General features: G+C 60.1%; 4 protein-coding genes across 4 annotated transcripts; all 4 read right to left on the bottom strand.

Annotated features, from left to right (window-relative positions):
- Positions 1–9,613: 9,613 nt before the first annotated feature.
- KRT13 (keratin 13) lies at positions 9,614–13,584 on the bottom strand. Its single transcript, XM_002719380.5, has 8 exons — positions 13,035–13,584; positions 12,010–12,092; positions 11,713–11,869; positions 11,370–11,531; positions 11,150–11,275; positions 10,832–11,052; positions 10,239–10,264; positions 9,614–9,950 (listed from the first exon to the last, which is right to left on the bottom strand). Exons 1-8 carry the CDS (start codon positions 13,503–13,505, stop codon positions 9,892–9,894), a joined length of 1,305 nt encoding a protein of 434 aa, XP_002719426.2. The 5' UTR covers positions 13,506–13,584; the 3' UTR covers positions 9,614–9,891.
- Positions 13,585–21,799: 8,215 nt separating this feature from the next.
- On the bottom strand, positions 21,800–25,770 carry LOC100341120 (keratin, type I cytoskeletal 15). The gene is made up of 8 exons (XM_008271451.4): positions 25,170–25,770; positions 24,246–24,328; positions 23,988–24,144; positions 23,541–23,702; positions 23,317–23,442; positions 22,993–23,213; positions 22,562–22,587; positions 21,800–22,140 (listed from the first exon to the last, which is right to left on the bottom strand). The coding sequence occupies exons 1-8, from the start codon at positions 25,692–25,694 to the stop codon at positions 22,046–22,048; spliced, it is 1,395 nt and encodes a 464-aa protein (XP_008269673.1). The 5' UTR covers positions 25,695–25,770; the 3' UTR covers positions 21,800–22,045.
- Positions 25,771–29,885: 4,115 nt separating this feature from the next.
- Positions 29,886–33,761, bottom strand: KRT19 (keratin 19). Its single transcript, XM_002719381.5, has 6 exons — positions 33,190–33,761; positions 31,442–31,524; positions 31,069–31,225; positions 30,616–30,777; positions 30,370–30,495; positions 29,886–30,246 (listed from the first exon to the last, which is right to left on the bottom strand). Exons 1-6 carry the CDS (start codon positions 33,607–33,609, stop codon positions 29,992–29,994), a joined length of 1,203 nt encoding a protein of 400 aa, XP_002719427.1. The 5' UTR covers positions 33,610–33,761; the 3' UTR covers positions 29,886–29,991.
- A 28,098-nt stretch (positions 33,762–61,859) lies between these two features.
- On the bottom strand, positions 61,860–66,117 carry LOC100344686 (keratin, type I cytoskeletal 14). The gene is made up of 8 exons (XM_002719382.5): positions 65,515–66,117; positions 64,331–64,413; positions 63,642–63,798; positions 63,329–63,490; positions 63,120–63,245; positions 62,802–63,022; positions 62,655–62,701; positions 61,860–62,116 (listed from the first exon to the last, which is right to left on the bottom strand). Exons 1-8 carry the CDS (start codon positions 66,040–66,042, stop codon positions 62,019–62,021), a joined length of 1,422 nt encoding a protein of 473 aa, XP_002719428.1. The 5' UTR covers positions 66,043–66,117; the 3' UTR covers positions 61,860–62,018.
- Between the last annotated feature and the right edge of the window lie 888 nt (positions 66,118–67,005).

Below are 67,005 nucleotides of genomic sequence, written 5' to 3'. Positions count from 1 at the left end.
CGAGGAGCCTGATCTGTGCACGGTCACCTCCAGACACTGCCCACACCCCTCACGGCTGCTGCTCTCGGCCTGGGCCATGGAGTGGGGGGAAGGGAGCAAGAGCAGCCGACGTATGTGCAGCACCTGCCAGGAGCCGGGCTTGATGCTACTTCACCTCACGGCAATCCTGGGAGGTGGCTGAGATTGGCTGTTTCAGCAGTGTGGAAACCGAGGCTCAGAATGGGCAAAAAAAAAAAAAAAAAAGCCTTGCCCATGCCCAGAGTGAACAGGAAGTGAGGAGCCGAGCTTGTGTGTGAAGCCGGGCACACACCAAGCCCCCTGCTCTGGTCCCACTGCTGCCCGGCACAACCGGGGCCAGGTCTGAGCGCCCCGAGCTCAGGGACCAAAGACCTAGGGCTCCGATCCCGGCTTTGCTGCTCGTCCCCGCCATGCGGACGCGTCACTTTCTCCCTGGAATCCCTCAAGTCCCCTGCTGGAACAGATTGGATCGTCGCCCTCTTCTGCCAGCTCCGTGACTTGGGAATGAAGAGAAGTAAACGTGTTCTGAAAGCCACTGGTCTGCAGAGGCTGGTCTGTGGGAGGGCACGCTTTGATGATGGCCTACGGCTGTGGCCAGCCGAGATTCACGGGGTGAGCATTCGGGGGGAGGGGGCCGCTGGAGGCGTGGCCCTCACATCCCATGCAGGAGAAGAGGGCACCCTGTCACTGGTCCCCAGGCCATCCCTGACCACCCCAGCAGCCAGAGTCTCCGGCCACATGGAATCCACCTGCCTGCACCCCCGAGGGGGGCCTGGTGCTTCCTCTGTGGCCTTCCATTGTCTGAACCTCGGAGGTGGACTCAGGACCCCCGGCCAGCCCACTCCAGCCCTCCTCCCCCCAGAATAGCTCACAGAGGTGGACAATGGCAGGTGCTTGGGGCAAAGAAGGAATAAACTGGATGAAAGCAAACCAAACACCGCCACACAGAGAGGAAGCTGAGAATTAAAGGCCAAAGGCAAGCCAGGTCCTTGTGCCTTGAAACTCGGATCCTCTCCAGGGCTGGGGACCCTGCTCCTCTTCTCCCACCAGGGCAGGGGGCTTGTGGTTGGCAAGACTGGCATTTACAGGAGCATTTATGTGCTTCTAGTGTTGCAATTCCCCAACCTCTTAAAAGGCTTTATAAGCTTCTCTCTGGGATTACTCACGGAGGATTGGCTGTGAGGAGCAGACCTGGCTCCATGCAGTGGGCGTCTCTCCCCGGGAGTCCACTCCACGAGGCCCTCCTGGGAGTGGCCGTGGGGGCAGCTGCCCTCCACAGCTCCAGCTGCCCTGGTAGGACCTGGGATTAGACGGGGGCAGGGTCTCTCAGCCTGGGCACCGTGGACATGGGGGCCAGGCAATCTTTGTTGGGGTGGTGGGGAGGGGGGCTGTCCTGTGCATTATAAACTGCTGAACGATGGCCTTCGCCTTTACCACCAGATGCCGACAGCCGTGCCCCAGTCGTGAGAGCTGGAAATGTCTGCAGATGGTGCCAAATGTGCCTGCAGACGGGGTAGAGGGGGGGTCAACGGCAAAACCACCTCCCACTGAGAACCGCCACACTAGCTGGATGACCAGGGCTCTGGCCCCCTCCCACATGCAGCCCAAGACCGCTTGCCTCAGTTTACCTCACTTATGACGCTGAGTGCTGGTCCTGCAAAACGGACCCCAAAGGCAGCCTTCACCAAGTGCTTCGCACAGCCTATCTCCATCCGGGGTCCTGGTGGGCACCTGAAGCTAACACTCCCATAGTCTGTGCTTTTCCGTTTTAATCTTTGCACTGTGAGATGCACGTCTGAGGCCGAATCCCAGTTTCTCTCAGCACAAGCAGAGCAGCAGGTGTCTGCTGTGCCCATGACATCTCCCCTCACCCTCACCCGGCATCAGGAGGGCGGCCATGGGCTGGAGAGGGAGAGAAGTATGGCTTCCCTGGAGCAGGTGCACAGCTGGCCAAAGTTAAATGTTCTCAGGAGCCCTCAGTCCCTCGCCTTGGTCCACGCTGTAGATGGCATGGCCACCCCCGGAGGGAAGTGTGGAGGAGACCAGGGGCAGGAATCCCGCTGCTCTCTCCCCGCCAGCACCCAGGACCGCCGCAGGGTGGAGTGCGGCCCATGGGAACCAATGCCCAGCCGGTCTCAGAGACAAGAACCTGGACTCCCAGAGCAGCTCCTCTCCCGGGCCAGCCCAGCCCTGGAAAACATCCAAGCGTTCAGGGTTGAGTAGACCAAGGTGCCCATTCACCAGGATCTGTTTCAGAATAGGTTCCTGCTCTGACTTCATTCTGAATAATGTCAACCCCAAGTGCACGGGGCTACCATCAGGAGACCCAGGCTCCAGGCCCAGCCCTGTCCACTCTGGGCCTCAGCACCCCAGTCTGAACCAGGAAGGGCCTGGACAAGGACCTGCCATCCCATCCAGCTCAGACATGAGGGGTTTGGTGCCCAGACACGTCCTGTGGAGCCCCAGAGGTGCCTGGACGCGCCAGCGACTCCTCCCCCCAGCTCCCACAGCCCTTGTCCCTTCGCTGTCACTGATCCGCAGAGCAAAGAGGAGCTAAGCAGTCTCGAGCGCAAGGCTGGCAGGGTTTTCATTCCTCTGCAGATACCCTCAGGCCTCAGTACCTCCCATGCCCCCAGCGCCCTCACACCGCACGGTTCTCTGGGCCGCACTGTCAGCCAAGTGGCTGCACTGACCCAGAAGCGTGCAACACAGGGTACAGGGTCACGGGGATACCGAGCAGAGACTCGGCCTTGCAGAAATGGGGACTCAGAGAACACGGGGCTTGCACAGGGGCACGGGCCCTGTGCCTGGACTCAGCCAGACCTGGGTTCCAGCCACTCAGTCCACTGAGTCTCAGCACTCCCCGTAGGTGCATGGAGGTCAAAAGGCCACAGCCACAGAGTGGGGAGAACTCAGTCAAAAGGTGCTTGCTAAAGAGGCCGTCGTCCAGCCCATAGAGTCAGCCCCCAGGCGGATGCTGTTTCCAGGGCACAAACCCCAGCCCCGCTTTCAGGAGTTACTGAATCAGAAGCCTCACCTTCTAGAAAGTTGCTCAGAGAGGCAGTGACTGGGGAAGGATGTCCAGGGCTGCAGTGGTCCCCTCCACCAGGATTCCCTGTCTGACCCACATTCTAGAAGCTTCCGGAAGCCCCTCCCCCCCGCCTGCAGGCACAGGTGCTGATTATAGGGCCTCGGTGCTGACGGGATGCTCTGTCTACCATGACCGCAGCCTTGGGGGACAGCAGGTGGATGGGAGAAGCTGCTGTAGGAACAAGAAACCCCCTTGGGCTTCTCCCAAGCCCACCCTAGAAAGCCACCAACGTCAAGGTCAAGTGTGGAGTCTGTGGTTCCTTCTTCGGGCAGAAGTCTGCACCCTCAAAGTCGCCTCCATCTTGAAGCCTGGATTCTCCACGCGCACAGACCCAGGCTATCAAGCCTGTGTCTCCCTCCACCCAGCTCTGAGCAGCCCCTGCCATGAAGAGAGCACCAGGCAGAGCTGTGGCCATGCATGCAAGCAGGAAATGAGTTTTCCAAGGAGGGTCTCCTTCCCACGCTTCTCCGGGCTCTGGTCAGAACGCAGTGGGGTCCAAAGGCAACGGAGAAAGTGACAGGAGGCCCGGGGCATGCAGGCCACCGCGAGTGAACACCAACAGCTGCAAGATCACCCGAGGCCGGGGGCTTCTCCCTGTGAGCAGCCTCCCAGCCTGGCCGTCCTCTTTCTGATCCCAGCTCCTCTTCCACCCTTGAGCTCCACACACGACAGGTTCCAGAGAATTCGCTCCCTCTGAGCCTCACCTAAGAAAAGCCGGTGCTAGGGCTTCACCTCTTCAGGCCCCACTCAGCACCCCACACCCACTCCTCCACCTCCAATCAACCTCCTTTTCCCTTGGAACAAAGGATTTGTCTGTAGGATTACTGACCGCTCCCCTGCAAAGCCCAGTCACCATATATTCTGTGTTGGACGAGTACAGCCATCACTTGGGCCAAATCCACTGCCAGCTTCTATCAGGTTCCAGTACAAAAGCGCAGTAACAGGCACAGCCAGTGGGAGAAAGCATTACGCTTAAGACATTGCCAGCCATCAGTTCAATTTTTCCAGAGAATCCCAGAAAGGCCTCATGGAGTCAGTTCTGCGGGTGGAAGACTCAAGCTCCCACCCAAGGTCACAGACCTGGCAAGGGAGGGCAGGGTGGCCAGAATTAGCAAGTAAAACCACCCGCACGATTCCCCGCAGAACTTTGCTTATCGTAACGCCGATTTACTGGACGCCCTGTGTTGCGTCCAGCAACGCTGGACGGGCAAGTCTCACTGGTGGCGAGCCTCAGCCAAACCGGACGCTGCTCTTGCAACTCTCGTCCCCCTTGTGACTTGTCGCTGTGGCTGGCTGCTACAGGGGACAGGGATCTCACCTTCCCTTTGAAAGCCGGGAGCCTCTGTCCCTTTAGACCCTGGTCGCGGCAGCTGTGCTATCTTTGCCCTCAGAGGCCCGTCCCAGCCCTTGGTGACCGTCCCCTTCCCCCCCCCCCCAGCACTCCCCCCATCACAGAAGGCTTCAGCAGGGTGACTCAGACCTTCCCAGACGAGACTTGGCAAGTCTCTCCTTGCTCCGTTTCCCAGTCCCCCAGCCTGGGCCCCAAACCCCCTCCTGTCCGCCTGCCGCCTGGCCTCACCAGGCTGGGCACAGCCTGAGCACACGCAAGTGACCAAGGAGGGCTTTTGGGGGTCTTCTGGATGAGTCAGACCGTGACCCTGAGCAGCAGCTCCTCCCAGGACTCCAGGGCCTACCGGCCTCGGGATGGTCAGCGCCTGAAACAGTGCCCCTGGCACCGGGCACCTGAATCCCCATCAGACCCTGAGCTAACCCTGATTAGGCCAGAAACTCCCACCCGACCAGGCCCGGAACTGCCCAGAAATCTCACCTCTCCAAAACACAAAAGTCTTTTCTCTCCCCCCAGGGTGTGGGTTGGCAGCTGCCCAGGACATCAAGAGTCTCCTGGGGCACCCAGGGAGCCCCGGCCCCCCCGCCCGGAAGCCGTACCTCTCCAGTGTTGCAGCCCAGCTCTGCGTCCACAGCCCACGGCCCATCGTCCTCCCGTGCAGGGCCCGGCTCTTCCTGCACTGCCGCCCTGGCCCACGGCGTCCCTCTGGACAAGGCCAGGGCCTCCTGCTCAGATCCACCGAGTCCCTGACTCCCCCCACCCAGCTTTTATGGTCTGGAGAACGCCAGAGCATCAATTCCCCCCCCCCCACCATGTGCTTGGGGGACCTGTGGTTTGTGGGAGACGCACGGCCAGGCCCACTGGGAGGAAAGAGCTGGTCCCGCAGTGTCCCGCGTCCCCTCACATCAAGTGTCACTTAACTGAGCCATAAAGCGAATCTCCCGACAGCCTGTCTGATGGGAGTGGGGAGTTAGCATCACAGGGGCGGCCGGGCCGCGCGCCCGGCTCCCTTCCGGCTGGCTGCAGCCTGTCTGGCTGCAGCCCGTGGGCCCAGGCTGTCATTAGCGGTGTTTTACACCACGGCTTTTACTTTCAAGCTGCTCTGAGATCGGGGATGAAAGAAGCCACAGAGTCCTTCTGCCTCTCCATAAAAATGGGTCCAAAGCGCAAACACCAGCCACAAACACCCACCCCCAGCAGGTGCCTGCCAGCCTCAGCGCCCCCACTCTGCGGGGGGATGGAGAGGGTGGAGCGTGCCCAGCCCCTCCAAGGGAGGAAGCCCACACAGTGTGCTCCCCTCCAGCCTCCAGCAGCCCAAGGAGCATGGCCCACAAGGGCGCACGTCCCCAGGCAGCCCCTGAGCCCCGGGCTGATGTGGACAAAGTGGGGGCAGGACAGATCCCCGGCCCCAGTCCTGCTGTGACAATGCTCCCTGATCTGCCCAGGATTCCTCGGGTGGGACAGAGACATCCCCCTTGACAGGAAGACACAGGCACCCTTATCTCATACTCCAGGTCTCCCGCGGGTCTCCAGCGTCGTCATGCAAAACAGAGGGGCCACAGGCAGCCACAAGGCCCCAGGCCCGGAGTTCTGCTCTCAGCCATGCCCCGATCCCCAAGCACCCAGCTGCCTGACACAGTGCTGGGGACGGCACAGAGCCTCATGCTGGAGCCTGGCCTCTGTGGGACCAGGTCTAAGGTCCAGCCGCTCCCCCCTGGGTCCTAGCAGGTGGCCAGAGGCACTGACCTGCTTTCTGGAGTGAGACTGCCCCCTGCAGGGCCCGAGCAGGACAGACAACCCCTTGGGAGAGATCATTCACAGGGGCGGAGCCTTGCAGAGAGCGAGGAGCCAGGAGTCACACACTCTCCCCTGGGGTGTTTAGCACCTGGGATCCTGACCTGGCGCTGAGGCTGTGTTCTGTGCCCTGGCATCAGGGTCTGGGAGAGAGAGCCTGGTTACTCACCTTGACAAAGGACCAGTCCTGGAAAACCTGTTGAAACTGGGGATCCAGCTCTCGGGCTTGGTGAGTCCAGACCTCAGTCTTTCTGAGTGTGAAATGGGCACAGCAGCGCCCTCTCATGGTAAATGAAGGGTGAGGAGGGGCTCTGGAGAGCACCACGGGCGCGGTGCATGGCCACCTCTGCCTGACTCCACCCCTTCACTCAGGTGCCTCCTGTGTTACCATGCATTCATTCACCAGCCACCACAGACAGACGCAGAGCCAGGGAGCAGCCAGGTGGGCTGGGGTGGGCGTGGCTACCCGGTTCGGGCTCCAGAACCAGGCAGTATTGACCGGGCAGCCCCAATCAATGTCCACTCCCATGTGTGGCCACCCATGCAGATGACAAAGGGGCTAAACCAGAGTCCTGGATGGGAAGGGAGGACTCCCTACTCCTTGCCTCTCCCGCCGCCCAGACCAGACAGGGGAACGGCCACTCCCCAGCTCAGGGAGCTCCTGGGTTGCCTTTGGCAGAAATACCTGCCCTTGTCTCCCCATCCCCTCCTCCCCCAGTATTCCTGAAGGAGCCGCACAGGGCCTGAGACATGGCCCAGCTTTGCCCCTGTCCTCCCTGGAGTCTAGACCTGCCGGGCAAGGCTCCAGCTCCACATGGACGACCACCCCCAGCCCCCATCGAGCTCCCAAGGCCAGCTCAAGGAAAGAGGAGGCTACCCCGAAATAGCCCTGGCCTGGGTCCTTGGGGAGAGGCCTGTGCCCTGGACCCCACGGCGGTGCCTCAGGACCGGCCAGGGCAGCTCGGCTCGGACAACCCAGGCCCTTGTCTCAGGCTGGGGCGGTGCCTCCATGCTGACGGGCCTCTTTCATTTCCCGTAGCCATGTGCACTCACCCTACCCCCCGCCCCGGTCCTCTGAGCTGGACACTTAGGGAGCTCCTGTAAGAGTCTAGGTATGAGGATGGAGATGACTGCAAAGCAGACGCCCGCCCTGGCTGACCTCGTGGCCAAGCAAAGACTTAGAAAGGTCATGACCAGAGGTGTGGTTCATTGAGCACTTGCTAGGTGCCAGGGATGGTTCTAAACACTTGACTTTAACGACCTTCCAGGGTGGCAGCACGTGGCAGACCCGGCAGTGCGGCCCTGGGTCACAGAGAGGGTAACGGCACAGCCGGGGTGCGCACCAGGTCCCTGCGGCTGCACAGCCCATGAGCTTTCCAGCCTGCGCTGGCCGTCAGCACCGGGCACCCTGGGGGAGCAGCAGAGAAAACCCGCAGCAAATGGCAATGGCTGAGCTGAGCTGTGATGATCACAGGGATTTGTTGCGTGGTCGTCTCCCCCAGCACCCTGGGAGAAGCCCCTGAATTCCGTGAAGACAGACAGAGGCTGCCTTTAAGTCGGTCCCTTTCCCTCCAGGTCCCCAGGGGACACTGGGCAAAGAAGCCGCTGGCTGCGCAGGGTCACCCAAAAGGTCAAAAGGTTTGGGAATGGGTCAGGGACAAGTCCTGCTTGTCTCTAATGTTGCAGCTCCTAGCTCAGCTCCCGGCTCCTAAACTTAGACCAGGCCCCACCTCTGGCTACAGTGAGGGGAGGGGCTACTAGGGTGGGCGGGGCCTAGAGTGGGCTGTGTTTGAAGTGCCTGCAGACTCCTCTCTTCTGGCGTGGCGAGCTGGGCCAGGCGTGTCTGAGCCACCTCTGTGGGAATAAGCCCACAGGGGAGACAGAGAAGCCGCTGTGGGGGTGGGGCCAGGGGCCAGGGGAAGATGGCACACCATCTCGTCCTTCTCTGAGCCCCAGTGAGCCCCCTGTCAAGAGCAGAACACTTGACCCAAGAAGAGGAGGGTGCAGCCCCATACCGGGGCAGGTGGGCACACCCCAGCGCACCCCACACCAGCTGAGTGCCACGAACAGAGCAGTGTTTGTCTCAGCCCGGATTTTGAATAAAAACCTGGGAGGCTCCAGTAAGACGAAGATGGGGATGCGGAGAGAAGGTGGGGGTGGGGGAGGTCGGGTCCAACTGAGTCTCTCTCTGGACGGCAGCTCCAGCACCCGGTCCCACGGCAGCCTGGGGTGGCAGGAACTCGGGGTGTGCTTGGGAGGACTGGGGGTGGCAGGGAGGAGTCTGCACTTTCATCAGTGGCCAGTGGGGCACAGACGGGACATCTCCAAGCTGGGAGGAAGACATTTCTGGCACGCACAGGGCTGGGCTGTGTGGTGTGGATGACAGGGAGGTCACACTGGAGACAGAAGCCAGCAAAGTGTGAGCGGGGACAAGGCGGGACATGATGGCTGAAGCAACACCTGCTGGAGAAACCTGAAAAGGGGGTGAGGGGTGGAGAGCGGAGGCCAAGATGACTCCTGGGCTCTGGCCTGGGTTTCCAGGTGCTCTGGGCTGGGGACAGGAAGGCGTGGAGATGCGGACATGTGCAGTTGAGGCAGTCACCACACACGGTGAGAGAGGCCTCGCTGGAGCCCCGGGCTCAGGGGTCGTCGGAACGTGTGGGCAACCGGAGCCATGGGCGTGCCCGGATGGCCCAAGGGGAGGGCAAAGAGGAAAGAGGCCAAGTCCGCGTGCAAGCAGAGAGCAGAGCAAGAGGAGGCCGCAAGGCTGAGAGGGGCGCTCCGGGGGGAGCAGCGAGCAGGGGCGCAGAGAGAACGGGGGAGGGGTCAGTGCAGGACGGAGTCCTCTGGGGTTATGAGCCAGTTGCCTGCGTGTTTGGGAGCAGGTCCCCGTGGTGGGCTGGGGAGGACAGCTGGCCTAGACACCTCAGGCCAAAATGAAGTCATCAAGCCTGGGAGAAGGCACCTCCTATAGGAGGTGGGCCTGGGGTGCCCTCCCAGGGCCTCCTTCTCCCCAGAACCCCCCTCAGGCGGCCCCCTGCAGCCTCCCAGAGCCCTCCTTGCCTTTCGCCCAACCCCACATCACCCACTCGTACCCTACCCCGTTGCCGTCTCTGTTACTGCACACCCCTCAGGGCCGTTGATCTGGCTCACTTGCCCCTGCACTGTCTAGAATGTTCCGCATGTCCATGTTTGCCAAGGGCTTCATGTGTGTTCTGTGTGCTGGGTTGGGCCATGTGCCTTGTGTCCTTGGATGAGGAGCCCCCTGGGCCTCTCCTGGTCTGGGCCGACCTCAGCCTAGCTGCACCCACCTTACCCCCAGCCCCAAAGCAGGACCTCAGAAACCAGGCCGGCAACCAAAATACATTTGCCAACAAGCAGGAAACTTTATTGAATTATCTTTTTAGCGGAGAGGTCGAGAAATCAAAGAGTGGCCGGGTCACGGGGAGAGGAATCCAGTGGGGAGAGACGCACAGGAGGCCCGGCCTGGGGGGGGTGGGGCAGGGGCAGGAGCAGGTTCCGGGGGCGGGCAGGAGTGGGTCTCCCACCCTTCAGGCCCCGGCTGTCCCGCAGGCAGCCGCCGGCTCACTCCTCCTCCAGCTGCTGAAGATGGGGTGGGGATGCCAGGCGGCCTGAAGGCCTAGGGGCGGCGGGTGGTGTCTGAAATGCGGCGACCGGAGCCGGAGGTGGCGCCGCTTCCTGAGAAGCAGAAAGGACCAGGGGTGCTGAGGCTGCAGGAGACCCTCCGCGGTCCCCGGGGGCCCACAAGCTCCTCCTCAGTGTTGATGGGATGCTGTTTCATCGTCTCCAGAGGTGGCTCACTCCAGGACGGTCCAAGGCTCCAAGGGCAGAGCCGTCCAAATTTCGAAAGGAAAGCAAACGAGCAACTCCTCCCCCCCACCCCACCTCCGCCCTTCGCCTCCCTCCACGCACCTTACACGGGGAGCCTCCCACCCAGCCCCACCCCTCTGGGAGCTGTTTCCTTACCTCCTGTGGAGGTGAAGCCAGTCATCCTGGGAGAGAGGAGAGAGGTGACCGTGAGCAGAGGGTAACCAAGGTCAAGTGCTTTCCTGTCCTGATGGAGCCACTCGGAGCCACACGGGAAGCCCTGAGCGGGACTCCAACCTCGCTGTGCCCAGCTCTGGGGGCAGCAGCAGCAGGTGCCCACCGCTCTGTCAGTCAGTCTATCTGCCTGTGAGGCCTCGGGGAGGGACACTATCGGCCCCAAGATTCAGGGCATTTGCCAGAGGCTCTGTCCCCTCTCCAGCTGGCTCAGCCCTTGACCGCCCAGCTGCCCCTGAGTCCATAAGGAAGGTGAGGTCTCTGCAGACCAGGTGAGAGCATTACGCCACCCTACTCCGAGCCATGCACGGCCGAGCTGAACCCTGGGCCATCTTTTCTCCTGTATCAGATGTCCTCTCCACGGGCCCTGTCCCTGCCAGCCCCACTCAGAGACCTGGGTCCAGACAGCAAGCGAGCTCTGGCCCTGGCTCTTCTTCCGAGCTAGGTAAGCTCCGGCAGGGGAGGGGCCCTGTCCGACACCCCCAGGCCGTGCAGGGAGACCGGCGGCGAGGACCTACTTGGCGTCCTGGCCCTCGAGCAGGCTGCGGTAGGTGGCGATCTCCTGCTCCAGCCGCGTCTTGATGTCCAGCAGCATCTTGTACTCCTGGTTCTGGCACTCCATCTCACTGCGCAGCTCGCTCAGCTGGGCCTCGATGCTGCTGATGACCCCCTGGATCTGCTGCAGCTGCAGGGCGTAGCGGCACTCCGTCTCCGCCACCGTGCTCTCCAACCCGGCTTTCTGCAGGGGGGCAACGGGGAAGAAGTGAGATGGGGGTGGCCGAGCCCGAGGCAGCGCTGGAGGTGGCGGCTGTGGGCGGGGGGCAGCGGCTGGGTACCATGCTCAGCTGAGACTGCAGCTCGATCTCCAGGCCTTGGAGCGTGCGCCTGAGCTCCGTGATTTCTGTCTTGCTGGTCTGGATCATGGCGGTGCTGGAAGACACTTCCTTGTTCAGCTCGGCACTCTGAAATGCAGGCAGGAAGATGGTGATGGAGGAGCCCACCTAGAAGCCCCCCGAGCTGGGGAGGCCGCGCCCTGCCTGCACCACCAGCTGCTACCTTGCTGTTGAACCATTCCTCGGCGTCCCGCCGGTTCTTCTCTGCCAAGGCCTCGTACTGCGCCCTCATCTCTGCCAGCACGCGGGTCAGGTCGATGCCCGGGGTGGCGTCCATCTCCACGTTGACCTGGCCCACCACCTGGTTGCTGAACTCCTTCATCTCCTGTGGGGGTGGGAAAGGAAGCTGCATGAAGCTCCTCCCTCTCCTTGGCTCTCAAGGCCGGCAGAATGTTCTGGAAAGTGCTCCCAGGTCCCCCAGTGGGCAGCCGCGTGCAGCTGCAGCAGAGGGCTCGCCTTTCTCCCAGAAGCCCTTGAGCCACAACGGGCCGGCCACCCCCTCGCACCTCCTCGTGGTTCTTCTTCAGGTAGGCCAGTTCTTCAGTCAGGCTCTCGATCTGCATCTCCAGGTCGGCCTTGGTCAGGGTCAGCTCGTCCAGCACCCTGCGCAGCCCGTTGATGTCGGCCTCCACACTCTGGCGCAGGGCCAGCTCGTTCTCATACCTGCAATATTTTAAAAAAACTTTTTAAAAAAAATGATGAGTGACTCCGCCATCCCTGCAGGAGGCTCAGCGGCTCTGCCACAGCTTTCACCCCAGGCTTGCTCCAATGCTGGGAAGCCGACGTTCGCGACGTGAACTCACTTGAGCCTGAAGTCGTCGGCAGCCAGCCTGGCGTTGTCAATCTCCAGGATGACCCGGTTGTTGTCGATGGTGGCGGCCAGGATCTGCGGGAGAGGGGAGCAGGTGACCTCCACGGGGGCAGGGGCCTGGGAGCAGCCTGCTGGGCTGCTGTGCCTGGGGCCCTGCCTCCTCAGCCCCCCTTCTCTGATACACCCTGCATCTGGTCAGGACCGGGAAGCCCCAGCCTAAGCATTTCGCAGGAATGAGCCCCCCGGGACTTTCTCAACAGCCTCAGCCCAGCAACCTCACCGTCAGCCCCTGTCTGTCTCGAGAACCTTCTCTGGTAAAAAGGGGCCTCGCAGGACTCCTGTTTTCCCTGCTGACTCCACTGAGCCTGGCCTCCCAGCTGAGCGTAGGGGATCTCCGACATCAATCCCACCCGTCAGAATTTCTCGTCCGAACATGTGTGTTCCAAGCATTGGAAACCCAACCCTGCAGAGCCGGGACTTGGCCGAGCTGGTGGGTGTCCTAAGAAGCAGGTGTCGCAACATGATGGACAGGCCCCACGGAGGACATCCGGGCTCAGGGCCACCTACGCCTCTGCCTCCCTCTCCCCAACCTGACCGACCCCCCGTTGAGAAGCCCCATTTAAGCGGGGCTCCTGCAAAATAAACAACTAGTCCCAGAGCGATGCACGAACATGTCTGTCTCTGTGGATTTTAGTACCTGTGTGGTTTTTACAGCTGTCACATTTCCAAATAGCTCTGTGAGTTAGGGTTGCAGAGATCAGCTTTCTAATAGCATAACTGGCAAGCAATGTTTGTTTGTTTGTTTGTTTGTTTTTTAAGGACAGCAGTAGTAGTGACAAGAAAATGAAAGCGAGGAGCTGTGGTGGGGAGTGACAGATTAAAAGTTTCCCCCGCAGGGAGGCTGTGACTCCCCCCAGCACCTGCCCCTCGGAAGGAAGGGAGGCCAGGACTGCAGTGGCCTTGCCTTCAGGGCTCTGCCCTGCCCTGGGGAGCCCTGCCCGGCACCCGGGGGCTCACCTTGTCCCGGAGCTCCTCAATGGTCTTGTAGTATTGGCTGTAGTCGCGCTCCGGGCTCGCTGGGCTCTGCTTCAGGTGCCAGTCCCGGATCTTCACCTCCAGGTCGGCATTGGCCTCTTCCAGGGCGCGCACCTTGTCCAGGTAGGAGGCCAGGCGGTCGTTGAGGTTCTGCATGGTGATCTTCTCATTGCCGGAGAGGAGGCCGCCGTCGGCACCGCCAAAGTCACCAAAGCCACCGCCAAAACCTCCACCAAAGCCACCTCCAAGACCAACTCCGAAGCCACCTCCAAAGCCACTACCAGCTCCAGCACCAAAGCTGCAGCCCACGCCGCTCCCGTAGCCCCCGGCTGAGCCTCCGGAGACAAACCGGGTAGAGCAAGTAGAGACGCTGCGGCCTCCTCCCAGCTGGCAGGAGCCACTCCCGAAGCCACCGCCGTAGCTGGTGGAGGAGCTCTGCAGGCGACAGCTCATGGTGCAGGCGAGAGCGGTGCTGGAGCAGGTGCAGGCAGGAGCTGGGCTTGGCCTGGGCCAAGGACGATGGCTCTGTCCCGGTCCAGACACCTTTTATACACCTGCGGAGGGGCTGGCCATCCTCTCTCCTCCCCTCCCCACCCTCTGACTTGGTGCCAACTTCCCTTCTTTTCTCACAAACCCAGTTACCTCTGCTCCCCAGGGAGGGTTGTGCCTTTTGGGGGTGGCTTTTTTTTTTTAATCCTTAACAAAAGAGATGATTCAGAGGGAACGGTGTTCTGCTTAAGACTCCCCTTTGAGAGTGAATCCTAGTTCACCTCTCCTCTAAGGAGCTCACTCCACAGGCTCTCGGCCCCACCCGGTTTTAGAACGGGGACTGAGCTGCAAACAGCTGCCGGCGAGCCTCGAAGGAAGAGGCGGCTGCCGGTGCCCTGTGCCTTGTGAGGCTCCGCAGCCCCCCACCTCCCTTCCTTCCAGCCCGAAGCTTCTGCACAGGGTGCTCTGTCTCCCTTCCAGCCCTCTGTCTACTGCAGCCCCGGCAGCGACTCTGAGGACAAACTCCACTGGTCCTGCAGAATCGGCTGCCTTGGGAGTGTTTAGTCTGAGATGGCTCCAATGCCATCAGAAAGAATCACAGTGACAAGGGACCTCGGGGGGCGGGGGGCTTAGGGAGCCAGCCAACGCAGCTGGGGAGAAGGAAGAGGCGAGGAAGAGGAAGGGACTCCACGCATCCTCGTAGCTGATGTTCTGAGAGCCCTTGCCCCGGGCAGCCGTGGGCCCAGCACTTGGCGTTCAGGGCCTCACAGACTCCTCCTGTGGCCGCTGTTTCACACGCAAGCAAACAGAGCCTTCAGGACGGAACCAGGACTGCACCCCAAACCTGGTCCCGTCTGACCCAAAGACCAGTTTTTGAGGTGTGTTTTCATGCAGTGAAATGTGCAGATCCTAGGTGTCCAGTTCAATGCATTTTTACCGGTGACCACCACACAGCACTTCCCAGCACCCGTCCATCTCCTGGCACCTTCCCCCAGTGACCCCCATGCCCCTGATGTCACCCTGAGACAGGTTGGTGGCCACAGCTGTGGAAGCTGCTGGGATGCAGAGCAGCGAGCAGGGGTGCGGCTGAACACCCCGCGACACACAGGACCGCCCCACGACGAAGACTCGTCAGGCCTGAGAGGCCAGCAGAGCCCAGTGGAGAGGCCCTGAATCCACCAGGCCTGTGGGTTTAATGCTTCATAGTAGGGCCAGCGTGGCGGTGCGGTGGGTTAAGCTGCTCCGTGTGACACCAGCACCTTAGAGCACCAGTCCTGGCTGCTCTGCTTCTAATCCAGCTCACTGCTAATGTACCCAAGAAAGCAGCAGAAGATGCCCCAAGGACTTGGGCCCCTGCCACCTATGTGGGAGACCAGAATGGAATTTCTGGCTCCTGGCTTCAGCCTGACCCAGCACTGGCTGTTATGTCATTTGGGGGGTAAAGCAGCATGTAGAAGATTCTCTCTCTCTCTCTCTCTCTCTCTCTCTCTCTGTCTCCTTTTCTGTCTCTCTATCATTCTACCTTTCAAATAAAATGAATAAATCTTTTTTTTGACAGGCAGAGTTAGACAGTGAGAGAGAGACAGAGAGAAAGGAGAGAGAGACAGAGAGAAAGGTCTTCCTTTTCCGTTGGTTCACCCTCCAAATGGCTGCCATGGCCGGCGTGCTGTGCACCGATCCGAAGCCAAGAGTCAGGTGCTTCTCCTGGTCTCCCATGCAGGTGCAGGGCCCAAGGACCTGGGCCATCCTCCATTGCCTTGCCGGGCCACAGCAGAGAGCTGGACTGGAAGAGGAGCAGCTGGGACAGAATCTGGCACCCCAACCAGGACTAGAACCCTGGGTGCCGGCACCGCAGGTGGAGGATTAGCCAAGCGAGCCGCAGCGCTGGCCATGAATAAATCTTTTTTAAGAAACTACTCCATAGCACTGACTGCCCCAGGGACACAGCTGAGAGCAGAACATGGGACACGCATGCCCGAGCAGAGCCCTTCCACAAGGCATGGGTCTCCGCTTGTGGGTGATTGGGAAAGAGGCCATGGAGGAGGATGTGGCCCAGGGTCCGGAGCCAGGCTCTCTTCAGAGGACTCTGGGATGTGCTGCAGAGACTCAGAGACTGTTGATCTTCCCGGAGGAGACCTCACCCCTCGGACTGGGGCAAAAGTCCCAGAGGCACCCATCAGAGCCCGGGAGAGGAGTGCCCGGGCTGCAGTGGAAGCCCAGGGCCAAGGTCTGCGGGTGACCCCTCGGGAGCGTGTTCTGACCATGGCCTTCAAGAAGCTCTGGCTAGACCGGGCCGGTGGGGAGGGGAAGGGAGACACAGGTGCAAGGTGATCCTGGAGCCCCCTTCGCTGATTCAGCAAGGCCAGGAGAGAGACCTGAGTCAGGGCTTTCGGGCTCTTTGTTTTCTGGGGTAGGGAAGCAACCCGTGTTTCACCCAGAGGGCAGCAGCACCCAGCGAGAGCCAGGGCGTGCTGCGGGTGCCCAAACCCCACGGTGAGGCCAGGATTCCGGCTGACCCCTGACCCTGCCCAGCCCTCCTACCCTAAGCCCCGATGGCTCAGCTCGCTCTGAAAAGACATGATTCAGCCCAAAGCAGGAGCTCCCGCACCCTCGGTGGAGGATCAAAACTGACAAGTGGGTGATTAATGGAACCTGCCCAGCCTGGGGTGACCATGCCCCAGTCCTCCCCGGGCGGGTTCAGGCCAACGCCTCTCAGAGGAACAATGCTGCGGATTCCCCAAAGCCACATGGGATGGCGGTGACACGCCCCTCCCCCACCCGAGAATCAGGGCACAGCGCCTCCTCCCCCCCAGCAGCCCTCCTGGTGCCTTCACACTGGGAGGCTTCTCCAGACACTCAGCGAGCCCCGGCGGCACCCATGGGGGACCCATGCCCACTCCTCCTGCTCCTGGTCCCAAGCTTCCTGCAGCAGTCCCCTCGCTGTCCTGTTTCAAGGCAAGGTGGGCCCCTGCACACCCCTGCCATGTGGGCATCCTCCCCGGGACCCTGGGAGAGGGGCTTCAGGAGCCTCATTTCTCGGACAAGGCCACTGAGGTTGGGCGAGGTCAAGTCATGGCCTAGGACTCGGCGAAGTTGAGGTGGACACCTGGCCCCGCTCCTCTGCCCCTCCTAAAGGTGTCTGGCAGCCCGGGCCGTGAGCCCAGACGGCCGCTCTCCCAAGGTTCCACGTGAGCTATAACTGGGAGTCTTCCTGGGTCTCGGGCCTACTAAAACTCTGGTGACTTCCCGAGCAGTACGGGAGCTGGGCACACCCTATGTTCTGATGGTTGGCCTTTGACCCCGGACCTCAAACCCAGATCTAAGCCCCGGGACTTTGCGGGTGACAGAAGCACCCTGTGTTCTTGGTGGTCTCTGGGCCTGAGCCAGAAAGACTTTCAGCTCCACCCAGTAAAGTTTCCATACAGTCCCAGAGCTGTGGAGTTAGAGACCCGCTCAGCGCCCCACCTCCACGGGGATGGCAGCTCCTTGACCTTGTCCTGCGTCTCTCGTCTTCTGGCTGCTCACCGCATCCTTGAAAACACACTTTCTAATCCTTGGCTAATAACAACGATACCGTTTTCCGAGATGCTACAAACCGCTCTGTCAAAGTCTCCAACCCAAGGAGGGGGCAGGGGAAGCTGCGGTTTGTGGCCACAGTGGACAGAGGCTGTGGGTGACCTGGGGACCCACTGCCATCAGCCCTGAAGGGAGCGGAGTGTCGTGGGGCTGGACCCTTACTCCACGGGCCCCACCAACTCGGCTCAGGGTCAGACACGCAGCTGGGACGGGAAAGGTGCTCCCACCAAGGGGAGTCTCACACATCCGCTTCCAGAGGTGCTCTGTCCTGAGCGTGAGGGTGGAGGAGGAGGAGCAGCGTCTGGTTTTCCCGTACTCACAGCCTATCCGTGTTGAAAGATAATAAGGACTGCCAACCTTTATCGAACACTGTGCCCGATGCTCTGCACGCATCATGTATTCGGTCTTCAAAACAACTCTACACTTCTCGTCACACCTTTTGCTCAGATGAACAAACTGAGACCCAGTGAGGTCAAACACGCAGCACAGACCCAGAAGCAGCCCCTTCCGGCCACTGTCAGCCCCAACCCCACCCAGGCAAGGCCTTTCACTTTCCCGGGCCTCCCTGACGCCCCGCACCAGGCTGATGGGTGGCGCTTCTCCGTCGGTGAGGCCTGTGCCACTGACGACGGCCTGGTGGTGTCCCCGGCCTGAGTGCCAGAGCTGAGACCCCTGTGGGGGCAGAACTGTGGTGGAGCTCTCGTATGCTGCCCCCCATGTCACCCCTGGGGAAACTGAGGCCCAGGTAACAGGAACAAGGTGACGATACCAGGTCCCCAGCTCACTGGGGACTTGACGCTGAAATGAGCATTGAGTTTCTTTCCCTAACTCGCTTCTCTGTGCCTCTTGAGTGTCAAAGATGAGAACCAAGACAAAAGCCCATCCCCCGGCTTCTAAGTCCAAGTTCATCACTTGAATCAGGTGCCTCTCTCTCCTCTCTCTCTCTCTCTTTCTGTCACTGGACTCCAAGACACCCAGAACCCAGGACAGCTGATCCACACCCCAAAGGGTCTCCAGACTTCCCACGGGGGAAGGGCCCCTCCAGAAGAGCAGGACCCCCCATTCACCCCTGGGGCACTCGACCCAGGCCCCCGAGAAGCTCCCTCTCCTCAGAGAAGCCTGCCTGGCAGCGCACTGCCCAGAAACCCTTCAGGACCAGCCTGCAGGCCACAGGCACTCCCATTTGCAGAGTCCACAGCTCCCTGAGAGCCCTCCCTTGCCCACCCACCAGGCTGCCCTGCAGCTGCCGTCCACCTGCCAGCCGTGTGACCACAGGGAAACTGCGCACCTTCAGTGCCTCTGCGGCTGCCCCTGGGAAACAGGCAGCCATACAGGTCGTATTTGGGGCTTCTCAGATACCTGAGCCTCGAGAGGCGCTTGGCAGGGGAAGGTTGCCATCACCTCCCTTTTACATCACCTGCCCAGGAATCCTCTGAGCTCCCCCCACACCCCCGCCACACTGCACTAACCCATTGCTCTCCTCTCTTCCCTCTGCTCCCTGTAGCCAGTACGGTACCCACGGCAACCAGGCAAACACCAGCAGGCAGCATTGCTTTGTTTTCCCTCCCACTCCCTCTCAGTTTTCCCAAGGACAGGATCGTTGTCCAGTGCATCTCCCAACACTACTTCCGGCACAGGGACGCCCCCAGCAGATGCCTGAGATGGGGTCTGGGGTAGGCTCTGTCTGCTGGCGTTAGGCGAGAGGGAATGGCAGACAGGAGTGATGTCCACTGGGGCCACCCCGGCTCCAAACCTCAGCAGTAACCCTGCCAGCTGTTTATTGTCCTGGGCACTGCCAGCTGCCCAGGGAGGAACAGGTGACAGCCAGATGGGCACACGCCCAAGATATCCGTGCCTGTCCAGAGCCGTGTGAAAGGCAAGAAAAGCAAAAGAGAAGCAGGTTCATGTACTAATTCAGCAGGCGTTCATTTATCGCCCAGGCTGAGGTTCCGCAGAGCACAGGTTGAACACGGCCCCTGCTGTCACGGAGTTACAGTCCCAGCTCGGAGCTCATCACACGGAGAGGCAGCGATCAGCTCTCCAGCCAGACTCCTGCATTTACAGATGGAGAAACTCAGACCCAGAGAAGGAACAGCCACGGTCCTCAGGGCCACAGGGCAGGCATGCCCTGCGCCTGCACTGGGGAGCACAGCTGGCACAGGACACACCCAGGGCCCTGATCTCCGGTCCCAAAGCCGCCCTCTCTCTGTGGGGACAAGGAGGGGGGGATCAGCTGCTGCCTGGCTTGGCTGGAAACCAAGCCTGAGCCCAGCCCAAGCAGGAGCTAGGCGTGCCGCTGCCCGGAGACTACTTAAGGGCTCAGCAGGGCATGAGCCGCCCCTGGGCGCGGGCGACTCTCTTCAGGGTCGGTCCCGGGACAGGGCTCTGCAAGTTCCAAGTATCTGCCTGCCAGTCTCTCCAAGGAGCACAGAAGAGCAGAAGCAGGCACTCCAGGGAGACAGAGGCAGCTTCCCCTCCTGCCCCTGCTCAGCCTCTGGCCCCCAGGGAAGGCAGCCTGGCTGCACCTGCAGCCGAGCCCACCTCGCCGGTCTGCCTCGTCAGCAGAGGCTGTTGCTGCCACTGCTGCCCGCTTAGAGGCTGAGAAACTCTTTGCGGGCTGCTCAGAACGTCTGAGACCTCGCAAAGGAGACCCGAGGTCAGGGAGGCACGAGCTGCAGGTGGACCAACAGCCTCTGCCTCCAGGGGACAGAGAGGCTGGGGCTAGAGCCTGGCTGCTGCCAACCCGGGGGGACCCGGCAGCTGATAGTGGGGCTATCGTGTGAGAAGAAACCAGAGCAGGAGAGACGAAGGCCCGGCTGTGGAGCCGATGCTGCCGGTGGTCCTGGCTGCACCGTGTTGGCACAGGGCTGCCCACGGAGGTGAAGACGTGTACTTCCCCATCGGGCATTGGACCCAGCAGCTCTGACACCACTGGGGCCACCTCCCATGCTGCAGTGCCTGGGCTCCAGCTCTGGGTCTCCTCTCAATCCCAGCCTCCTGCTCATGTGCACGCGAGGAGGGAGCTGGTGATGACTCAAGTACTCGGGTCCCCGTCTTCCAGGTGGGAAACCAGAACTGAATTCCTATTTCCTGGCTTCAGCCTGGCCCAGGCCTGGCTGGCTGTTGTGGGCATTTGGAGAGTAAATCAGTAGATGGAAGTTCTCTCTCTCCCCACCCCCATACCGCCGCCGCCTTCTAAATAAATAAAACTAAACTGACTCTAAAAATGGTTTAAAAGCGCTGGGTTTCAGACTCGCACACCCTCCTAAGACAGGTGCTGCAGCTTCTGTCACCTCCTGATGTCCAGAGAAAAGCAAGGGTCGGGGACCAGAGAAACGAGTTCCAGACCCTGTTTCACCGATTCCTGGCTTGTGACCTCACCGAGGTGACTGAACGTGCTGGGGCCTCCGTGTGCGCTCCTGGATCTGACACTGCACCTGACCCGGACTTCACAGACCTGTTGGGAGGGACAGGCTGTCAGAGATGCCTTCCCGGGGCCTGGCACATTGCAGACAACACATTGGTCACGTTTCCTGCCCCAGCCCTCAGTACGTCCTCCGTCAAATCCCCAGAGAGAGCAGGCACCCCCTTCTCTCCAGCCGGGGTCTGTGGGGAAAGGGCTCTGCCCAGCGAGACGCATGGAGACCCTCCCTGGAGGGCTCGGCTCTTCCCACAGACCAGGCTCTCGGAGCCCCTGCAGCCTGCTCTTCTCCGTGGGACCGAGAAACCGGTTCTGCCTCCTCGTGCCCAGTCCTCACCCCAGGGCCTGAGCCGGCCCAGCTGAGGCACCCAGAGTTCTCAGCTTCCTGTTCCCTGGCCTCCGTTCAGGGCTGTGAATCCCAGAACTCTGAGGAAGTTGCCCCAGGTCAGAGGCAACAAATCAGGTGTGCAGAGAGGCTGCTTTTGTACCAGGCCCTGGGGGAGACCCTGGGGAGGGGGCAGCAGGCACAGGAGGCGGACAAAAGGGGCAGCAGAGATTGATGTGGTTTGGACATGAGGTTAGGGAAATCGAGGAAGGCTTCCTGGAGCTGGTGTCTTCCCCTCCAAGTGTTTTAAAGAACTTCTTGGAAGGTTAGATGGGTCAGCTTCATGGGGGCCTGGGAATGGGAACTGGTCAGCCGCTCCAAAGATGAAGCTTGCCCAGCTGGAAAGGAAGGGCTCCTCGGGTAGCACGTGGGTGAGCGCCAGAAGCAAAGAGGAGGGTCCTTTCACAGGCTGTGAAGGGCCAGGGCCCAGGGGCCCAGAGCAGGCCCAGGTCATGGAGTCGTGCAGGAGTGGCACCCAGGCCAGCCCTGACACTGACCATCCACAGGTGAGCCATTCACCTCTGAGCAGGGGACAATCCACCCCGGCCACCTGCAGTTGGATTAAACGAGGCAGCGGGGTGAGTGGCCTAACACCAGCCATGCAGTGGTGGATCTACACAATCAGCGTCATTGGTCACTCGGTCAGCCAGATGGATGGAACCCTGCGCCAGGTGCTCCACGTCCTGGGTTATCAAGTCCCCTGAGCAGCTCAGGGTTTGTCCCAGGCACCAGCGTCCTGGACACTCCCAAAGCGGGTATTGTAACCGTGAAGGGAAGAGGCCATAGTGGGGGAGAGATGGCCGCAGGTGGGCCCTGGACCTCCTCAGAGGCCAATCTGGACCCAGCAAGAAAAACTGCACATTGTACCAAGAGACATCTGGGAAAGGAAAAGCAATTCTTTATTGTGGGAACAGACACGGTACAAGCCAGCTTGTTGCGCAAGACAGCTGCTTCTGGCTTGTGCTTGCTCTCAAGGGGGTGGGGAGGACTGGGCGGGGCGGGCATGCAAAGCCGCAAGCAGGGAGACCTCTCGGGCCGGTCGGTCACTCTCAGGGGGTGGGACTGGACCCCTCGCAGCCAGGGAGGGCGCAGTGGTGTGGGAGCCTTCCCTGTGTCTGGCACTCAGGCTTCTCTCTTGCGGGAGACCACCTTCCCATCCACGGATTCCTCTATGTGGACTCGGAAACCGCCGCCACCGCCGCCACTGCCCAGGGAGACTGAGGAAAGAAGGAACGAGTGTCAGCGTCCCTCTCTCCAAGGTGGCCAGGAGAGCTGGACAGCAACCCCAAGAGCAGCCCTTAGGCAGGTGTTGAGTGACTCATCAGAGAGCCAGGCTGCAGCCATGGCAGGCGTGTGCCCAGTGCTGAGCCACGAGGTCAGGGATGTGGTCTGCACGTGGACCGAGCATGAGTGTGGGCCTCTAAACTCTAAGTGTGTGACAAGGGTCCCAAGGAGCATGCCCTGGACAAAGCCTGCTCGCCTCGGAGGTCTCGCGACATCTCTCCAACCCCAGCCCCCACGGGAGCCAACAGAGGGTCCCAGCGCCCTGAGAAAGGAGTGTGGCCTGAGCTGGCGAGGGTCCCCGCCCTGCTGGGCTGTGGGCTCTGCTTCTCCTTCCTCCCGTCCCAGCCTTCCTACCTTCCCGGATGCCAACGTTAGCCATCCTGAAAGAGAGCAGGAACCACAGGTGAGCAAAGGGGAGAGCTCAGGGACCCCTGAGGGAAGCCCCCACGGATGACTGAGCCTCCTCTCCAGCCTCTCACCTCCCCAACCCCCACTCCCACTCCTGACACCCCCAGGGGCTGGGACACCCTGATGGCCCCGAGGAGAGGCAACACCCCCTCAGCAGATTTCCCTGCAAAGAATGGTACAAGCACTGAATCAGGTGTCCCAGCCCAACTGCTACATCTACCCAACAGACAGGACGCATGGCCATGGATCAGGGCGCTGAGTCCAGACCCCTCACTCCTCGTGGGGCCATGCCAGGAGGACTTGGGGACACCCTGCCACCCCCTTAAAAACGGTCCTGCCCCAGAGCCCCAGCCCGCTGCTCCGCATCCCTGCCCTACTTGGCGTCCTGGCCCTCGAGCAGGCTGCGGTAGGTGGCGATCTCCTGCTCCAGCCGCGACTTGATGTCCAGCAGCCTGTTGTACTCCTGGTTCTGCTGCTCCATCTCGCAGCGCAGCTCGCCCAGCTGGGCCTCCAGGCTGCCCACGAGCCCCTGGATCTGCTGCAGCTGCGTGGCGTATCGGCACTCCACCTCCGCCAGCGAGTTCTCCAGCCCGGCTTTCTGCAGGAGCGACACATCAGGTGGGGAAGAACTCGCCCAGGGCCCTGGCCGGTGGAGGCGGGCCGGCGGCAGGCGGCGGGCAGTGGAGGGCAGGCGGCCCTACCATGCTGAGCTGGGACTGCAGCTCGATCTCCAGCCCCTGCATGGTGCGTCTCAGGTCTGTGATCTCCGTCTTGCTGCTCTGAAGCAGCTCTGTGTTGGAGGCCACCTCCTTATTCAGCTCCTCGGTCTGTGAGTCACACGCAGGAGAGAAGTGAGCCCCGGGGGCCTCCTGCGAGACCTGGGGAGCCGGGCCTGGCCGGGCAGGGTGGGGCAGGGCAGGCCCACCTTGCTGAAGAACCAGGCCTCGGCGTCCCGCCGGTTCTTCTCCGCCATGGCCTCGTACTGCTCCCTCATCTCGGCCAGCATGCGGCTCAGGTCCACACCCGGCGCCGCATCCATCTCCACATTGACCTGGCCGGCCAGCTGGTTGCTGAACTCCTTCATCTCCTGCAGGGTGGAGGAGCCGAAGAGAGAGCCGAGAGTCTGGGGTCCCGCATGCCCACCGTGGCTGTGCCCCTCACTCACACGGTCACCTTGGCCTTCACCACGCCCGCCACTGCTCGTGAGGATCTCCTGCCTGCCCCAGGCGCCACCCAGGGAGGACACAGGAGGTCAGCAGTTCACACTAGAGGACCAGAGGGCCTCTGTGCCACTAAGCACTCTACCAGCTGTGACAAAGGAAGCAGCAGCCCCCCCCGCCACGCCCACCACCACCACCACCCCCAGTCGCACCTCCTCGTGGTTCTTCTTCATGTAGGCCAGCTCTTCAGTCAGGCCCTCGATCTGCGCCTCCAGGTCGGTCCTGGCCAGGGTCAACTCGTCCAGCACCCTGCGCAGCCCGTTGATGTCGGCCTCCACGCTCTGGCGCAGGGCAACCTCGTTCTCATACCTGAGGAGAGAGAGGGATCCGGGCGGCTGAGTCGGAGGGAGAGCAAGGCCCAGCAAAGAGGAGAACGCGGGGTGGGCGGGGCGGGGGAGGCAGGTGTGCACTTGAGCCTGAAGTCGTCGGCAGCCAGCCTGGCGTTGTCGATCTCCAGGATGACCCGGGAGTTGTCGATGGTGGCGGCCAGGATCTGCAGGAGACCAGGAGCTCGGATGCCTAAGGGATTCCTCCCTCCCCTGCTGCCCTCCTGCCACCCGCCAACCCCTCGCTCACCACCTCCAGGTTGGCACCACCAAGGGAAGCCCCTGGGGCCCTTGGCGCAGCCTCACCTGAGGTGCTGCCCTCCTCGGCTCCAGGGCATGGCCTGGGACCCTACCCCCCCTCCCCACCCCGTGGGATGTGGCTGGCCAAGAATGTGCTAGAGTGAGGTGCAGTGGGCTCCAGCCGTAGCCCTCCCCAGGGTCCTCCTGCACCGGCCCCTCTGGGCACAGCTCACGGCCACTGCCCCCTACACTCCTTGACACAGCTGTGCGTCTACGGAACGTGGAGGGGGCCGAGAAGGCGTTTTAGAGGGGAGGAAACCAGTGCCAGTGAGGGAGACAGTGGCAGAGCCTGGAAAGAGCTCCCAGGTCCCCCAAGTCCTGGCAGTGTTCTTGGCACCAAAGCCCCCTGGAAGGGCGCAGCGGGAGGTCCTGGCACTCGGGGCTCCTGCGGTTACACCCCAGCACCATTCTTGCCAAGGAGGTAAAGGAACACTTTGAGCAGACTCCTGCAGGGCGTGTGGGACAGGGAGGGTGAGTCGCTCTCCATAATTGCCCCTACCTGTGCCCCTGTTGGACCTAACGGGATTCCCAAGAGCCCTCCTGCCCACACTGCCAAGGTGAGCAGATGTGCGCCAGCGCGTGCTCCTGGAACGCAGGTGCACGGCCACTCTGCCGAGGTTGCACATAACGCAGTCATCACCCAGGCAGAAGCAGACACGTGCAGGGCACCTGGCACCTGCTCCCCTCCTGCTGTCACCTGGGGCTCACCTTGTCCCGGAGCTCCTCAATGGTCTTGTAGTATTGGCTGTAGTCGCGCTCCGGGCTGCTCGGGCTCTGCTTCTGGTACCAGTCCCGGATCTTCACCTCCAGCTCGCCGTTGGCCTCCTCCAGGGCGCGCACCTTGTCCAGGTAGGAGGCCAGGCGGTCATTGAGGTTCTGCATGGTCACCTTCTCGTTGACAGAGAGGAGGCCGCCGTCGCCACCACCAAAGTCACCAAAGCCACCGCCAAACCCCCCTCCGAAGCCGCCACCAAAACCAGCACCGGCTGCTCCACCAAAGCCGCAGCTCATGCCGCCCCCATAGCCCCCTCCTGACCCCGAAGAGACAAACCTAGCAGAAGAAGCCGAGATGCTGCGACTCCCACCTCCCCCATAAAGACTCCCCCCACCAAAGCCACCTCCCCCATAAAGACTACCCCCACCAAAGCCACCTCCCCCAGCCCGGAGGGAGCCCCCTCGGGTAGAGCCTCCCCCAAAGGTGGAGGAAGAAGTTTGCAGAAATGTGGTAGCCATGGTCAGGCAGCCGGTGAGGTCTCAGCCAACACTGGGTATGCGGGCAGGTATCTGGGCTGGGACCAGAGCACAGCGCCTGTCTCCCCAGCCTGGAGCTCCTTATATATCCCTGGGGGTGGGGGGTGGGGGGTGCAGGACCATGTCTCCTCCCCCAGAGCCGAGCCAGCTCCTCTGCCCTCCCGACAAACACAGCTGCCTGCACACCTCCACGTGGCTCCTTGCAGGTTTTTTTTTTTTTTAATGCAACAAAAGATGATTCAGAATGAATGGTGTTTTGCCCCAGGCCATGATTTTAACACTTGGATTACGGGTCCATCTCTCTACTCCAGGAGAAAGGAGAGAGAGCAGCAGGGAGCAAAGTCCCAGCCAGCTGTGCCTTCGGTGGGTTTCTCCCACCCCAAGGACCCACAGCATGGGCAGACCCTGGCCACCACCATCTCCTGCCCTGGGAGCCTTGCTCCGACACAGACGGCTCCCCACTCTCAGTGGGGACTGTACTTCCCAAACCCTGCTCTGTGCTCACAGACCTGGTACATGAGCTGTGGGGCCCCGGGAGACAGGCTGAGGACAGGAGAGGAAGACTTGATCCAACTGAGGCGACCAGCATCTGTCCTTTCCCTGGGGTTCCTCTGCCTCCCTCCCTCCAACCCAAGGATCTCTCCTTCTCCTCCAGTTCACCCCAGCCTCCATGGCCTTGGCACACTTGCAAAAGCCCAGCAGGCTGAGCCCTGACAGGGGGCTGATTGATGGTGCCGCCACCTGCCAACTGCACATGTCACTGAACCTCTGCTTGCTCCCGGGACGCGTTGGGGCAAACCTCTGCAGATAAGGCCGGGGCACATTCCAGAAAGCCCCTGCCTTCTCCTGGAGAGGCATGTCGCTGCCTAGCAGGGACAGATTAACCCCCGTTTGTCCTGTCGGGCACTGCAGAGCTGAGGAGGGCCGGAGCCAGAAGTCTCAACCAGCCTGAACATTGCCAAGAGCAAAGACGTGGGGAGGCTGGTTGGCCAGAGATGTTGAAGGTCAAGTCAAACACTCAGAGAGGACAACCATCCCCTCTGCCCTCCAAGTTGGGGCCACCTGACACTGTGGTCAATGCAACGTGCAGGTGTGGCTCAGCCTCTGGCCCCCGACTCCAGAATGAACAGAAAGTCTGGGAGCAGAGAGCGAGCAAGACAAGAGAGGGAGACTCAGGAGGAGGGGGGTTTCCTGGGCCAAGGCTGCAGTGTGGTGGGGTGGACGGGGCTCTGGAATCCCTCGGGCCTGGGTTCAAATCCTGTCTCTACTGATGCCGCTTGGGCCAGCTTGGCCGTATGAGTTTTAGGTCGCAGTTTCCTTATGCTAAGTACCAGACTCAGCTCTTACTTCCAGGGAAGCTCTGGGGCTCTCCGTCTTCTAAGGGCCCCAGTGCTGGGCTGCATGTCCAGCCCTGAGATGTCCCAATACCCTCACTGGGAGGGCACTTGACCTTGGGCATCAGAACCTGCTGCGAGAGCGCCTTGGCGTGCTTTGGGCTCAACAGTGTCGCCGCCGCTCCACCGCCAGCTCCTGCCGGGCAGTGCGGGCTGTTATCCTGGTTGCCGTAAGGTGGGTCTTTCCTTCCACACATGCTGCACCCACAAGCCGTGCTCATCACAGGTTTCAGAGGAACGAAACTAGGACCCAGGGAGGTGACGTAGGCTGTGCAAGGCGGCACCGCGAGTAAGGGGAGTCGGGGCCTCTGACCCCGCATTCCTGCCTCTGCGCCGCGGTGTGGGGGTGGGGAACCTGTGAGCCTGGCCCCAGACAGTGCGGTATTGTCTCGGGGTGGGAGGATATTGTCTTCTCCTCCCAAAGAAAAATAATCAAACCCAGATCAGCCACAGCTCATTAAACCTCTGCAGACATCGTGGCCCCAGCAGTTACCACGGGAACAGCCGCTCGCCCATCGCCCTGAGCTGCAGCAGGGCTGGACCCCAGCCAGCTCCCCCTGCACCCCCACAGCCCTTCCCGGTGGCTTTCCTGGGCCCGGAGCTGCAGCTGCCCCCTCGTGGCTTCTGTCGCAAATCCCTGGCTTCAGTCCCAGCTGGGGCAGGGCCCTGGGGCCTCCTCATTAGCTGGCACCAGGCGGGAGGGCATTGAGAGGAAGGAGCTGTGTTTGGCCCCCTGCCTAGACTGCACCCCAGGCCCTGCCGCAGGCCGCCCGCCCAGGAGGCTGGGCCAGTTTCTGTCCTTTGCCCACCGCAGCCAGGTGGGTCTTGGAGCTGGGCCTTCCCGCCTTGGGCCGGGGCAGTGCAGCCCAGTGGAAAGAACCCGGGGCTGGATTCTGCTCTGGGTGCAACTTCAGCAGGGCCCTTAGCTGCGACCCCAGTCACAGAACCACAGCAAGCATTCAATGGCACGTGGAGGGAGGAGGGGGAGGGTGGTCTCCAGAAACCCTGGATCCTCCCGCCCTCCTCAGCTGCCCAGGGAGGTGCCAGAGACAATGGGCACCACCTGGGCCTGGTGACCTAACCTCCGAATCTCTCCTTTCCCATGTGCACAGTGTGCTGCTTTGGGCCTTAATCTACCAATCAGGAAAATGGGAATGAGCCCAGCTCAGCCCAATTCACAGAGAGGCATTGATGGACAGGAAGCAGTCCACCTTGAAGATCTGCATTGATGCAAAGGTGTCGCCCCCCCTCCCACCAAGCCCACCCTCTCCCCTCTCAGCCTCCTGGCTTCTTCCAATGCCAGCTCCCAGATGGAGACAGAAAAGTGTCCCCGCCACTCCCCACCCCATGCACACACAAAGAAGGCTTCACACCAAACACCCAGGCCTGCGACCCAGGCACCTGCCCCACCTGTGTGGGCCCAGACCCCGCCCCACAGCCACATTCCTGGGGCCCTGGAACCCAGGCAGGGTTTGTGACAACAATGCAGGCTTTCACGGGCAGGGACAGGTACCTCCAGGCAGTCCCAGCCTGGGGGTGTGGCCAGGCCTCTGCCTCCAGCACCAAGGCTTCCTGGGAAGTTACAAGGGACAGCAGGACCTGTGTGTGCTGGAGACAGGACAGTGAGGGAGGTGACAGAAGGGGCTCCTTGAGACCCCAGGGAAACTGGGGACAGAGCGCCTCCTTCAGGCTTAGCCTGAGCTGTGACAGGGTGGGTACAGGAGTGGCACCAGGGTCCCTCCCTTGCCACCTCTTATTGGGACCTGACCCTCCGGGTCCCAGGAAGTGGGCCTTCTTTATGGGTCTCCCATTTGCCTCAAATTGGCTTCAGTTCTTGGCAGGGGCAGGACCACACCCGCCCCAGGGCATAGTCATATGGTAAAGTTGGGACTTTGCCCCTTGCAGGCTCAGGGCAGGCCCCAGAAACGCCAGGTTGGGGGGGTCTGTGTGGGAGGTCTGGGTCACAGCTGGGTCCTGTTCCAGGCGCCAGGCCCAGGAATGGGCTGGTGGGCGAAAGGGGCTTATGCAGGGCTGCCCCGGAGCGGATGAGTGTGTTGGTGCATGTGAGCTCCTCAACAGGTTCACCCTCTCCCAGCTGGCCCCAGGCAGGTGCCTAACCCCACAGCCCCCATTTTGGCTCAGTGGGGAAATGCGCTCCCACCCCAGGGGACCGCAGTGCTGAGCCTCCCTCTGATCCAGACGGGCGTGCCAGCAACGCTGGCGTAGTGCTGCCAACTCCAGGAGACCACCTGGGCAGAGATGGCGCCATGCACCCAGAATCAGGAGACACAGAGCCTGGTCCTGGCTCCACCACGTAGCTGGAGTGGGACCCTGGACAACACTCAACCTCTCTGCGCCCGCTTCTTCATCTGCGAGATGGCAGCTCGTAACCCCTTCTAAGGTTGCTTTGGTTAAATGCACACAGCAATCGCTCAATCCGTTTCACACGCACATGCCCCAGCCCCAGACGGGGTGCAGCGGAGAGAAAACTGTATCTGGAAGCCAAACCCCCTTCACCACGGGCTGGAGCAGTAGAAACAGACAACAAAGCCCCTCAGCTCTGGGGACCTTGGTCTACTGCACGCGCTGTGGAAATGGTGTTTAGTTCACAAGGCCGTTGTCGGATCCGGTGAGAGAAATGAAGACTTGTGCGCGCAGGAATTACCATGACAACCAAAGTATGTTTGTCCCTTCCCTTTACCGGGACAGGGTGAACTTGGGTTCAAAAGAAAATCTAAACTGGAGCAGGCTGAATTAACAAAGCAAACTCCCGCCTCCCTCAGGCCATAAAGTTTTATTGGCAGCTCAGGGGAGGAGCCCAGAGGAAGGACCCCTCCCCTCCCGCAACCCTGCCAGGAGCAGAGCCCAGCAGCCAGCCGGGCAGCTCAGATGACCTTGGAGGTGGGCAGGTTGTTGTAGTGGGCGTCCTGGCCCTCGAGCAGGCTGCGGTAGGTGGCGATCTCCTGCTCGAGCCGCGACTTGATGTCCATGAGCTGCTGGTACTCCTGGTTCTGGCGCTCGGTGTCGGCACGCACATCACTCAGCTGGGCCTCGATGCTGCTGATCACCGCCTGGATCTGCGCCAGCTGCGCCCCGTAGCGGGCCTCCGTCTCTGCCAGCGTGCCTTCCAGGGCCGCTTTCTGGGGGGGGGGGGGGGGGCAGAGGAGGTGTGAGGCCTGGTTCCCAGAGCCGGTGTGGGCACGGCCACCACGAGCCAGGCTGCACCACCGCACTCCCCCTGCCCCGAGCCGGGAGCCACGTACCATACTGAGCTGTGACTGCAGCTCGATCTCCAGGCCTTGCATGGTCCGGCGCAGGTCGGTGACCTCGGACCTGCTGCTCTTGAGCTGCTCCGTGTTGACTGCCACCTCGCGGCTCAGCTCCTCCGTCTGCAACGCGGCAGGAGGCAGAGGGGATCAGCATGGAGGCAGGTGTCTGGGGCGTGGTGGCGCCTCGAGCCCTCTCTCTCCCTGCCACCCCGCCAAGGGCACCGGCTCCCCACTGCGTACCCGGCTGTTGAACCAGGCCTCGGCATCCTTCCGGTTCTTCTCAGCCATGACTTCATACTGGCTTCTCATTTCACTCAGGATCTTGCCTAGGTCAATGCCTGGAGCAGAATCCACCTCCACGCTGACCTGGCCACCCACCTGGCCCCTCAGGGCACTGATTTCCTGGAGAGACAGACATCAGGGAGGTGGGTGTGTCAGGGCCCAGAGCCTGCTGGGCTTGGGCCAGTCACTCCCCCACCTCCTCAACCCAAAGTTGGGGGGCGGGTGCGAGTTCAGGTGCAGACCTAGGAGGCAGCACTGGGAGGGTGACCAGGAGGCCGCCATCCCCTGCTGAAACCCAGGGAGCTGTGATCCGCACACAGGGCTCTGGCCGCAGCCAGAGGACACAGGACGGAAGTGCCCTCCGCCCTGGGAAGCAGGGGCAGGATGGACAGGGCCCAGCGCGAAACGTACCTCCTCGTGGTTCTTCTTCAGGTAGGCCAGCTCCTCCTTCAGGCCCTCGATCTGCAACTCCAGGTCGGTTCTGGCCAGGGTCAGCTCATCCAGCACCCTGCGCAGCCCGTTGATGTCGGCCTCCACGCTCAGGCGCAGGGCCTGCTCCGTCTCAAACCTTTCAGGGGGAATAGTTGCCATCAGCCCAGAGTTTCCTCTGCAGTGCCGAAGACCCAGCCTGGAGGGTTTGCTGCAGGCCAGCTGGGAGGGAAGGGGGATGGAGGGAGGGACAAGAGGCAGTCCTCCCACTGCACTGAGCCGCTCTAAGAGCCCAGGAGTGCCAACCCCTCTCTGCCCTGACTCGCGCAGCCCCCACCCCTGTGCAGTCACTCACTTGGTTCGGAAGTCATCGGCAGCCAGACGGGCGTTGTCGATCTGCAGCACAATCTTGGAGTTCTCAATGGTGGCACCAAGAATCTGGAAGGCAGAGGCAGGAGGCTGGCACCGGTGCAGCGACCGGCACTGCCCACCCACCGTCTGCCTCTGCGCAGGCTCTCTGCACACCGAAGCCCCAGCTGCCCCGCTGCTGCCGCATGGCCTGCTCCCTGGGAGGCCTTGAGAGTCAGAGCAGGAGGAAACACTGCAGGGGTCCAGGCCTGGGAAGGACACTCTGAGACCTGTGCCCAGACACATTCTCAGTGGCCTGAAGGGGGTGTATAAGCCAGACACAGGGGAACCGAAGGGGAGGGGGGGGATCAAGAGAGGCACCAAGAAGGGCTTCCCCCTTTGCACCCCCACTCAAGGCTCATCCTGCCTGCAGGGAGAGAATCCCAGTGGTTGAGCACCTGCTAAGCACTCTGTACCTCATCTCTACAGCCTCTGGAGAGAGCAGGTCCCAACTCATTAGTCAAGCACACCAGGGGGTGATTTGCAGGGTTTTGTATTGAAACAGAATAGAACTTCATTCACTTTCAATGTTTGGGGGGTAGCCTTTGGTGCACAGGCTGAGCTGCCACTCAAGGTGCCCACACCCCTTATCTGAGGGCCTGGGTTCCTGCCCAGGCCCTGCTAGCCATTCCAGTTTCCTGACCACGCACACAGCAGATGGCTCAACTACTTGGGTGGGAGAGCAGGACGATGTTCTGCCTGGAGCTCCTGGCTTCAGCCTGGCCCTGCCCTGGCTGTTGCAGTCATTTGGGGAGTGAACCAGTGGATGGGGGATCCCTAGCCCTCACTCTGCTCTCCCTTTCAAATAAATAAAATGTTAAAGCACAGCAAAACAACAGAAGGGATCACCCGAGCAGGGTAGGAATTGTTTTAGAAACGTGTGCCTCTATGGGTGGGGGTGACGTGTGAGGGCCACAACAAGACGCCTTTCTTATTGTGGTCACCGTTCTGGTTGGCTCTGCGTCCTGGATACAGACACAGCTTGGCAGGCCCGAGCTCCCGCAGGGCGGGCTGCCGCTGTAGCTGTAGCCGGTGCTCCCGGGCAAGCAAAGACCAGGGACCCCTGCCTGCGTTCCCTGTACCCGGAGCAGCGGCCACAGCGCCCGCTCCCTTTACCCCCAAAGCTCCGTGAAAGCTGGGGCCCCCAGGCCAAAGGCAGTGGGAGGGGCCAAAGCCTTAGAAGGAAGCCAGACCTGCAAAACCAGAGGAAAGGAATGCAGGGGTCACAGGGAAGGGATAGGTCTGGCCCAAAAGGGACCACTTCCTCCCATGACAAACTCCCGCACCTGCCCGCTGCGGCCCGACGCCGCGTGCCACCGGAACCCCTGACCCAGGCCTCGCAGACCCGCGCCCCTTCTTCCTCCCGCCCCGAAATCCCGCCCCGCCGCCTCCCGGGCCCCACCCACTTACCTGCCCTGCCCAGCTCCCCTCCCCCTACCCACCGCCTCCACTTCCTGCTCCAGGGTCCTGCCCTGAGGTTCCGCCCCGGGCGCCTGCCCTGCTCATTCGGCCTCAACCCACGCGGCCCTCCCCGGACGGGCTCGCTTCCGCTCCCCACGGGAGGTGGCCCCGGCGCCCGCCACCCCGACTCTCGCCGCGCCCAGCCCGCCGGGCGGGGATTCTGCGGCCGCCGCCCACGGCCCGCCGCCCGCCTCGCCGCAACAGGTGCACTCTGGCGGCCGGGCCGCCGCCCACCTTGTCCCGCAGGTCCTCGATGGTCTTGAAGTAGTGGCTGTAGTCGCGAGAGGGCCCGGGCCCCTGCTTCTGGTACCAGTCACGGATCTTCACCTCCAGCTCGCCGTTGGCTTGCTCCAGGGCGCGCACCTTGTCCAGGTAGGAGGCCAGGCGGTCGTTGAGGTTCTGCATGGTGATCTTCTCATTGCCAGCCAGGAGCCCGTCGGACCCAGCCAAGGCGACCCCATAGCCGCCGCCGTAGCCCCCAGAGGAGGACGAGGACACGAAGCGGGCAGAGGACACAGACACGCCGCGGCCACCCGAGCCCCCGTGGATGCTGGGCGCGCGGAAGCTGCCCCCGGCCCCAAAGCGCACGGAGCCGCCGCCCAGGCCTCCGAAGGAGGAGGCAGCGGACGACTGGCGATAGCTGTAGGAAGTCATGGCGAGGAGGAAGAGGCTGCGGCGAGAGCGAGCGACACTGGCCTGAGTCGGGCAGACAGCAGGAGGAGTGGCGAGGCCCTCACCTGGCGCCTTTTATGCCCACGGCAGGAGGGGGAGGGGGAGGGGACAGTGTCAGGGGCGGATATCTGAGCCCCAAGGAATTTGCAGGCTCCAGAGCGCAAACATGGACACTCACCCCATTGGTCAGTTCCTGGTAGCTCTGCCCCCCGGCCCTCCCCTACCAGAACCCGAGGTCCCTGCCCTGCCTGGAGCTGCCCCACCCCAGCCCACTCCCGGCTCTCCCCCGGGAACACACATTCACCCCAGCAAACACACACACACACACACACACACACAGGTGGATACACCTGGCCCCAGGAACTCACTCACCCTCTGCCTCTCACCAGACTCCCAGAGTGTGACAACCCCCCCACACACACACACACACACACACAAGGAATTGCAGCCCTGCTCAGATTACACTCCTGTTAATCTCTCACTGGTCAGCAGTGGCTTCGACCCCTCCATTAGAGCCTTGGGATCCTAACAGGTGCCCCCAAAGAGTGCCTTCACCAGATTCCCAGGCCCACTGAAAGTTACAGCCAGTCAGCCACGCCCTGGGGCTCCCACACCCTGGGTTCCCCTTAGTCCCCTCTGACAAAGGAGGAAGGTGCTTGGAGCAGCTGGGACCCAGCGGCCCCACCCTGCTGTGGCCATGCAAAGCCTGGGTGACAATAGGGACCTGAGCGCAGCTGCAGGGAGCGGTCCTGGCTGCGGGACTGGGGCCTCTACAAGCCCAAGTGCAAGTCTGACCCTGACCCCGAGGCTACACCTGGAACCCCCAACGCCCACCTGCACCTGGACAGTTCCCCACACAAAAGCATGGGGCTGTTCAACAATCCATTTATTAGGCTGCTTTAGAGAATGGGGCCTGAAGTGGGGGAGGGGGCGGCATTTAGCACCTGCCACCCAAAGACAAGACAAGGACGGAATTCCTGTCCCCCTGAGACAGGATGATCTGGGTGCCTGACAGGTTGGTCCTCATGGTTAGGACGTGGATGAATGAGTGGGTGAATGAATGAGCCGGGGAGAGCACCACACAGTGCCACGCGCAAGGCGAGCTGTCCCCACCACTCACTGCCCCAGCCCTGCTACTCAGCCCGGGCAGCAACTCCCCCCACACCAGGGGCCCTGCAGCAGTCTCACCCCAGCCCCTGCACCGCCTTCTCCTGTCCTCACAGAGCCCCCCTCTGCCTCTAGGCGGGAGTTAAGGAGAAGCAGCCATCTCCAGCTCTAAGCCTCAGCTTCCCCCCTCGAAATGAGGGGTTCGGCTCAGCCCTGCTCTCTGCATAGTATCCCCTGGGTCATCTGTGACTAACTGAAAGCTTGTCCCCAGCCTCTGAAACCCAAGTCCCCAGCAAACTGTCTTGTAGCCAGCAGCTCCCCAGACAGGGACAGGGATGGGACAGGGACGAGGGGCAGGGCAGGCACACACGCCCACCCAGCACCAGGAGCAGCCCTCAGCCGTCAGCTGGCCAGCGGAAGGCTGTTCAAAGCAGTGACTCAGGGACAGGAAGACAGAGGCTGGGTCTGGGAGCCCCGAGGGGAAGAGGTGGCCCTGGCCATGAAGGCAGGGTGTGGCTGGGCCTTTACAAAGGTTGCTGTCGCCAGGGCTGGCCTGGTGAGTCACTCTCCTTATCTGGCCCTGGGGAGGAGGCCTGCTCCCTATGAGGGGCAGAGGGATATGGGCCAGATAGTTGCCAGAACACCAAGCCCCGGCCACATCTGTTGTGCGACCTGATGGGAGGGTCTGGGAGGAAAATCTGTCTCAGGAAACAAAGAACAGTTCTACTCCAAAGCTGAAGTGGGTCTAAGGGGCCTAGCATTCCAGCCCCTTCCCAGGGCCCTAACCCTGAGAACAGTCACCTCTAGCTGGGCAACAGTGTGCTTTGCAGCTCTCCCTGGATCCTCACCACAGCCCCCTAGAAAGAATATTCTTTTCTTTCTTTTTTTATTTAAGACAAGAGTTTCCGAGAGAGAGGTCTTCCCTCCTCTGGTTCACTCCCCAGTTGGCTGCAATGGCCAGAGCTGAGCCGATCTGAAGCCAAGAGCCAGGAGCTTCTTCCTGGACTCGCATGTGGGTACAAGGGTCCAAGCACTTAGGCCATCTTCTGCTGCTTTCCCAGGCACATTAGCAGGGAGCTGGATCGGAAGTGGAGCAGCTGGGTCTCATTTCAAATAAATACATCTTTAAAAATAAAAAGAGCTGGGGGAGAGAAAGGTACATATAGAAGACCTCATGAACTTGTGGATGCCATCGCCTTCCCCAAGGACCACAACTCGAGCCACTGCTGTCAGTGACGTGCACCAGGCCTCGTGGATGCCGGTGCAGGGAGACAGAAATGCAGGCAAGGCACTGGCAGCCTGGTGGGGGCTTACGGATACATGTTAGTTTTGACAAAATGGGATAGATTAAATACCTGTAGAAATTTTTGCTCTCTCCTACTAATTAACGAACATTTAAAGAGAATTAGAGGCCGGCGCCATGGCTCAATAGGCTAATCTTCCGCCTTGCGGCACCGGCACACCGGGTTCTAGTCCCGGTCGGGGCGCCAGATTCTGTCCCGGTTGCCCCTCTTCCAGGCCAGCTCTCTGCTGTGGCCTGGGAGTGCAGTGGAGGATGGCGCAAGTGCTTGGGCCCTGCACCCGCATGGGAGACCAGAAGCACCTGGCTCCTGGCTTTGGATCAGCGTGGTGCGCCAGCCACGGCAGCCATTGGAGGGTAAACCAACGGTAAAGGAAGACCTTTCTCTCTGTCTCTCTCTCTCACTGTCCACTCTGCCTGTCAAAAAAAAATAAATAAATAAAGAGAATTAGAGACAATGGAAGATGAGACACGTTGACACCAATCTATAGCACAGCAGACAAGGGGCTCAGACCCAGGGATAGGGGGTGTTAGGAGGGGCAGAGAGGGCAGGGCAGGAAACCCCAGGAAGGCTCAGAGATCAGGGGCCCCAGTAACTCTGGGAGAAGCCAAGGCAGGATGGGGAGCAAAGCCCACTGGGGGTTTCTCTTGGCAGATCCGAGATCTGTGAGACCCAGCGTAGCCGAGTGAGTCCCTCTCCCCGGCCCAGGAGGAGACGGGAGACTTCCTTTGTCGCAGCAGATTGGGAAAATTACGAAGTCTGGTCATAGCAGGTGCGGGGGTGGCTCTAGGCAGGTGAGTCTCCTGCACATGCTGGTGGGAGGCAAACAGCTGCCGTCACCTTGCAGCTGCTTGGCAGGACCTTCCGTTTAAGCAAATCCACCTGCCCCACGAGCCACAGCTGCATGCTCCGTGTTTATCCAGGAAGACCAACCAGGGTTCTTCCAAAAGCTCCTCGAAAAATGCATGAAGGGAAGAACACGCGTGCATTTTAACATTGTTTCTCACTGAAATAAACACCTTTTCATTCCATTTTCCCATGAGCTTGCAGAGAACACGCTTTGCAGCGTGGTTTATCATTTGGAAAGACAGAAGCAACCCCTGCAGGCGATGGTTGAGCAGCTCACTGTGGAGGACCCCAGGAGGAGCGGCCCTGGGGGCGCATGACAAACTCAGCTGACGTAGCTCAGAAGATGCCTGCTCCTCCAGGGACGTGGGGACCCTAACGGAAGCGCACAGACAGGGCAGGACACGCGCAGCCGACAAGCAGCGCCTTTGGAGGGAGGCTGATCAAGGGGAGCAGTCCCAGGACCCGAGCTTGAACCTTCTGCTTGGGACAGTCAGGAGAACGTGTGTGTGTGCTTCTTGTTCATTAAGAGTAAATAAATTCTTCTCTTTTATAAGACTTGCTTGTTTGAAAGGTAGAGTTACAGAGAGAGAGAGATTTTCCATCCACTGATCCACTCCCCCAATGGCCACAACAGCTGGGGCTGGGCCAGGCCAAAGCCAGGAGCTTCTTCTGGGTCTCCCACATGTGAGAAGGGGCCGAAGGAGTTGGGTCATCTTCCACTGCCTTCCCAGGCACATTAACAGGGAGCTGGATCAGAAGTGGAGCACCCTGGACTTGAACCAGCGCCCATGTGAGATGCCAGCATCGCACGTGGTGGTTTTACCCCCTATGCCACAACACCGGCCTCAATAATTTGTTTTTTATTTTTAAGATTGATTTATTCATTTATTTATTTATTTGAAAGAGTGACAGAGAGAGGGAGGGAGAGAGAGACAGAGAGATCTTCCATCCACTGGTTCGCTACAACTGGGGTCGGTCCAGGCCAAAGCCACTAACTAGCCAGGAGTTCCATTTGGTTCTCCCACATGGGTGCAGGGGCCCAAGCACTTGAACCATCTTCCACTGCCTTCCCAGGTGCATTAGCAGGGAGCTGGATAGGAAGTGGAGCAGCCAGGGCTTGAGTCAGCACTCAGATATGGGAAGCCAGCATTGCAAGTGACAGCTTAACATGCACACCACAACTCCAGTCCCTAAATAATTTCCTAAGAAATGCTGTAGGGCTGACTTTTAGAACTGGCTGAATTCAACACACTCAGTCCCCTCCCTACACGCACCAGCGACTTCAGCCTCACCTCATCCACACCTGTGCCCTGGTGTTGGTTTTGTTCTGTTTGGAGAGGCAGAGAGACAGGTGAGACAGACCATAGACAGACAGAAAGCTCCCATCTACTGGTTCACTCTCCAGATTTCTACAATGGCTAGAGCTGGGCCAGGCCCAAAGCTGGGAGCTAAGAACTCCATCCGGGTCTCCCTCGTGAGTGGCAAGGGCCCAGTTACTTGAGCCATCACCACTACCTCCCATGGTCTGTATTAGCAAGAAGCAGGAGCCGGGTATCAAACCCAGGCACCGCAATGTGGGGCACAGGCGTTAACACTCGCACACTCTGGCCTTCCACTGGGAAAGGAGAGAGGAAGCTCTGGCGAGCAGAGAGCAGAGGCAGACAGAGAGACTCCGGGAGAGGTTCTAACTCCTGCCCCAGGCCGTGGAGCTGCTTTCACCCAAGAAGCAAAAGGGCAGAACTTGTCCAAGAGAAACTAGGCGAGTTCCCGGTGCCTTGGACCTGGCGGGGAGTCTCTCATGCTCTGACCACCCAGGGACCAGGAGCTTCGGGAGCACCCTCACAGTGGGCAGGGCACATGCACGCTGGGGCCGGAGCTGGCAGCCCAGCACAGCATGCCCCGTGCAGGCCTGCAGCCAGCAGCCACCTGTCAGCTCCTGTGAGGTGCTCCCTGGGGACCCCCTGGGCTGCGGGGGCAGGGGGCCACCGTGTGAGGCAGCGGGCACCTGGGCCTCCAGCCAGTCGACACAAGCGTGCAGAGTTGTGTCTGCTCGTCTCTGCCCAGCAGCAGCAACAGCAGCAAGAGAGCACCACTCCTGAGCAAGAAGCTGGCAGAGGGGCCGGCCTTTGGCACAGCCGCCAAGACATGGCTGGCGGCTCCCACGTCCCACACCCGAGTGCCTGGGTTCAAGCCCCAGCTCCACTTCCAGCTCCAACTTCCTGCTAATGCTCACTCTGGGAGGCAGCAGGCGATGGCCCAAGGACCTGGGTCCCTGCCATCCATATGGGGGACAACTCGGACCGAGTTCTGGGCTCCCAACTTCAGCCCAGCCCAACCCCAGCTATTGTGAGTGTTCGGGTAGTGGAACAGCAGATGGGAGATCGATCCGTATCTCTCTCTCTCTCTCCCTCTCTCTGATTTTCAAACAAAGAAAACAAACAAATTAAAATAAGCTGAAAGAGCAGCAGATGTTTGTGAGACCGAAGAGCAAAGAGAGCAGAGCCTAGCCGGGGCCAGCGGGCAGGCCTGCTGCTAACTCGGTGTGGACGGGCCAGGAGGAGGCCAGCAGGCGGTGGACGCTCAGCCAGGGAGCTGGACTTGGTGGTGAAGACGGTGGAAGTCAATTTCCTCAAGAATGTGACGCGGTCGGTCTGACATTTCAGAATCCCATGGGTCCTGTGCGGTCGCCAGGTCGGTGGGAGGTGGGCAGGTGCAGGGCCGGGCTGGGGAGGCCAGTCCAGGGTCTGTTTGAGATGAGAGGCTGCATTTAGTCACAGTGACGGAACAGACAGAGAAGGACAGGGACAAACCTGGCAGACCTGAGACAGGGACAAAGCCCAGACCACTGCCAGGGAGAGTGTCAGCAAAGCCAGGCCCTGAGCCACCCACACCTGCTCCCTCAGCCTGGAAGAATCAGGCCTCCGGCTGGAGGAGCCCAGCGGCAGCACGGGCCAGGCCTTCTGCAGTCACTTCCCACAGGTGGGGGCCCAGGAGGGGGCAGGCAGAGGCCTGGGTCAGGATGGTCCCCAGTGTTCCTGTGTATGTCCTCAGGGGAGGAAAAACCAGCCTGACGGGAACCAGGGCAGACCATGGGGGAGGGAAGAGAGCTGAGTCCAGGCCCAGGCCGCGGGGGAGGGGAGCGGTCAGCTGCCCCTTAGGCGCCACATTCCACACCTCGGGAAGCTCTGGGTGGAGTCTGGCCCTCCAGTCCTGGGCTGAGGCTACGTGAGGAGGGACCACGCCTGCCTCACTCAAGTGTGGGCTGTGCTCTCGCCCTGGCCTGGACTGTCTGGACCCCATGTGGAGCCCCAGCCCTGCCCCCAGCCACACCCAGGCCAGGCCAGAGACCAAGACATCCCAGCACCTGCCCTGCAGTTTAGAACCAGCCTGGGGGTGGCGAGGGGCTTCTTCCTCACCAGCTGTCCTCCCTCCCATCCGGGCCCTCCAGGGGGACTGCCTCCCTGGGGGAAAATCCAAACCTCTGATCCCATGAGGCCCAGGGAGGTGACCTCACCTGGATAAGACTTGTCCAGGAACCATGCGACTGGGGTCCCCCTGGCTGCTCTGGGAATTGCCAGCGGGAGCCAAGGGTAGAAGCTGGAGCCCTGAGCCTCGTGTAGTGTCCAGTCCAGAAGGGAGACACAGGGGCTTGACCTGGGGCCAGCAGTGGGCACGGGGAGCGGGGGCCTGGCGGGGGGTGTCTCGACGGCTCCTGGTTGTGGGGATGTTTCCCGGATCTTATCCCAAGTTCTTGCCCTCATGTGAGACCAGAATTCAAAGAAGACGCTTAAGTAGGTGCATAAAGTAGAGCAGGATTCATTAAAAGTGAGGAAGTGAGGGCCGGCAGCCCCTAGGAGAGACGCTCGCCCGAGACAGCCAGAGTCGCCCACGAGGAGAGCGGTGGGAGAGGCGAAGCGAAGGGCCAAATGGAAGGGCAGCTCCCACAGCCAACAGCTCCCTCCGGGGGGCCCACGGGGTCCGGGTGGTCAAAGAGGTGGGTGTGGGCGGGGTTTAGCATGCCCAAGGTTTTCTGGGAGTTTAGTTTCCAGCTGTTCATCATGGCTTCTCCACCTTGGCAGTCCCAGATGAGATGCAGGGGCCTCCTGGGAAAGCGGGCGTACTGCATTGACATGCAAGGGATGCAGTCACAGGACAGAAATCCGGGGAAATGGCCCGGCACATTTATTCCTATCTAGCTCCTGCCTAGCTCCCGCTCTCGATGGTCTGAGGCCCAACCTGGCTAGCACATTCGCGACAGTTGGAGGATCAGTCTCGGGCAGGACAGCCGTCACCCCCAGGGTCCCTGGGGGTCTGTCCTGGGCAGAGTCCTGGCAGAATTAGGTTCTACTCACCAAGCACCACCCTGGCTCCGCCAGCCCAGATGCCCACCGAGGGAGGGGAGGGCAGAGGCTATTACCCACTTTGGCCCCGCCTTCCCAGGTAGAGCCCACGGCCTGGGGTGGGGGTAAGGAGATGACTTCCGGCCGTTTGGACATTTTCATCATCCGGGCAGCGCTGACTACGCATCACCTCCGGAATGGGAGGGGGAGGGGGAGGCAATGTTTGTGGTTCTGACTCATCGGGCTGGGGCTGCGACCTGGGAGAAGGGCCGGCAGATTAGCTGAGTTTCTGAGCCAGCCAGGCTGAGGGGGCAGGGAGAAAGACATTCCTAAGAGCAGCTAGGAGTTTCAAAGCCTTCTGCAGACAGGATGCTGAGCGCCTGCACCTCCCAGTGCCCCCTGCCCCCGGCTCCTCCTGGCTCCTCCTGGCTCCTCCTGGCTCCAGCCAGCTATGGGATAAACATTCATCAGGCAGCGACCCGCAAGGAATCCTGCAGCATGGTAGGCAACTCCAGGAAGGCTGGGGCTGGGGGCTCGGGAAGAGAGAAAGGGGGCATTGTGCTCAGTGGACCGTCAGCGGTGGGGGGAAGGCACATCCCCCATGTCAGCCAGACACACATGGCCCCCACTTCCATCCAGGCAAGCCCTCCCCGAGGCCAGCCCCCAGCCCTCTCCGGGGTGCCCAAGCACAGTCCAAGGTGCCAGCCATGCCAACACACCAGGGAGGGGCAGAGTTCCTCCAAGGGGCCCCAGTGCGGGGTCCTGCCCAGACCCTGATCCTCCAGTGGAGTGTGCTGGAGCTGGGGGAGGGGCTGCCTCATCTCCAGGCCTTAGGGAGTGAGAACATTCACCAAAGATACCAGCTTAGCTCGGTCAACACAGGGCTAGGCCTTTGGCACATGCACACCAAACAACACCTCCCAGTGGAGAGATCTGTATCTGGGCTTTCAGGAGGAAGGATTGGAGCCCAGAGAGCTCCCAGAACCTGGACTCCCTGTTCCTGCTGTGTCCATTTGACTCTGTCTTTATCCTCACCCTAACAGATAACACGTAGAGGGGCTGGCAAAGCGGGCTAGGCCCCCGCCTCTGCTTGCAATGCCAACATCCCCAGCGGAGCACGGGTTCCAGTCCTGGCCCCTCTGCTTCCAATCCAGCCCCCTGATAATATGCCCGCAAAGGCAGCAGGTGATGGTCCAAGTGCTTGAGTCCCTGCCACCCACATGGGAGACCTGGACGAAGCTCCCAGCTCTGGATGTTGAGGTCATCTGGGGAGTGAACCAACAGAGGGAAAGAAGGTCTCCCCCACCCCCACCCTCAGTAGCTCTACCTTTCAAATAAATAAATGCTCAAAAGGGGGGGAGGGGCCCCTCTTTGAGCAAAAACTGGTGCTTAGCCCAACTCCAGCAGTGTGCAGGTCAGAAAACTGAGAGATATGTAGTTGTAGGGGCCAGCGCTGTGGTATAGCAGGTAAAGCCGCTGCCTGCAGTGCTGCATTCCATATGGGCGCTGGTTCGAGTCCCGGCTGCTCCACTTACTATCCAGCTCTCTGCTATGGCCTGGGAAAGCAGTAGAAGATGGACCAAGTCCTTGGGCGCCCGCACCCATGTAGGAAGACCTGGAGGAAGCTCCTGGCGCCTGGCTTCGGATCAGATTGGTGCAGCTCTCCTCTCCCTCTCTCTTTCTCTCTCTGCCTCCCCTTCTCTCCATGTATAACCCTGACTCTCAAATAAATAAATAAATCTTTAAAAATAAAGAAAACTGAGACCCACGTGGGAGACTCAGCGACCTGAGCACCCACAGCTGGTTTCCACTGAGCTGAGAGCAGCAAGCAGGCGCCCTGGGTCCTGGCTGTCTGCCCCCAGGGCCAAGAGACAGAAAGCAGTAAACAGGACAGGCTCCAGATGAGAGCAGGTCAGAGAAGGGGCATTGACAAAGAGGTGCAGGAACAGGGCAGGGGGCCCCATGAGAGAGGGGGACTTCCTGGAGGAGGAAGTCCTGAGCAGCCCAGGAGCTACAGAAAGTGGGGAGTGGAGGCAGCGGGTGGTGGGACCCTCAGATAACAAAGACGTGCTGTGAAAACAGGCCACGCGTGACGAGGCGTGCTCTCCAGAGTGTGGCGCATGCAGACTCTTTGAGAGCATGTAGGTACTGGCTCCATTCCGCTACCCAGGGGACCGAGGGCCACCTGCTTAAGCTTAGTGTAGTGAGGGACAGAGTTGGGATTCGACCCCCAGGGGTCCGGCCCTGCACCTGCCAATCTCCCGCTGTGCCAAAGCAGAATCAGGGGAGCAGGGGGCTGCAGAGCTGACTAGGATTGGACAACGAAAGGCCTCACAGGCGAGGCCCCCGAAGTACGTTTTCCACCCCCGCAAAAGCTAACAATGTCTTTAAGCCAGGGGCTGACACACACCGGGTGTCAGATGAGCCGGGCAGCCAGGTGCAGGGCGCCTCGGAGCTGGGAACACCAGGGCTGGCGCCTGGCTGGATCATCCCAGAGCCCCGCCCCCCCCACTCCTCTCTGCCCCGCCCCCATCATCCCAGCCTTATCACTTCAGGAGGGAGGGCTGCTGGCTGCCTCCAGCACCAGGCTCACCTGCCTCAAGCCAGCTCTGGGCAGCTCACTCCCTGCCCACACACTCTCATTGTGTGGTCCTAGGCCACCTGGGACAGAGAGCTTGTTTACAATGCTGATTCCTGGGCTCCACCCCAGGGTCACTGAATCACTTCTCCCTGGGGGAGCCTGCATTTTTTAAAATAAGCTGCCCAGGTTTTTGGGAGGCTTGGGGTTCAAGAACCACTGGCTCAGAGCGTGAGAGCCACTGAACACCATCGTGAAACCCTGCAGGGAGCGTGGGTGCCTCGCAAAGAAGCCTGGCCACAGGCAGTTAACCTGCTAAAGGGCAAGGCTGTGCTCACAGGCCCAGAGCTTGCCGTGTGAAGCCCAGGACCCAACCAAGCTCTGCTTTCCCTTGTGTGGACAACCCTGGGCTCAAGGGATCAAAGCCTCGCTTCGCCCAGCAACCGAAGTGTCAAACCGAAAGGGTCTAAGGTTTCGCTCTTTCTGCAAGTTAATGAGTTGTCTGCCAGTTTTCTGGGGGCTGCAGAAGACGGGAGAGCCCTGGGTCAGAGACCGGAGCACAGGATTGCTGGCAGCAGCTCAACCTTTTGTCCCTCCCCCTGTACCATGGGGGTATTGCAAAGTTTGCCCCATGGGGGTGCAACCAATGTGGTGGGTTTTACCTCACAGCTGAGTGACCCCAAGCTTTGGGAAACCAAACCTTTTATCATGGGCTACAAGCAAACTTGTCTGATCCTTGCTTCAGAACAGCCTGTAAAACTGCCTTTTCCTCAGAGGCAGCCGCTGCCCCTGTCTTCCACAGCACCACTAAACCTTCCTTGAAAAGACAGCCCAGAGCCTGGCCGGCGCTGTGGCCTAGTGGGCTAAGCCTGCACCTGCAGTGCTGCCATTCCATAAGGGCACCGGTTCGTGTCCCGGCTTCTCCTCTTCTGATCCAGCTCTCTGCCTGTGGACTGGAAAGGCAGTGCAAGATGGCCCAAGTGTTTGGGCCCTTGAATCCACATGGGAGACCCAGAAGAAGTTCCTGGCTTCTGATCGGCCCAGCTCTGTCTGCCTCTCAAATAAAAAAATAAAAACTTTGAGAGTTACAAACAGAGATAAAGACAGAGAGGTCTTCAATCCGCTGTTTCACTGGGCCAGAGAGAGGCTTAACCTACTAGCCAAAGCGCTGGCCCCCAATAAATAAATCTTCAAAACAAAGAGGCCGGCGCCGTGACTCACTAGGCTAATCCTCCGCCTGTGGCGTCGGGGCGCTGGATTCTGTCCCGGTTGCCCCTCTTCCAGGCCAGCTCTCTGCTGTGGCCAGGGAGTGCAGTGGAGGATGGCCCAAATGCTTGGGCCCTGCACCCCATGGGAGACCAGGAGGAAGCACCTGGCTTGTGGCTTTGTATCAGCGCGGTGCGCCGGCCACAGCGCGCCGGCCACGGCAACCATAGGAGGGTGAACCAACGGCAAAGGAAGACCTTTCTCTCTGTCTCTCTCTCTCTCTCTCTCTGTCTCTCACTATCCACTCTGCCTGTCAAAAAAAAAAAAAAAAAAAAAAACAGAGCAGGCTGCAAGTTATGGAGAACTGCTGCCAGCACAGAGAGCAGCCCCAGCTCCCAGGGAGGCTGTAAGCTTTCAATCTGTCCATGCCATGCGAGAGAAAGTCCCTGGGAGGGATAACGACAGAGATAAGACAAGCAGACAACTGGAGTAAAGTTGGAAAGTAATAAAAAAAAAAAAAAAGCCACACAGCAGCAATAAAGTGGGAAAATACAACCCTTATCAGGGACCAAAGGATACTACCATCCTTAAAACACACAAAGAGCTCCTCTACCCCCACCCCCACCCCCACCTCCACATTGTAGCAGGTTAACCCTTCCCCTGCAGGGCGGGGCATCCCCTGTGGGCACTGGTTCCAGTCCCTGCTGCTCCACTTCCCATCCAGCTCCCTGCTAATAGTCTGGGGAAGCAGCAGAAGACGGCCCAAGTGCTTGGGCCCCTGCACCCACATGGGAGACCCGGAAGAAGCTCCAGGCTCCCAGCTTCCGCCTGGCCCAGCCCCAGCCTTTGTGGCCATTTGGGGAGTTAGCCAGCAGATGGAAGATTTTCTCTCTTTCTCCTCTCTCTCTCTCTTCTCCCTCCTCCTCTTCCTCCTCCCTGTAACTCTGCCTTTCAAATTAAAAAAAAAAAAAAGAAAAGAAAAAGAAAAAGAAAGAAAGCTCTTGAACAATTCAGTAAGAGATCAACAAGGGAAAAAGAACTAAGAATTGGATGCAGTAGAGAAGGATAATGAATTGCATTTAGACCTAAACAAAAATGCCCCCACCTCAGTCACAAGAAAAGAAATGCAATTTCAGGCTACCGTGAAATCCCATTTTTGTTAACACGTCAGATTGGTAAAGGTGCAAAGGGTTGGGTAACTTGCTGTTTATTGGGAATATGGGAAACTGGACACTTCGCACTTTGCCGGTCGTAGTAAAATCAGTATCAACCTTATGAACACTAATTTCCAATGCGTATCAAATATTTAAATGCAATTCTTGGACCCATGGATTTCTCTCACAAGCGTTCATCTTCCAGATGTACTTTTGCACACGTTGAAGATGACACGATGTCCTCGGATGTTCACTGCAGTGTTATTTATAATAGAAAAAATCAGAAACATCTAACTACGCGTCACAGGAGACCTGCGTCCGATGAACACTACACAGGCATTTAGCCTAGTGGTTATAACACCCACATTGACTTCCTGGGTTCCGTTCCCTCGCTCCAGCTTCCTGCCCGTGCAGACCTGGGAGGCAGGGCCAACGGTACAAGTACTTGGGTTCCTGCCACCCCTATGGGAGGCCTGATGTGAGCTCCCAGGTCCTGCCTCCAGCCCCAGTCCAGCCTTGGGCAGCTGGGGAGTGAACCAGAGGATGGGAGGTCTTTGTGTCTGTGTGTGTCTCTCTCCCTCTCAAAGAAATCAGAAAATAAAGCAGTTTTTAAAAGTCAAAGAATGAGGCAGTTCCAGATGGTTCTGACTGCAAATATGGTCAAAGCACTTTATTAGATGGAAAAGTAAAATGGCAGAGCAGCGCATATGGTTTGCTACGTTTCTCGGGGTGCCTCAGAGAACAGCTACATACGTGTCCTAAGAACACGGGCATGGCTAGAGGGACGCACGAGACAGTGATGGCAGAGAAGGTTCTGGAAGTCTCTGGCAGGGAGACCGGGTGGAGAGAGACCAATCTTTTACTGTGTACCTTTTATGCTTCTTACATTTTGTATTTATCATGCATTTATTACCTCTGCATATTTGTATGTGTGTATATATGATACATTTGTTTAAGAAAACACTTGGGTGTTCAGATCCACCAGGAACTTTGGACGGGGCCAGGACAGAGTCCCAGCATCCTTGGAGCTGGCGGCGGCAGGTGGCTGCCCTGAGCGGCTCCCTGCTCTGCCCACAGCCACGCCCAGGAAGCATCAGTCACTCTTTCACGCCTTCCAGGGCTGGGTGTGCAGCTCTGGCAGGTCCTGTGCCCGGTACAGAAATGAAGGTGCCCATCCGGGCCCGGCTGCCCCCCCAGCTCCCTGCAGTGCCGGGGGAGGACCCGTCCCAACCTCTCCTTCCCAGGGGCCAGGCAGTGCCGTGCAGCAGTCACGGTTAATGAGCAGTGAGCTTGGCCTTTGAAATGAGCCACGCCTGGGTTTGAGAGGCACTCTTCAGCCAGGCCCAGTAATTCACCCTCCCGGGCCTTGGTTTTTGTCCCCTATAAAATGGGGGTGACAACCACACTTGGCATTAACTCGTGGGTTACAGCTCCTGCCTCGGGGCCAGGCTGGCCTGGGTTGGACGCTCAGAGCCACCGTGTCAGGCAAGGCTGGTATGCGCTTCACCACTGCTGGCCTCCATCTTCTCATCTCTGAAATGGGGCTAATGGCACTGACCTCAGAGGGCTAGTGGGAAAGAAATGAAAAATTACACACGGCGCCTGGCACACAGGAAGCCCTGGAGGGTCGAAAGCTGTGGTCACCAACACAAGGGTTGAGCAGTGTGTGTCCCTCCACCGGCATAGGACAGGCACCTGGCAGGTGTGCAATAGGGAGGAGGGAAGGAGAAGGGGGGCGAGAAGGGGGAAGGGGGCTTGGGAGAAGGCACTTCCGGCATGAGGAACGCCCCCGGAAATGGCCTGGCCTCGTGAGAATGAGGGGGGCTCAGGGAGCAGCTGGAGGAGGGGGGTGGTGCCTGTGTCCACTGTGAGGGCTGGGGCACGGAGATAGGGCAGATGGGGCACAAGCACAGGGTCAGACCGCCTCTGGCCGGCGCTGAGGCCTGGAGAAGGGGGCTGGGGAAGAGGAGTGAACCCTCTCAGGGTGGCTGAGGCTTGAGGCACCTGTAGGACAGGCCTGCCCGGGCCCCCACCAGGGGCCAGCATGGACTGGTCAACCTCAGAGGCCAACAGTGTTGATTTGGAACAAAGCGGGGCACTGGCCGCTTCACCGTAGGGCTTCCCAGCCCTGCTCTCCCCTCCACCTCCCCGACACTGCAGGCAGGGGCTGGCAGGTGCAGACTACGTCCTTGGAGCCCCAGGCTGCTCAGGCTGCTCCTCCACCTGCAGAACAGGCCTGCCCTGACCCTGCCCCCTCTCCACGGCCTCTGTGGTAGGCAGGGGGCGCGCACGCTCTGCTGCCCGGAGCCGCGACCACGCACCTGCTGCGGCGTGAAGGATGTTGAGAGAGGAGACAGAGCACCTGGATGCTGTTCACAGGGATCCCTGGAAGAGGGAGGCAGGAGGGTCAGGTCAGGGAGAGGGGCTGCGAGGATGGGGAGAGGGGCTGCGAGGATGGGGAGAGGGGCTGCGAGGATGGCGTGAGGCGCCGGGGATGCACTGTGAGGGAAGCCGCTGCATAGGCAGGAAGCAGTCGCCCCACCGGAACACACCTCTGCCTGCCCCTTGGCTTCAGGACCCCCTTCCGGCTCGCAGCCCCAGAGCTGTAAGATGGGACCTTCCTTCGGTAAAAGGCAGAGTTTGCGCAAACTTCCCAGGGCAGCAGCAGGTCACTGAGACACCCTCTGGCCCCTACCCACCCCGCACCTCGGAGCCCTGCCCCTCCTCCTCGGAGCCTCCCCTCGGCGCTGTCGTCCCGGCTCCGCCCCTTGCTGCTCCGGCCCCGCCCCTTGCTGCTCCGGAAGCAGCGCCTTCTCTACAGTCCCTTCTGTTAGCCCGAGTCCTGCATGGCTGACAGGGACCGGACAGATGCAGCAGTGGCTGACCGTCTGTGAGGAGGGCCACTGCTGTGCGTCCAGCACCCAAGAGGACGCTGCCCTGGTCTGTCTGTCTGTCTCAGACGGTGACCCCCCCACCAGGGGCCGGCTGGGAGAGGCGCAGGGAGGGAGCAGACAGGAGCAAAGCCCTAGGCACCGAGCAGCCAGACCTCCCCGCAGCTCCCCATGGGGCCTCTGGGCTCCGCCCACCATGCACAGCCACGCGGCGAGGCCCCAGCCCCGCTCCCAGCAGCACAGGGCAGGACGGGGGGCTGGCGGGTGCGGCTGCCGGCGCCTCCCTGCCCGGTGTATGCGTGCCTGGTGCCGCCAGGCTGGCCTGGCCTCCACACTCCCCTTCAATCTGAGCTGGCGAGTGACTCCGCCCGCCCCGCCCTTCTCCCCACCAGACCCGGCCCCCTCTCAGCTCCATCTCCGCAAGGCCCAGCCCCTCGCCTGGCACGCGGTCCAGCGCCAGGGAGCAAGGGCAGAGGCTCCCCAGGCTGCAGGACAACACTGGCGGCCCCAGACCGGGGCCCTGCTCTCTGCCTCTTCACACCTTAGGGCAACTTTCTTTCTTTCTTTTTTTTTTGACAGGCAGAGTGGACAGTGAGAGAGAGAGACAGAGAGAAAGGTCTTCCTTTGCTGTTGGTTCACCCTCCAATGGCCGCCGCGGCCTGCGCGCTGCGGCCGGCGCACCGCGCTGATCCGATGGCAGGAGCCAGGAGCCAGGTGCTTTTTCCTGGTCTCCCATGGGGTGCAGGGCCCAAGCACCTGGGCCATCCTCCACTGCACTCCCTGGCCACAGCAGAGAGATGGCCTGGAAGAGGCGCAACCGGGACAGAATCCAGCGCCCTGACCGGGACTAGAACCCGGTGTGCCGGCGCTACAAGGCGGAGGATTAGCCTAGTGAGCCACGGCGCCGGCCAAGGCAACTTTCCAAGGGAGGCGATGCCCCCCCCTCCATTTTACAGGTGAGGAAACCGAGGCTCAGAGAGGTAAAGTGGTGTACCTAGGGGCTGGGGGTAGCAGGGCAGGAGCTGACTCCAAAGCCCCCTGCCCTGCGCCTCCCCCTGCACCTGCCTGTCACCCTGAGCCACACTCAGGGCGGGCGGGGAGTTGTGTGGCAAAGGGCACTGGATTCAGAGTTCAGCCCCGGATCTTATCAGCTGCTGGCCTTGCCCAAGCTCCCCAACCTCCCTGAAACCATTCCCAGTCGGCCACAGGGACAGTGATCCTGGCCCACCCAGCTCCCGGGCATTCGGGAGCCTGCAGAGACTCAGAGGCCGCGTGCACAAGCTGTAGTGTGCAGGGTGGGTAAGAGGCCGCGCCCAAGCTGGCGAGAGGGGCCAAGATGTCCGCTCCGCAGGCGGCCTCCGCTCTGGACAGGGCAGGCTGGCCACATCAGGGTCTCGCCTATGCACGCTCCCGGGAACAGCAGCTCCCTTTGTCCGCAGCCTCGGCGCCACAGCGCCCCCTGGAGGCCTCACTGAGACCGGCTCCGTCCACCGGGCAGCTCCTTCGCCGCAAACCTTCCTTCTGCACCCTTGACCCAGTCCGGCGCTGAGCGCAGAGGAAGGGTCCGGCGGAGCCCGTAGCGGCTAGGAGAGGCCCCGTCTTCCAGACTGGCAGCAGCAAAGAGGCGCCGAGTTGAGAGTGGTGCAAAGGAAAGAGCCCCGGGAAGGCGAGCCGTCCAAAGACCTGGATGCGGCCTCTGTGGCCTGGGCGTGTCTCTCCCTCCCCGGGGTGACCGTCTGTACTGCGCAAGATGGCCACAAGGGGTCGCTGCCGCCGCGGCTGAGAGAGAAAGTGGCGCGGACGCGCACAGCCCGCACCCGCCCGCCGGCGTCCCAGCGGTGCTAGGCGGCCAGCCGGGCCTCCTGCTTCCGAAGACCAGGCCGGCCAGGATGGCAGTGCAGCCCAAGGGTGACAATCACCTCAGTTCCACGGGGTGTGTGGTTCGATGGGAGCCTTGAAAGATGAAGCTGTGGGCGGCTGGGCAGACGGGAGCCTAAATCCCATGAGACGCAGACCCAGTACCTAAGCTGCTTGGAGGAGCTGGGACAGCGCCAGGGCCTCTGCAGCCGGGAGCAGCCCCCAAGATCACCCCTGAAACCTGACTCTGTCCTGACCCAGGCAGCTTCCTGCACCCCATCTCCCCAGCTCGGCTTTCAGGCCCTCACACAACCCAGTACCACCCCCGCCACGCTCCCTTCCACCTCACCTCAATGTACCTCAACGTGCCAGGCTCGCTCTCACCTCCCGGCCTCCACACCTGTATCCCCAGCACCTGTCCCACCTCCACCAGCACCTTCACCTCTCCACGCCACCTGCTTCTCCTTAACCCTCTCCCTGGCCCTCCCCAAAGTGCAGGTTGGTGCCCCTGCCCTGAGCTCCCTGGCCTGATGCTGCCCCCATTATAGCCCTTGGCTACGGGGCGTGGCTTTGGTTTGCATGAGTGCCCTCTGGTAGGTGGGGAGGACCATGGGACCAGCTGCATTGGTGACCTGTGATGGGAGCCGAGGGCCCAGTGTGGATACAGTCAGGAGCCCACTTCTGGCTGCAGGACCCTGGGCCCCACAAGTTGGACTCCGCCTGGGGGTGGTGCAGACAGAAAGTGTGGAAGGCACGTGTGGACCGAGGGGATCCGCCAGCGGCTCCCAACCAGCAGGGAGCTCCAGGGAGCCCACCAGACTCTACCTGGACCCCACGTTTGCCCCTTGAACGTGACTCATGCGGGCCTGGTGTTTGCTGGTGCCCTGGGATTTCCCTGCCTTGACAAAGTGCCTCTGACTCTCAACACGTCCTGGTCACACCGACGGGAGAGGATGCAGGGGGTGGTGTTTGACTGGGCTTGGGCTGTGGTGAGCTGTGAATGTCTGGTCCCTGAGGCCGGTGGGGCTGCTGGCAAGCTCAAAGCCACGGGAAGACATTGGAGGGTCAGGGCAGGGGTCCCAGGGGAGTGCCTGGCCCGCCTCCCTCTCCCCTTGCTCGGTGGCTTGGTCCTCCTTCCTCCAACAAGCTCAGACAAAGGGCTGCCTGGGGGAGCTCAGGCCAGAGCCCTGATCTTAGGAGGTGTTAGAATATGCTAGAAGCCAGGCCGGCCTCAGCATGGGCGCCCTGGGTAAGTTCCTTTCCTCCACTGGGCGTCAGCTTCCTCATCCTCATCTGCAGATGGCGGGAGCCAGACCTGCCTCACGTGAACTAAACAAGGTGACGCAGGGAACCTCCCGTCCCGTGCCTGTCACCCAAGTCTCCCAGCCGCCACCCGGCTGGGAGGTCCCCTCTGCTCTCGAGCCCTGGCCCCTTCCTTCTGTCCCCACAGCTCTCACTGCCCCCTGAGCCCCTGCCACGGGGGAGGCCTCATGTTCTTCTCCCACATCTAGCACTTTCCAACTCCCAGCAGAGAATGGGCATAAATACCCTGTGAACGAGTGAACAGTGAATGCAGGCGGCGGGGGAGGGATTAGAACGAGGAGAACCCCAACTGGAGATCCCCCCCCAGAAAGCGCTGAGCACCGTCACCCGCCCCACCTCGCCGCCTTGCCTTCCCTCGCTCTCCTCACCTCCACACGGCCCTCTTTCTCCCGGGCCTTATTTGTCGTTCACTCGAGCTCTCCTTCTGGTTTCAGAAGAATTCCCACAGCCAGTCCCCACAGTCCGCAGTGTAGCGGGAGGGGTGGAGCCAGGGGTTGGCCCTGAGATGCGGAGAGAGAGCCTGAGAGCCCGAGACCAGGCAGCCAGCAACAGCCGGACGAGGAGCAGACGCCAGGGCCGGGAACGCCGCAGATGGAAGCTCTCAAGAGCCATGCCTGGCAGGATAACGGGAGGATTTTCAGTCTCCCACTCCTCCCTTTGGCAAGCGCAGACCCCAGCCTTCCGGGGTGGGCACTGAGGTTCCCGGGAAGCATCTGCAGGTGCCAGGTCACCTGTCGCACCCTCAGCTCTTTGCACAGTCGTTGCTTCTCTCAGAAGGTGTTTCCAACATGCTCAGTTTCCGGGGGTTGATCACCTGTGTACTCAATAACCGTGTGATGTCACAGAGGGCAGGGAAAGGCGCACCAGCTTCGGAGCCAGATCAAACCAAAGTGAAGTCTTGGTTGACCCCTTGTGATCTCTGGGGCCTTGCACAAGTTGCTTCACCTCTCTGAGCTAGACTTTCCTCATCTGTATAATGGGCACGGTAACCCCTGCCTCCTTGGGCCAGACTTCCCAGATTCAAATCCTGGCCCACTGCTTGGGAGCTCGGTGACCTTCCTGGCCACTGCGTCCCTCTCAGCAGGTTCCCTCCCGTATGAAGTGGGAGGGTGAATGGCATTGTGAGGATTAAATACACACCGAGTGCTTCGCACGGTGCCTGGCACATACTAATGTTAGCCGCACGCCTTCCGCACGTGGACAGCTGCTCTTGGTCTCCATTTCCAGCTCCTTTGCAAAGCAGTTCTCCGTCAGTCGCCTGTGCCTCCCGTTGTAGAAGCAAGCAACTCGCTCTCCAGCTTCCTGGCAGCTGAAGTCCAGACACACAAGCAGGCTGTCGAAGTGGAACGCCTGGCGTGGCCTGCAGACCGGGGGAGGGAAGCCACGTGCCACCCATGGCGGCAGGGCTGACTGCAGAGCCCGCGAGGCCAGGGGTCAGCATAGCGCCAAGTGGACACCGTGGGGCAAGAGCGGGCCTATCCCCGGCTGTGCAGCCTCCAAGCCTTGTCCTCCCGGAGCCCTTCCTTGAGAGTCTACGACCCTACTGAACAGCCTGTAACAAATGGGCATCGGGTGTGGGCCCTGCTCTTTGTAGGAAAAAGGCCAGACAGACACAGGACTTAATATCAGGAGGGATCACCATCAAGAGACTTCCACTGATGGCTGCTTGAGTGACTAACAGACCTTGCAGATCCAGCGTGTCGCCAACAGACTCCTCCACTCCCACCTTCCCACCGTGGTACACGCCAAACTCTCCCATCCAGCTGCCCAGACGAGAGCCCCACAGACATTCTTGACTCTTCCCTCCCCTGCAGGCCTCCAAGAAGTCCCAAGGGTGCAGCCTGCAGACACAACATCCCAAACCCAGGCACCTCGGACCAACTCCACTCCGAGGGGTCTCGCCTGGGTCCCCTCCTCCCGCCGGTCTCTGTGCTCCTGCTCTGGGCCCCCAGGCCTCACAGGGGGCCTGCCACTGCTTGCTCCGAGCCCTATATGTCAGCTGCGATCATCAAAGCCAGCTGCTCTAACAACCTGCTGGTCTCACTGGCTCCGTGCCCTAGGCATCGGTCTCTGTTCACACCGAGCAAGCTCCCATGGTTCTTCGTAGTTGGGCGGCCTGCAGGGCCCCTTCCAAGCTGTGAGCCCAGGCACTGCTCTGCCCTCTGGCATCTGGGAGCCTTCTGCTTTCAACTGTGCTTCCAAGGCTCCCCACCGCCCCAGCGGCGAACACCAAGTTCCCCAGAGCTCCCTCCAAGGCCCAGGCAAGCCAGCCCACCCCCTTCCTCCTGGACCTCGTCCCCCACCACTTAGCTCCCCACTCACTCTGCTCCATCCACGTTGGCCCCTCACTCTCAGAACAGGCACAGGTGTCACTCAATGCGCTTACCTTCTTTGCAGTGAGCTGCTCGCGCTCCTGGTGCACACCGGAGAGGGTTTCACTGAGATCTGTGCCAGGAGCAGCATTTACCGCCATCTTGGAGCATCTCCCAGGCAGTGCTCAGTAGCGCCCCCTGCTGTCCCTGCACTTCAGTCCCTCCCTCTCTCCCTGGGGAGGCTGTAAGCCAGGACTCTACAACCTGGTGGTTCCTCTTGAGGGCCACCAGTTTCATGCTGCATTTCCAGGTCAGCCTTCTCGGTGAGACATCCAGCGGCTTCCGCAGACCATTGATGTCGGCCTCCACCCACCTGCAGACCAGTCAGAAGTCACGAACGATCAAGAGGGTGCCAGGCCCCACAGGAACACCCGAGCACTGGAGTTGGGGGGGTGAGGGAAGGCTTGATGGCAGGAGAGGAAGCAGGGAGCCAATTTCTCTCCATCCTGCAGTCACCCAGTGTCACGCAAGTGCTGTCCATGTCCAGGGGAGTCGTTACTGTCCACTGCCACATGTGCAGTCTGGAAAAGAGGAGACAGCACCACAGCCACACTGCCCTGCTGTGACCCACTGCTGGGTGAGCAAGAGGCCAGGAGAAGCCATGGGAGGCGAGGACCCCATCCAGGAAGGTGCCTAGATGTAGGAGGAGCTTCCAAAACCTGGTGCCTGGCACAGATCCCTGACAGCCTGCAGGCTTTGTTCACCCATTCAGCCAATACTTGAAGAAGTACTGCCCAGGAACCTGTGGGGAGAGAGCTCTGACATACTGCCCCTCAAGGAGCCCGCCATTGGCCGAAGGCTTGTGAGAGTTCTGGGAAAGGAGAGATGGGTTTTGGCTCAGGCAGGAAGTGGTGATTGAATTGGGCCTTGAAGAATGGCTAAGGCTGCACAATGAGCAAGTAGATGGGAGAGGTCTGGGGTGAGAGAAACAGCATGTCCGAAGCAAGAAGGTGCGAGAGCAGGAGGGGTGCATGGGAACGGTGAAGAGCCAGATCACGAGCTCCTCAGGGGTGTCAGTCTGCCCAGAGAAACACGGAGAGTAGTCACTCACTCAACTGAGTGAGTAAATAATGAGTATATGAGCAGACATGTGGATGGATGGATGGGTGGATACATGGATGGATGGGTGGGTGGATGAGTGGGTGGGTGGATGGATGGGTGGATGGATAGTTGGATGAGTAAATGGATGGATGGATGGATGGATGGATGAATGGATAGGTAGATGGATGGATGGATAGGTGGATGAGTGGATGGATGGGTGGATGGATGGATGGATGGATGGGTGGATGGATGGATAGGTGGGTAGGTGAATAGATAAGTGGATGAGTAGGTGGATGGATGAATGGATAGGTAGATGGATGGATGGATAGGTGGATGGATGGATGGATGAGTGGATGGATGGATGGGTGGATGAGTGGATGGATGGATGTGTGGGTGGGTGGGTGGGTGGGTGGATGGATAAGTGGATGGATAGTTGGATGAGTAAATAGATGGATGGATGGATGGATGGGTGGATGGATGGATGGATGGGTGGATGGGTGGGTGGATGGATGGATGGGTGGGTGGATGGGTGGGTGGATGGATGGGTGGATGAGTGGATGGGTGGGTGGATAGATAGGTGGGTAGGTGAATAGATAAGTGGATGAGTGGATGGATGGATGAATGGATGCATGGATAGATGGACAAATGGATGGATGGGTAGGTAGATGAGTGGACAGATGGATAGGTAGGTGGATGAGTGGGTGGATGAGTAGGTAGATGGTTGACTTCCATTCCCAGAGTTCTAAATCCTTTCCATCACTTGAACAATCAGAAGGCTTATTTGAACCCCAAGGAATCTGAAAAGATCAGGACAGTCCCAGGAGAAGCAGAAAAGCAGGGATAAGACTGAGTCGGGACCAGGCCCAACAGAGGCTCGCCGTCCAGTCCCAGCCCCACTCAGGTCAACCCAGGCCTCCTCCCTGCTCTGTCCAGACTCTGCAAACCGGGGAAGCAGAGATGAAAGCTCAGAGCACAGGCCAAAGTCCCAGCCCTGGCACCCTCAGCGGCCAAACCCAAGTTTGTTTCTGATGCAAGCGTTTCCGGAAGAAAGGCTTCCTGGCTGCTGTTGAAGCTTGGACTCGGTGCCTTAGGAAGCAGCAGCGTCTATTAGAGGGTCAGTGCTTATTTGTATCACGTCCTCTGTTCCTGGCAGACACTCCTGGTTTTCTTCCTTTTTAAAGATTTATTTCATTTATTAGAAAGGCAGAGTTACAGAGAAATAGAGGGAGAAATGGAGAGGCCTTCCATCTGCTGTTTGACTCCCCATGTAGTCACAACTGGCTGAAGCCAGGCACCTGGAGCTTCATCCGGGTCTCCCACGTGGGTGCAGGGGCCCAAGCACTTGGGCCATCGTCTGCTGCTTTCCCAGGCACATTAGCAGGGAGCTGGATCAGAAATGGAGCAGAGAGTTACCATGAGAATAGCAAGGGAGCTCTTCCTGGGCTTACAGCTTATTGTGAAAACAAGTCTCCTATCCCACCCTTAGCAGGCCAGACAGGGTGGAGAACGGTAAATGAGGCCTTTGGACAGGTTTTGACCCAGGCTGGTAACTGAATGCCAATATGATTGTCAAGTTTTTTTTTTTTTTTTCTTCAAAATTGTACTGAAAAACCAGGCTTCTATGAGGCTTTTTGGGTTTTTTCCTCTCTTTGAAATCCCCCCTCCATGTTGCTATGGCTGGAGGTCTGGGACTCTAATAAATGCCTCTTTAAAAAAAAAGAAGGGGCCGGCGCCGCGGCTCACTAGGCTAATCCTCCGCCTAGCGGCGCCGGCACACCGGGTTCTAGTCCCGGTCGGGGCGCCGGATTCTGTCCCGGTTGCCCCTCTTCCAGGCCAGCCCTCTGCTGTGGCCAGGGAGTGCAGTGGAGGATGGCCCAGGTGCTTGGGCCCTGCACCCCATGGGAGACCAGGAAAAGCACCTGGCTCCTGGCTCCTGCCATCGGATCAGCGCGCTGCGCCGGCCGCAGCGCGCCGGCCGCGGCGGCCATTGGAGGGTGAACCAACGGCAAAGGAAGACCTTTCTCTCTATCTCTCTCTCTCACTGTCCACTCTGCCTGTCAAAAAAAAAAAAAAAAAGAAGAAGAAGAAGAAGAAGTAGGACTCGAACCAGTGCCCATATGGGATGCCGGCGCTGCAGATAGCAGCTTTACCTGCTGTGCCACAATGCTAGCCCCTGGTTTTCTTCTTTTTTTTTGATAGTAATGGAGGAAATGGAAGATACCCACACACACACTTTATAACTCTGCCTTTCAAATAAATAAATATATAAATCTTAAAAATCAAGGCCGGCGCCGTGGCTCACTAGGCTAATCCTCCGCCTAGCAGCGCCGGCACACCCGGTTCTAGTCCCGGTCGGGGCGCCGGATTCTGTCCCGGTTGCCCCTCTTCCAGGCCAGCCCTCTGCTGTGGCCAGGGAGTGCAGTGGAGGATGGCCCAGGTGCTTGGGCCCTGCACCCCATGGGAGACCAGGAAAAGCACCTGGATCCTGGCTCCTGCCATCGGATCAGCGCGCTGCGCCGGCCGCAGCGCGCAGGCCGCGGCGGCCATTGGAGGGTGAACCAACGGCAAAGGAAGACCTTTCTCTCTGTCTCTCTCTCACTGTCCACTCTGCCTGTCAAAAATAAATAAATAAATAAATAAATAAATAAATAAATAAATAAATCAAAGATCTAAGCCAGGTAGGGGCTGGGGAGGACGACTCCTCCCACCAAGCAGCCTCCAGGTTGGGCTCAGCCACTTTTCATTCCATGGGACCTGGGGCAGGCCAATGACCCTAATATGAGGCAGTTGAGGTGTCTTGGCCGCCCGCTCAGCACTGCCCGCCTCTGTTCTGGGAGGGCAGAGAGAGTCCCACTCCCCCCAGTTCTCTTAGGGGAAGAAGCCAGCCCTGCCCTGGGACTCTGAACTGCAGCCGCCCTGCCCCACTGCACTGTGCCTGGAGTCACTTTTCTGGCTGGGTGTTTAGATGAGGCAGGGCTGGGAGCTGCTAGGCCCAGGTCTTGAGTTGGCGCTGGTGGCCACCAAGCCCTGGGGACAAGAGCACTGGTCATGAACAGGACCCAAATGGTGGCTCTGCCCTTCCCGCTGGGTGTGGCGACAGGAAGGGGTCCCGGGCAGGGAGTGAGAAGAGTCCATGTGAGACTCTGGGGCAGCCGCCCTGCCTGCCCCTTCGCTGAGGCCCTGAGAGGACAGGGTGGCACCTGCTCCCCTCCCGGCCCTGCGCCTGCCCCCAGCCCCTCCAGCAGGGAGGACGCCCCCCTTTCCTCTAAAGCACACCTGCTCTAGGGCTGGAGACTTGGGTGTGGCTCCACTTCCAGGGACTGTGATGTCCCGGCAGTCCCAGCAGCCAGAACCTTCTAGTCCTCAGACCCTGGTGACTACTGCTGGGTTTTGCTCTCTCCAGGCCCACGTGACCCCTCCACCTGGGCCACTCCCTGGATGCGGTGCAACGGTTGAGCAGGAGACCCATCACCCCACTGGAGACCCCGGTACCCAGTGTCCAGCATCGCTAGGGGTGTCACAAAGCCCCTCTCTACTCGGGCCCTGTGTCCTCTGGAGTCTGCAAACCCATCCCTTCCCAGTCTCTGCAGGGGCTCCCCCCAACCTTCCTCCTCCCAAGCCATCCCCTTGGGCCCCCAAAACTGTCGACTTCACCTCCAGCACAGCCCACCCCCACCCAAGTTCAGCTCCCCCCCCATCCGTGCCTTCAGATTCTCTGTGTTCCACATTACCTTAACCTTTTTGTTTGGACTTCTATTTTATTTTTTTTTTCTTTATTTCCATTTTATTTGAAAGGCAGAGAGACAGAGGGAGAGACATCTTCCATCGGCTGGTTCACAGCTGCCAGGGCTGGGCCAAACCAAAGCCGGGAGCCTAGAACTCAATCTGGGTCTCCCTTGTGGGTGCCAAGGACTCATGTACTTGAGCCATCACCTTCTGCCCCTCGGGACGGGCATGAGCAGGAAGCTGGACCAGAGGCAGGCGCTCGGCGGCGCATGAGGGCTCGCCAAGCGGTGACTTAACCATGGCTCAGACAGTTTCTGCTCAGCCTTGCACACAGTCTCTTAGTCACTCCAGGAATTCTGCTGGTGAGATTTCTGCAAACAGGCCCTTCTCGGGGCTTGCCTCACCAAGGAGACCAGGAAGTATACACGGAGATAATGAGCCTTTTGTTAAGGATTTGTGGGAGCCCATTGACCAGACCTACATCTTCAAAGTCAGCTAACAAAGGACAAAGAGTCGCACAGCCCTTCTGAGACCCTTGCTGGTGCCCGGGTGCACCATTTGTCGCTTCTTGACCCCCGCCCCGCCTGCCACCTGTGCTCGGCACAAGGCACAGCGAGAGGGCTTCTTGGGGACACCAGTCCCCATCTTCTCAGCTTGCCGCCCCTCTGAATAAATTCACTTTCTTTGCTTCAGTGGCTTCAGGTTACTAGCGTTTTCTTGCAGCAGGCACGCAAGCTTAGACTCAGGAACAGCTTCACCCCAGATCAACCCCACTGATGCCAAAACTCAGGTACAAAGACACCCCAGTGTTTCAAGGATACAAAGCAGTCCTCTCTGCCCTGGGGTGGAGGTAGGGACAAGGCGCGCCGACACCCCTTCATGCCTCCGTCTTTTTGCTTCCACGTGTAGAGCCCTGACTGCAGCCGGTGTGATGCTAACACCGCTGTGTCCCTGAGACCTGTAGCCCTTGTGCAGTAAAGAGGAGTGAGGGTCAGTGTCTTTCCCAGACTCTCCCAGCATGGTCGCCTGGACCCCAGCCCCAAAGTCCGGGATGCTAGCCCCCTCTACCCACCCTCACCCTTGGCTCCCCCTCCACGTTTCCTTCCCACAGCCAAATGAATGAGCTGTGCAAACTGACACAGGCCTCCACAACTCTTTCCTAGCCTGGGGTGGTGAGCCCCACCCACCCTGGCGCCGTCACAGTTCATTCTGTTGAGGCGCCGCCCCTTTTGACTTATCCAGCTCCTAGAAGACAGGAGAAGACACTCCCCTGCCCCACCAAAGGCAGGCTCCTGAAACCCTGCATTCTCTTAACCCCTAGAACCAGGGCTCTTCTTCCTCATTGTACAAGTAGGGAAATAGAATTACCTCTCCAAGGTCTCAGAGTTTACAAACAACAGATCCAGAGTTGGATGCCGATCAGTCTACCCCCAGTGTCTACCCCCAGGAGGTGACAGTCCCCAGGAGGTGGCCCCCCAGGGTCATTAGCAGAGACCTGTCTTGAACCTGCGCCACGCCAGGCACAGTGCTGCAGGCCCTCCACTCCCTCTTCCAGGAATCCTCGTGGCAAGCCCACGAGGTAGGTACTGCCATTATGTCCATTTTACAGATGTGGAAACTGAGGCTTGGGAATGACAACCAGCTTTCCCTAGGTCAACAGGGAGAATTAGACCAGGCTCTGGAGGCTCAGCCACAGCTCTGAGGGGCAAGGTTGCCGGTGGAGCTTATATTGTTGCCTTGGGCTCACCGACCTCCACTGAGGAGCTTTGGGGACCCGTAAACCCCCTGAAGTCATCTGCAATTAGCTGTGTGCTTAGTGGGGGTGAGTGGGTAGGGAAAGAGCTGTAGCTTTGAATATATTCCCCCAGGCAGTGGGTTAAGCGACCACCTGTGACATCGGCATCCTGTGTAAGCACTGCTTGGACTTGGGCTGCTCCACCTCCTGTCCAGCTCCCAGCTAATGAGCCCATGAAAGCAGTGGAAGACGGGGCTGCTGCCACCCATATGGGAGACCCACATGGTGTTCCTGGCTTCAGCATGGGCCTGTCCTGGCCATTGCAGCCATTTGGGGAGTGAACCAGCAGATAGACGATCTCTCTCTCTCTCTCTTCTTCTCTCTTTGTCACTCTGCCTTTCAAATAAATAATAAACCTTTAAAAATATTTTTTCAAAAGATTCCCTGATCAAAAAAATATTGAGAATTCCTAACCTAGTCCCTGTCACATAAAGGCACTCGATAGCTGGTGAGTGAATGAACAAACCAATGAGTGAGTGAGTGAGTGGATTCCTTCCATGCCCCAGCAGACTCCACAAATGGCCTGCAACACACATCTTGTCTCTTTGAGATGCTGAACCCTGCTCTGGAATCCAGCTCAATCCACCCCAGGCCCCTCCTCTCAGTCCAGAGGTCACAGCCAGGTGCTGTGATGAGCCCCAAAGCAATGCTTCCCCCGCTTTCTCCTGACCATGACCAGGCAGAGGCGGGAATTGTGCAACTCAGAGAACAAAGCTTTATTGATTGCCAGGAGGGGCAAGGGTGAAGCAGGGCCTGTGTGTGCAGGACCTAGTGGGAGGGGAAGGGAGACCCCTCCCAGTGAGATCTGTGTCCGCAGCGGGGTTCCTAGGCCTGAGCGGTGCGGGGCAGTCTTAGTTCTTGGTGCGAAGGACCTGCTCGTGGGAGGACACCACCTTGCCATCGTGCACATCCATGACCTTGGTGCGGATCTGGCGGCTGGAGGAGGTCACTGGGGAAGAGGGGAGAGAGGGCGTTAGCAGAGGTGGACAGGGCAGGCAGTGGAGTAATCAGGAGTGCAGAGGCCAAGAAGCTGCAGAGACCTAAGTGCCCTCTTCCCTGTGGTGCAGCTCGCTGCTGTTGCCCAAGCACTGAAACCATCAATCAATGTCTTCTAGATTAGCACTCATAAAGGTCAGGTTCAGAGTCCGTGGTCTCAGACTGGAGCTTCCTAAGAGCTCAGATCCAACTAGTTCAGTCCAAATCCACCCAAATGGACTGGTCTTGACAGGAAGCGGCATCCAGGGAGCTGTCCGTGGTGCTGACGGCCATAACCATGGGGTCTGCCCCAGACGCTGGGTCCGGGGTGGGGGCCGTCACTCACAGCCCTAAGAAAGATTTAGAAAAGGCCCCTTCTGCACAAATCAGTTTACAGAGTATTGGGTAAGAACATTACAGCTCAGCCTCCCAAGAAGCCCCTAACCACTGCCCTTGGCCTGTTGAACAGAGGGTGGTCCTGAGCCCAGGCTTGATGAGGAGGGAGCTCTTACCCTCTCGGGATGACTGAGAGCCCGAGGAGAACTGGGAGGAGGAGAGGCTGTGAAGACAGAAAGGGGAAGGACCATTAGACACACATCGGGGGGGGGGGGGAGTGAGTACACAGTGGGGGCATGAGGTGGGCCGGGGCCCCCACTCACTGGGCATCCTCGCCCTCCAGCAGGCGGCGGTAGGTGGCAATCTCCTGCTCCAGCCGCGTCTTCACGTCCAGCAGGATCTTGTACTCCTGGTTCTGCTGCTCCATCTCGCAGCGCAGCTGTGCCAGCTGCTCCTCCACGCCGCCAATCATCTCCTGGATCTGGGCCAGCTGCATGCAGTAGCGGCCTTTGGTCTCCTCCAGGCTGTTCTCCAGGGATGCTTTCTGCAAGGGAGAGAGAGAGAGGGTCAGAGATTGATGAAGCTGGTCCTTCCCTCTGTGCTTGCCCCAGGCCCAGCCCCAGGCCTGGCGGTGCTCCTACCATGCTGAGCTGGGACTGCAGCTCGATCTCCAGGTTCTGTACGGAGCGCCGCAGCTCCGAGATCTCGCTCTTGCCGCTCTGCAGCAGCTCGCTGTTGGTGGCCACCTCGCGGTTCAGCTCCTCCGTCTGCAGACGAGAGCACGCCGTTCACACCAGGAAACCCCAGGAGACAGGCAGTCTGGGTCCCGTCCACTCCCGGTCACACCCACCTTGGTGAAGAACCAGTCCTCGGCATCCTTGCGGTTCTTCTCCGCCATCTTCTCGTACTGGTCACGCATCTCGTTCAGGACGCGGCTCAGGTCCACGCCGGGGGCGGCGTCCATCTCCACGTTGACGTCTCCGCCCACCTGGCCTCTCAGTGAATTCATCTCCTGCACGACAGAGTTCACAGTCAGAACCTCACTGTGGCAGCTGAATGGGATTCGTGGTTGGAGGTGACCCTGGCCTGAACGTCGCCCTCCCACCATCATAATCCCCTCTTGCCAGCCGTTCTGCTAAGCCGGCTTTTCCACCCCCTCGCACCTCCTCGTGGTTCTTCCTCAGGTAGGCCAGTTCCTCCTTCAAGCTCTCGATCTGCATCTCCAGGTCGGCTCTGGCCAGGGTCAGCTCGTCCAGCACCCTGCGCAGCCCGTTGATGTCGGCCTCCACGCTCATGCGCAGGTTCAGCTCCGTCTCATACCTGGAATGACCCAAGAGAAAAGGAATGAGACACCTCTCCTGCCCACACTGAAGGCTTTGTTCTCTTCCCCTGCAGCTTCTTCCCGGAGCTGGCACCCTGTGGGGGTTTAGGGATCCAGGCTTGGACAAGATGCCCCTTGATTGCTCAGATCTGAACATTCCTGGGGGCCTGGGAGTAAGGTAGTTTGTCCAGCCACAGAATTCGGAGGGGTGGGGTGCTTCTAGCTGCAACCAACGAAGAATGCACAAGGCCTCCAATTACGACTCCTCCTCCACCCCAGGGCAGATGGGGAAGTAAGGAGTGCCTCTTCCTAAAGCAGTGGTTCCCAAACCTGGCTGTGGATCAGAATCACCCAGGTAACCTGTTCCAAGTAACTGAATCCAAACGCCAAGGGTGGAGCCCGAGAGTCTTGCATTTTTACAAGCACCCCAAGGGGCTTTCATGCAGCCACCCTGGCACTGGATGGGAAATCCTGCTCCAATATGCCCCACCCTGGGGTGGCAGGACGTGCCGAGCCACACTGCAAGCTCACTTGGTGCGGAAGTCATCGGCGGCCAGGCGGGCGTTGTCAATCTGCAGGAGGACGTTGGCGTTGTCCACGGTGGCCGTGAGGATCTGCAGGATGGAGAAGGCAAAGGTGTTTGTCAGATGGACAGCGCCAGCTCAGCTTCACTGCAGCCTGCATTTGTCTTTGTTTGCTCTTGCACAAGCCCTCACCACAGCCATCCAGCTCTGACCTAGGACTTTGTCGACTCATGGTCGGCAGAGGGGTAGAAGGAGCCCCAGTTCCTGTTCTGCCACAGACTTGCTGCAAAACTTAAGATGGGCTTTAGGGTTTCAGGGTCCCCATCTGCAGGTGAGGGGAGTAGCCTAAGGCTCCCCAGAATCCCTCCCCAGTTGCAGTACCCCCCCCCCGCCACCTCCTCTAGCCAGCCTGCCAGTCTCTTGCATGCACACACAGTGCTCTGTCAGCCCCCAGGGCACAGGATCTCAAGTGGGACTTTCCTGAGAGATGAGCCCCAGCTGGCACAGGGGATTAGGGAATCAGAAGTGGAGGAAGAAGCCAGACGGAAGCCTGAGTCTGATTGAAGTTCCTTTCCTCATCCTCTTAGTTCCCTAATTCATGCAGGCATCAAAACCAACAGGCCCAGCAGCAAGGGCTCCTCGAGGGAGTAGGAGCAGGGAGAAAGGGGCCAGAGTCCGATGGCACAAGCCCTCCACATCCCCCTGGTGCAGAGCAGATACTGGGCCATGACACTGGGTCTGTAGGGTTTCTCAACCTGCCTGCCCGAGGGGAGGAGCCAGTCAGGGCCCAGGCTCTCGGGCGGCAGCAGCCACAGCCCAGACTAACGAGCTAATGAGCGGTTTGGGTATCTAGCCTGTTCCCGTTATAGCCTCGCTCCTCTCTGTGCTGGAGAACAGGTAGCTGCCTCCAGTCCTGGAAGGTGGGACGCTGGGTTCTAGGCTCAGCTCTGCCACTATTTTGCTGTGAGACCTTCAGCAGGTCACAGCCCCTCTCAAAGCTTTAGCTCCTTCCTCCATGAAAGGTACGGGGAAGGCTCACTGCTCTTTCCGGTCTGGAGACCAGAGAGCATGAGCAAGGTTGGGGAGGGGAGGCCCTCAGGAGACAGGAGGTGGGGTTGGAGTCTCTTGTGTCTAGAAATCTTAAGATGCCATCTGCTGTTCGCAGAGGCAGGGAGCTGGGCAGCCGCCCACCTTGTTCCGCAGCTCCTCGATGGTCTTGAAGTAGGGGCTGTAGTCTTTGGTTTCAGCGGGCCGCTGCCTCTGGTACCAGTCCCGGATCTTCACCTCCAGGTCGGTGTTGGCCTCCTCCAGGGCGCGCACCTTGTCCAGGTAGGAGGCCAGGCGGTCGTTGAGGTTCTGCATGGTCACCTTCTCACTGCCCACCAGGAGCCCATCACTGACACCAAAGCCACCACCCATGCCGCCACCAAAACCAGCACCGAAGCCAGCACCAAGGCCAGCACCGTATCCTCCACCATAGGCGCTACCCAGGGCGCCACCAAAGCTACTGCTGCTGCTGAAGCCGCCGCCATAGCCGCCCCCGATCCCACAGGCTCCCCCAGAGGAGAAGCGGGAGGAGGAGACAGACAGGCCCCCATAGGCGCTGGGAGCCCGGCAGGATCCTCCGGCCAGGACGGAGGACATGCGGCTAGAGCCGCCTCCGATGCCACAGGTGCCCTTCATGGAGCTGGAGGTGAACTGGCGGCTGCAGGTGGTCATGGTGCCGAGGCAGGCAGTGCAAGAGCCAGCGAGCGAGCTAGTCGGCCGAGAAGAGAGAGGTGCTCAAATGACAGGATGTGAGCGCTTTATGCTCGTGAGTAGGGGCGGGCCTGGCCTTTTCCATCCCCCTTGGCTTTCATCACCCGCAGGCCTGTGCCAACTCCCAGTCGGATCCTCCTCCCCTCCGCCTCGTCATGTCTGTCATATTTTACTGGAAACTCATTGTTCGGGGTGTTTGGGGCTTTCTTGTCCCGCCAGGCGTGATTCACCCGAGGAGGTGCGCGCCTGCAGGCTACACTTTCCCACCAGCTCCAAGGAGCCGCAGCCCTCGGGAAGCCACAAGCTGGGCTCAACCAGGGTGACAGAGCCGGTGTCAGCGCCCCACTAGGTGGGTGGGGGTTCACATCCATCAGGGGGAGCCCACTACTGTAGGGGGTCGCCACCTGGCTGGAGGACCACCTCCACGCACCACCATCCACTAAGGGAGACACAGTCTCGGGACCTCCGGCTCTGACCTGCTGGCTGTGCACATCCTGTGCCTGTCACATCCCTGAAACACACCCAGCAGGGTGGCCCAGACCTCTCCCTGTCACCTGCAGTAAAGGGAGACCAGACAGTCTCTCCAGCCCTGGACGGAGGCCCCAAAATCCTTGCTCAAGGGGGAAATCTCACATCCACCACACTCCTGTGGATGGGCCCAGGGCATTGGCAGCTCTGTCTGGCCAGGGACAGGTGGCCTCACGGTCACAGTCATGTGAGCGGGGACTGGACACTCGTCTGAGCCTCAGCTTGCTCACTTGCACAATGGCGGTGAACACTGCCCGCCCTGCCGACCTCAGGCCGCTCCAAGAACCCCTCGTGATGATGTGCAGGGCTTCTATCTGCTGGGTGTGGCAGCAGGTCTGGTTAGCCTCCATGCAGCCCAGGCCCGACCCCAGAGCGAGAGAAGCAGCCTCCTCGGAG

Source organism: Oryctolagus cuniculus, chromosome 17 (assembly GCF_964237555.1).
Source record: "Oryctolagus cuniculus chromosome 17, mOryCun1.1, whole genome shotgun sequence".
Classification (NCBI taxonomy): Eukaryota; Metazoa; Chordata; class Mammalia; order Lagomorpha; family Leporidae; genus Oryctolagus; species Oryctolagus cuniculus.
Note: the sequence above shows the minus strand (reverse complement) of the source record. Positions and strands in the feature narration are given on the sequence as shown.

Excerpts from the sequence above, each read along its gene's own strand:
- LOC100341120 (XM_008271451.4), bottom strand. The coding sequence starts at position 25,694 with ATGGCTACCACATTTCTGCAAACTTCTTCCTCCACCTTTGGGGGAGGC. Across the intron at positions 23,703-23,987 it reads TGAAGAAGAACCACGAGGAG|GAGATGAAGGAGTTCAGCAA; the intron begins GTGCGACTGGGG and ends TCCACCCTGCAG. Across the intron at positions 22,588-22,992 it reads CTCGAGGGCCAGGACGCCAA|GATGGCTAACGTTGGCATCC; the intron begins GTAGGGCAGGGA and ends GCTCTCTTTCAG.
- LOC100344686 (XM_002719382.5), bottom strand. The coding sequence starts at position 66,042 with ATGACCACCTGCAGCCGCCAGTTCACCTCCAGCTCCATGAAGGGCACC. Across the intron at positions 63,799-64,330 it reads GCCGATGACTTCCGCACCAA|GTATGAGACGGAGCTGAACC; the intron begins GTGAGCTTGCAG and ends GGGTCATTCCAG. Across the intron at positions 62,702-62,801 it reads CTGGAGGGCGAGGATGCCCA|CCTCTCCTCCTCCCAGTTCT; the intron begins GTGAGTGGGGGC and ends CTGTCTTCACAG.
- KRT13 (XM_002719380.5), bottom strand. The coding sequence starts at position 13,505 with ATGAGCTGTCGCCTGCAGAGCTCCTCCACCAGCTACGGCGGTGGCTTC. Across the intron at positions 12,093-13,034 it reads TTGAGGAGCTCCGGGACAAG|ATCCTGGCCGCCACCATCGA; the intron begins GTGAGCCCCCGG and ends CCTCTCCCGCAG. Across the intron at positions 10,265-10,831 it reads CTCGAGGGCCAGGACGCCAA|GATGACTGGCTTCACCTCCA; the intron begins GTAGGTCCTCGC and ends CCTCTCTCCCAG.
- KRT19 (XM_002719381.5), bottom strand. The coding sequence starts at position 33,609 with ATGACTTCCTACAGCTATCGCCAGTCGTCCGCTGCCTCCTCCTTCGGA. Across the intron at positions 31,226-31,441 it reads GCCGATGACTTCCGAACCAA|GTTTGAGACGGAGCAGGCCC; the intron begins GTGAGTGACTGC and ends TCCCCCTGAAAG. Across the intron at positions 30,496-30,615 it reads AGGCCTGGTTCAACAGCCGG|ACGGAGGAGCTGAGCCGCGA; the intron begins GTACGCAGTGGG and ends GCCGCGTTGCAG.